General features: G+C 47.7%; 1 protein-coding gene across 2 annotated transcripts; it reads right to left on the bottom strand.

Moving 5' to 3' along the window:
- Positions 1–33,916: 33,916 nt before the first annotated feature.
- On the bottom strand, positions 33,917–54,964 carry LOC121289157. Of its 2 annotated transcripts, none has more exons than XM_041208294.1 (3): positions 54,675–54,964; positions 35,697–36,198; positions 33,917–34,913 (listed from the first exon to the last, which is right to left on the bottom strand). In XM_041208294.1, the coding sequence occupies exons 2-3, from the start codon at positions 36,187–36,189 to the stop codon at positions 34,405–34,407; spliced, it is 1,002 nt and encodes a 333-aa protein (XP_041064228.1). In that variant the 5' UTR covers positions 36,190–36,198; positions 54,675–54,964; the 3' UTR covers positions 33,917–34,404. The 2 variants fall into 2 exon arrangements, with proteins under 2 accessions (XP_041064228.1, XP_041064238.1); XM_041208304.1 differs by lacking the exon at positions 54,675–54,964 and adding an exon at positions 42,219–42,372.
- Positions 54,965–72,089: the final 17,125 nt, after the last annotated feature.

Below are 72,089 nucleotides of genomic sequence, written 5' to 3'. Positions count from 1 at the left end.
TGTAGAGGGGTATTTACTTTGTATCTAACCCCATGCTGTACCTGTCCTGGGAGTGTTTGATGGGGACAGTGTAGAGGGAGATTTACTCTGTATCTAACCCCGTGCTGTACCTGTCCTGGGAGTGTTTGATGGGGACAGTGTAGAGGGGTATTTACTCTGTATCTAACCCGTGGCTGTACCTGTCCTGGGAGTGTTTGATGGGGACAGTGTAGAGGGGTATTTACTCTGTATCTAACCCGTGGCTGTACCTGTCCTGGGAGTGTTTGATGGGGACAGTGTAGAGGGAGATTTACTATGTATCTAACTCCGTGCTGTTCCTGCCCTGGGATTTTTTGATGGGGACAATGTCGAGGGAGATTTACTCTGTATCTAACTCTGTGCTGTACCTGTCCTGGGAGTGTTTGATGGGGACAGTGTAGAGGGAGATTTACTCTGTATCTAACCCCGTGCTGTACCTGTCCTGGGAGTGTTTGATGGGGACAGTGTAGAGGGAGATTTACTCTGTATCTAACCCCGTGCTGTACCTGTCCTGGGAGTGTTTGATGGGGACGGTGTAGAGGGAGCTTTACTCTGTATCTAACCCCGTGCTGTACCTTCCCTGGGAGTGTTTGATGGGGACAGTCTAGAGGGAGCTTTACTCTGTATCTAACTCCGTGCTGTACCTGCCCTGGGATTGTTTGATGGGGACAATGTAGAGGGAGATTTACTCTGTCTCTAACCCCGTGCTGTACCTTCCCTGGGAGTGTTTGATGGGGACAATGTAGAGGGAGATTTACTCTGTATCTAACCCCGTGCTGTACCTGTCCTGGGAGTGTTTGATGGGCACGGTGTACAGGGAGATTTACTCTGTATCTAACCCCATGCATTTCCTGTCCTGGGAATGTTTGATGGGGACAGTGTAGAGGGAGCTTTACTCTGTATCTAACCCCCTGCTGTACGTCATGAGGACTCGAAACGTCAACTCTTTTCTTCTCCGCCGATGCTGCCAGACCTGCTGAGTTTTTCCAGGTAATTCTGTTTTTGTTTCCCCTGCTGTACCTGTCCTGGGAGTGTTTGATGGGGACAGTGTAGAGGGAGATTTACTCTGTATCTAACCCCGTGCTGTAGCTGTCCTGGGAGTGTTTGATGGGAACAGTGTAGAGGGAGATTTACTCTGTATCTAACCCCGTGCTGTACCTGTCCTGGGAGTATTTGTTGAGGACAGTGTTGAGGGAGCCTTACTCTGAATCTAACCCCATGTTGTTCCAGTCCTGGGAGTGTTTGATGGGGACAGTGTAGAGGGAGATTTGCTCTGTATCTAACTCCGTGCTGTTCCTGCCCTGGGATTTTTTGATGGGGACAATGTAGAGGGAGCTTTACTCTGTATCTAACCCCGTGCTGTACCTGTCCTGGGAGTGTTTGTTGGGGACAGTGTAGAGGGAGATTTACTCTGTATCTAACCCCGTGCTGTACCTGTCCTGGGAGTGTTTGATGGGAACAGTGTAGAGGGAGATTTACTCTGTATCTAACCCCGTGCTGTACCTGTCCTGGGAGTGTTTGATGGGGACAGTGTAGAGGGAGATTTACTCTGAATCTAACCCCATGTTGTTCCTGTCCTGGGAGTGTTTGATGCGGACAATGTAGAGGGAGATTTACTCTGTATCTAACCCAGTGCTGTACCTGTCCTGGGATTGTTTGATGGAGACAATGTAGAGGGAGATTTACTCTGTATCTAACTCCGTGCTGTACCTGCCCTGGGAGTGTTTGATGGAGACAATGTAGAGGGAGATTTACTCTGTATCTAACTCCGTGCTGTACCTGTCCTGCGAGTGTTTGATGGGGACGGTGTAGAGGGAGCTTTACTCTGTATCTAGCCCCGTGCTGTACCTGTCCTGGGAGTGTTTGATGGGGACAGTGTAGAGGGAGCTTTACTCTGTATCTAACCCCGTGCTGTAGCAGTCCTGGGAGTATTTGATGAGGACAGTGTTGAGGGAGCTTTACTCTGTATCTAACCCCGTGCTGTACCTGTCCTGGGAGTGTTTGATGGAGACAATGTAGAGGGAGATTTACTCTGTATCTAACTCCGTGCTGTACCTGCCCTGGGATTGTTTGATGGGGACAATGTAGAGGGAGCCTTACTCTGTATCTAACCCCATGCTGTTCCTGTCCTGGGAGTGTTTGATGGGGACAGTGTAGAGAGAGCTTTACTCTGTCTCTAACCCCGTGCTGTACCTTCCCTGGGAGTGTTTGATGGGGACAGTGTAGAGGGAGATTTACTCTGTATCTAATCCCATGTTGTACCTGCCCTGGGAGTGTTTGATGGGGACAGTGTAGAGGGAGATTTACTCTGTATCGAACCCCATGCAGTTCTTGTCCTGGGAGTGTTTGATGGGAACAGTGTAGAGGGAGCCTTACTTAGCATCTAACCCTGTGCTTTACCTGTCCTGGGAGTGTTTGATGGGGACAGTGCAGAGGGACATTTACTCTGTAAAATAACTCCATGCTGTACCTGTCCAGGGAGTGTTTCATGGGGACAGTGTAGAGGGAGCTTTACTCTCTATCTAACCCCGTGCTGTACCTGTCCTGGGCGTGTTTGATGGGGACAATGTAGAGGGAGATTTACTCTGTATCTAACTCCGTGCTGTACCTGCCCTTGGAGTGTTTGATGGGGACAATGTAGAGGGAGATTTACTCTGTATCTAACCCCGTGCTGTACCTGTCCTGGGAGTGTTTGATGGGCACGGTGTACAGGGAGATTTACTCTGTATCTAACCCCATGCATTTCCTGTCCTGGGAATGTTTGATGGGGACAGTGTAGAGGGAGCTTTACTCTGTATCTAACCCCCTGCTGTACCTGTCCTGGGAGTATTTGTTGAGGACAGTGTTGAGGGAGCTTTACTCTGTATCTAACCCCGTGTTGTTCCTGTCCTGGGAGTGTTTGATGGGGACAGTGTAGAGGGAGATTTGCTCTGTATCTAACCCCGTGCTGTACCTGTCCTGGGAGTGTTTGATGGAGACAATGTAGAGGGAGATTTACTCCGTATCTAACTCCGTGCTGTACCTGCCCTGGGAGTGTTTGATGGGGACGGTGTAGAGGGAGATTTAATCTGTATCTAACCCCGTGCTGTACCTGTCCTGGGATTATTTGATGAGGAGAGTGTTGAGGGAGCTTTACTCTGTATCTAACCCCGTGCTGTACCTGTCCTGGGAGTGTTTGATGTGGACAGTGTAGAGGGAGATTTACTATGTATCTAACCCCATGCAGTTCCTGGCCTGGGAGTGTTTGATGGGGACAGTGTAGAGGGAGATTTACTATGTATCTAACCCCATGCAGTTCCTGGCCTGGGAGTGTTTGATGGGGACAGTGTAGAGGGAGATTTACTCTGTATCTAACCCCATGGTGTTACTGCCCTGGGAGTGTTTGATGGGGACAGTGTAGAGGGAGATTTACTATGTATCTAACCCCATGCAGTTCCTGGCCTGGGAGTGTTTGATGGGGACAGTGTAGAGGGAGATTTACTCTGTATCTAACCCGTGCTGTACCTGTCCTGGGAGTGTTTTATGTCGACAGTGTAGAGGGAGATTTACTCTGTATCTAACCCCATGCTTTTCCTGTCCTGGGAGTGTTTGATGGGGACAGTGTAGAGGGAACTTTACTCTGTATCTAACCCAGTGCTGTACCTGTCCTGGGAGTGTTTGATGGAGACAATGTAGAGGGAGATTTACTGTGTATCTAACTCCGTGCTGTACCTGCCCTGGGATTGTTTGATGGGGACAATGTAGAGGGAGCCTTACTCTGTATCTAATCCCATGCTGTACCTGTCCTGGGAGTGTTTGATGGGGATGGTGTAGAGGGAGCTTTACTCTGTCTCTAACCCCGTGCTGTACCTTCCCTGGGAGTGTTTGATGGGGACAGTGTAGAGGGAGATTTACTCTGTATCTAATCCCATGTTGTACCTGCCCTGGGAGTGTTTGATGGGGACAGTGTAGAGGGAGATTTACTCAGTAGCTAACCCCGTGCTGTTCCTGTCCTGGGAGTGTTTGATGGGGGCAGTGTAGAGGGAGATTTACTCTGTATATAACCCCGTGCTGTACCTGCCCTGGTGTGTTTGATGGGGACAGTGTAGAGGGAGATTTACTCTGTATCTAACCCCGTGCTGTACCTGTACTGGGTGTGTTTGATGGGGACAGTGTAGAGGGAGATTTACTATGTATCTAGCCCCGTGCTGTACCTGTCCTGGGAGTGTTTGATGGGGACAGTGTAGTGGGTGCTTTACTCTGTACCTAACCCCGTGCTGTACCTGTCCTGGGAGTGTTTGATGGGGAGAGTGTAGAGGGAGATTTAATCTGTATCTAACCCCATGCAGTTCCTGTCCTGGGAGTGTTTGATGGGGAGAGTGTATAGGCAGCTTTACTCTGTATCTAACCCCGTGCTGTACCTGTCCTGGGAGTGTTTGATGGGGACGGTGTAGATGAAGCTTTACTCTGTATCTAACCCCGTGCTGTACCTGTCCTGGGAGTGTTTGATGGGGACAGTGTAGAGGGAGCTTTACTCTGTATCTAACCCCGTGCTGTACCTGTCCTGGGAGTGTTTGATGGGGACAGTGTAGAGGGAGATTTACTCTGTATCTAACCCCGTGCTGTACCTGTCCTGGGAGTGTTTGATGCGGACAGTGTTGAGGGAGCTTTACTCTGTATCTAACCCCGTGCTATACCTGTCCTGGGAGTGTTTGATGGAGACAATGTCGAGGGAGATTTACTCTGTATCTAACTCTGTGCTGTACCTGTCCTGGGAGTGTTTGTTGGGGACACTGTGGAGGGAGCATTATTCTATATCTAACCCCGTGCTGTACCTGTCCTGGGAGTATTTGATGAGGACAGTGTTGAGGGAGTTTTACTCTTTATCTAACCCCGTGCTGTACCTGTCCTGGGAGTATTTGATGAGGACAGTGTAGAGGGAGATTTACTCTCTATCTAACCCCGTACTGTACCTGTCCTGGGAGTGTTTGATGTGGACAGTGTTGAGGGAGTTTTACTCTGTATCTAACCCCATGCTGTACCTGCCCTGGGATTGTTTGATGGGGACAGTGTAGAGGGGTATTTACTTTGTATCTAACCCCATGCTGTACCTGTCCTGGGAGTATTTGATGGGGACAGTGTAGAGGGGTATTTACTTTGTATCTAACCCCATGCTGTACCTGCCCTGGGAGTGTTTGATGGAGACGGTGTAGAGGGAGATTTAATCTGTATCTAACCCCGTGCTGTACCTGTCCTGGGAGTGTTTGATGGGGACAGTTTAGAGGGAGATTTACTCAGTATCTAACCCCGTGCTGTTCCTGTCCTGGGAGAGTTTGATGGGGACAGTGTAGAGGGTGCTTTACTCAGTATCTAACCCCGTGCTGTACCTGTCCTGGGAGTGTTTGATGGGGACAGTGTAGAGGGAGATTTACTCAGTATCTAACCCCGTGCTGTTCCTGTCCTGGGAGTGTTTGATGGGGACAGTGTAGAGGGAGCTTTACTCTGTATCTAACCCCGTGCTGTACCTGCCCTGGGAGTATTTGATGAGGACAGTGTTGAGGGAGATTTACTCTGTATCTAACCCCATGCTGTACCTGTCCTGGGAGTGTTTGATGGAGACAGTGTAGAGGGAGATTTACTCTGTATCTAACCCCGTGCTGTACCTGTCCTGGGAGTGTTTGATGGGCACGATGTAGAGGGAGATTTACTCTGTATCTAACCCCGTGCTGTACCTGTCCTGGGAGTGTTTGATGGGGACAATGTAGAGGGAACTTTACTCTGTATCTAACCCCGTGCTGTACCTGTCCTGCGAGTGTTTGAAGGGGACAGTGTAGAGGGAGATTTACTCTGTATCTAACCCCATGCTGTACCTGTCCTGGGAGTGTTTGATGGGGACAGTGTAGAGGGAGATTTACTCTGTATCTAACCCCATGCTGTACCTGTCCTGGGAGTGTTTGTTGGGGACACTGTAGAGGGAGATTTACTCTGTATCTAACCCCGTGCTGTACCTGTCCTGGGAGTGTTTGATGTGGACAGTGTAGAGGGAGCTTTACTCTGTATCTAACCCCGTGCTGTACCTGTCCTGGGAGTGTTTGATGGGGACAGTGTAGAGGAAGCTTTACTCTGTATCTAACCCCGTGCTGTACCTGTCCTGGGAGTGTTTGATGGGGACAGTGTAGAGGGAGTTTTACTCTGTATCTAACCCCGTGCTGTACCTGTCCAGGGAGTGTTTGATGGGGACGGTGCAGAGGGAGCTTTACTCTGTATATAACCCCGTGCTGTACCTGTCCTGGGAGTGTTTGATGGAAACAATGTCGAGGGAGATTTACTCTGTACCTAACTCCGTGCTCTACCTGCCCTGGGAGTGTTTGATGGGGACAGTGTAGAGGGGTATTTACTTTGTATCTAACCCCATGCTGTACCTGTCCTGGGAGTGTTTGATGGGGACGGTGTAGAGGGAGATTTACTCTGTATCTAACCCGTGGCTGTACCTGTCCTGGGAGTGTTTGATGGGGACAGTGTAGAGGGAGATTTACTATGTATCTAACCCCGTGCTTTCCCTGTCCTGGGAGTGTTTGATGGGGACAGTGTAGAGGGAGATTTACTCTGTATCTAACTCTTTGCTGTACCTGTCCTGGGAGTGTTTGATGGGAACAGTGTAGAGGGAGATTTACTCTGTATCTAACTCCGTGCTGTACCTGTCCTGGGAGTGTTTGATGGGAACAGGGTTGCAAGACATTCACCCCAAGCTCCCTCTCCGTGTTTGAAATTTTTCTGAGACACCTATGGACATGTTTCAGACACATATCTTTGTCCTGGATACGTTAGATGAGAGTCTGGCATTGTCCCATTCTCAGGCTGGTCTACAGGCTTCCCAGGCACGCATGTGTTTTGACTGCATCAGTTCCAGCACTCTCTGTAGAATCATGGAATCCATACAGCACTGAACAAGGCCATTCATCCCTTTGTGCCTGTCCTGGCCCTTTGAAGGAACGATTCACTTGGTGCTACTCCCCTTCCTTTTCACTGTAACCCTGCAAATGTTCTCTTTTCAGATAATGATCCAATTCCCTTTTGAAAGCCTTCCTCCACCAACCTTTGAGACAGTGCCTTCCTGACCTTAACCACTTGCTGTGTGAAAAAGTTTCTCCATATGGCCTTTACCAATTACCTTAAATCTCTACTCTCTCATTCCCAATCCTTTCACCAGTGGGAACAATTTCTCTCTATATACTCTGTCCAGACTCTCATGATTTTGAATGCCCCTATCAAATCCTCTCTCAGCCTTCTCTTCTCCAAGGCAAATGGTCCCAACTTTTCCAAATTATTTTCATAACTGAAGTTCCTCATCCCCAGAACCATTTTTGTCAATCTTTTCTTCACTCTTTCCAATTCATTCACACCCTTCTTAAAGTGTGGTGCCCAGAACTGGAGACAATACTCCAGTTGAGGCTGAACACATGTTTTATACCAGTTTAACATTTGTGCTCTATACCTCCGTTAATCATTCTGAGAATACTGTCTGCTCTATTAACCACACTCTCAACCTGCCATGTCACCTTCAATGAGTTATGCACATATATACCCAGGTCCCTGCACCCTCTTTAGAGTTGCCCCCTTTATTTTATATAGTCTCCCCATGTCCTTTCTACCAAAATGAATCAGTTTACAGGCTTTGGGGAGTCAGGAGGTGAGTTACTCGTTGCACAAATTCTAGCCTCTTACCTGCTCTTGTAGCCACAGTATTTATATGGCTAGTTCAGTTCAGTTTCTGGTCAATGGTAAACCCCAGGATGTCGACAGTGGGGGATTCAGTGATGGTGATGCAACATCAAGGGGCGATGGTTAAGATTCAGTCTTGTTGGAGATGGTCATTGCCTGGCACTTGTGTGGTGCAAATGTTACTTGCCACTTGTCAGCCCAAGCCTGAATACTGTCCAGGTCTTGCTGCATTTGGACATGGACTGCTTCAGTATCTGAGGAATTGTGAATGGTGCTGAACATTGTGCAATCATCAGCGAACATCCCACTTCTGACCTTATGATGGAAGGAAGGTCATTGATGAAGCAGCTGAAGATGGTTGGGCCGAGGACCCTACCCTGAGGAACTCCTGGAGCTGAGATGATTGACCTCCAACAACCACAACCAGATTCCTTTGTGCTAGGTATGACTCCAACCAGTGGAGAGTTTCCCCCCGATTCCCATTGACTCCAGTTTTGCTAGGACTTCTTGATGCCACACTCGGTCAAATGCTGCCTTGATGTCAAGGGTAGTCACTCTCACCTCACCTTGAGTTCAGCTCCCTTACCCATGTTTGAACCAAGGCTGTAATGAGGTCAGGAGCTGAGTGGCCCTGGCAGAACCCAAACTGGGTGTCAGTGAGCAGGTTATTGCTAAGCAATAGCTTGATAGCACTGTTGATGATCCTTCCATTACTTTACTGATGATGGAGAGTAGACTGATGGGGCAGTAATTGGCCGGGTTGGATTTGTCCTGCTTTTTGTGTACAGGACATACCTGGACAGTTTTCCACATAGCCGGGTAGCTGCCAGTGTTGTAACTGTACTGGAACAGCTTGGCTAGGGACATGGCAAGTTCTGGAGCACAAGTCTTCAGTATACTATTTCTGGAATATTGTCAAGGCCCATAGCCTTTACAGTATCCAGTGCCTTCAGCTGTTTCTTGCTATTGCCTGGATTGAATTGAATTGGCTGAAGACTGGTATCTGTGATGCTGGGGGCCTCTGGAGGAGGCCGAGATGGATCATCCACTCACCACTTCTGGCTGAAGATGATTGCGAATGCTTCAGCCTTATCTTTTGTACTGATGTGTTGGGTTCCTGCATCATTGAGGATGGGGATATTTGTGGATCCTCCTCCTCCAGTGAGTTGTTTAATTGTCCACCACCATTCACGACTGGATGTGGCAGGACTGCAGAGCTTAGATCTGATCCGTTGGTTGTGGGATTGCTTAGCCCTGTCTATCACTTGCTGCTTATGCTGTTTGGCACCCAAGTAGTCCTGTGTTATAGCTTCACCAGGTTGACACCCCATTTTTAGGTTTGCCTGGTGCTGCTCCTGGCCTGTAGACCAGCCTGAGAATGGGACAATGCCAGACTCTCATCTAACGTATCCCGGACAAAGATGTGTGTCTGAAACATGTCCATAGGTGTCTCAGAAAAATGTCAAACAAGGAGAGGGAACTTGGGGTGAATGTCTCGCAACCATGTCCCCATCAAACACTCCCAGGACAGGAACAGCACAGTGTTAGATACAGAGTAAAGCTCCCTCTACACTGTCCCCATCAAACACACCCAGGACAGGAACAGCACCGGGTTAGATACAGAGTAAAGCTCCCTCTACACTGTCCCCAAGAAACACTCCCAGGACAGGTCCAGCACGGGGTTGGATACAGAGTAAAGCTCCCTCTACGCCGTCCCCATCCTCCTGCACTCCTCATTGAACCAGGGTTGATTCCCTGGCTTGATGGTAATGGTAGAGTGGGGGATAAGTCAGGCCATGAGTTTACAGATTGTGTTTGAGTACAATTCGGCTGCTGCTAATGGCCCAAGCCTTGAGTTGCTAGATCTGTTTAAAATCATATAGCACGGTGGTAGTGCCACACAACACGATGGAGGGAATCCTCAATGTGAAGGCAGGGCTTTGTCTCCATAAGGACTGTGCGGTGGTCACTCCTACTGATACTGTCATGGACAGATGCATCTGCAGCAGGCAGATTGGTGAGGATGAGGTGAAGTGTGTTTTTCCTTCTTGGTGGTTCCCTCACCACCTGTCGCAGACCCAGTCCAGCAGCTGTGTCATTTAGATCTTGGCCAGCTTGGTCAGTAGTGGTGCTACCGAGTCACCTTTAAGTCTCCCACCCAGACTACATTTTCCATCCTTGCCACCCTCGGTGCTTTCTCCAAGTGGTGTTCAACATGGAGGAGCACTGATTCATTAGCTGAGGGAGGGTGGTACGTGGTAATCAGCAGAAGGTTTCCTTGCTCATGTTTGACCTGATACCATGAGACTTCATGAGGTCCAGGGTTGATGTTGAGCACTCCCAGGGCAACTCCCTCCTGACTGTATATCTCTGTGCCCCCACCTCTGCTGGGTCTGTACTGTCGGTGGGACATGACATACCCAGGGATGGTGATGGTGGAGTCTGGGACATTATCTGTAAGATATGATTCCATGAGGATCGCTATGTCAGGCAGCTGCTTGACTAGTCTGTGAGACAGCTCTCCCAGTTTTGGCCCTAGCCCCCAGATGTTAGTAAGGAGGGCTTTGCAGTGTTGACAGGGCTGAGATTGCCATTGTCATTTCTGATGCCGGGTGGTCTGTCCGGTTTCATTCCTTTTTTGTGACTTTGTAGCTGTTTGTTATAGCTGAGTGGCCATTTCAGAGTCAACCACATTTGCTGTGGGTCTGGAGTCACATGTAGGCCAGGCAGGTTTCCTTCCCTAAAGGGCATTAGTGAACCAGATGGGTTTATACAACAATCGACAATGGTCCCATGGTCACCATTAGACTTTTAATTCCAGATGTTATTGAATTCAAATTCCACCATCTGCCATGGTGGGATTCAAGCCCAAGTCCCCCAGAAGGTCACCCTGGGTCTCTGGAAAGCTAGCCTAGCAACAATATCACTACGTCAGTGCCTCCCCTAAACAGCACAATTGCTCAGCCCGTCGGTCACTTCGTTTGTTAGTCTCTGAAATGTTGCTGATGCATTTTTGTACCTAAAGGCCTTACTTTGCATATATATATAGGCCATCTGGAGGTACAAAAGCTGACATCTCTTTCACCCTTAACAATAAGGGTACTTGACAATATCCTCACAGCAAGTCAATTTGTGATAAAGTTTGACGGTACCACTTTCTCAAAACAGTCCTCCAATCATGATGTGCGAGTGACTGCCTTTGACCTCAAGGCTGCACTTCACCGAGTGTGGCATCAAGGTGCCCTAGCAAAATTTGGAGTCAATGGGAATCAGGGGGAAAGCTCTCCACTGGTTAGAATACCCCATTATCAACATCCTGGGGGTTACCATTGACCAGAAACTGAACTGGACCAGCCACATAAATACTGTGGCTACAAGAGCAGGTCAGAGGCTAGGAATCCTGCAAAGAGTAACTCACCTCCTGATTCCCCAAAGCCTGTCCACCATCTACAAGGCACAAGTCAGGAGTGTGATGGAATACTCTCCACTTGCCTGGATGAGTGCAGCTACACTCAAGAAGCTCGACACCATCCAGGACAAAGCTGTCCCGCTTGATTGGCACCACATCCATAAACATTCACTCCCTCCATCACTGACGCACAGTGGCAGCAGTGTGTACCATCTACAAGATGCACTGCAGGAATTCACCAAGGCTCCTTAGACAACACCTTCCAAACCCACGACCACTACCATCTAGAAGGACAAGGGCAGTAGATATATGTGAACACCACTACCTGGAAGTTCCCCTCCAAATCACTTACTATCCTGACTTGGAAATATATCTCTGTTCCTTCACTGTCACTGGGTCAAAATCCTGGAACTATCTTCCTAACAGCATTGTGGGTGTATGTACACCACATGGACTGCAGCGGCTCAAGAAGGCGGCTCACCACCACCTTCTCAAGGGCAATTAGGGATGGGCAATAAATGCTGGCCCAGCCAGCGAAGCCCACATCCCATGAATGAATTTTTTTTAAATTGTGGACTCGGATATGAATCTGATTTTGTTGCTGTATTCACTTTCCAGTAATCAACACATAGTCTTTGTAATCCAGCTGCTTTCGGCCCCATTACAATGGATGAGCTCCACTTACTAGAGCTGGGCTCTATGATGTCATTTTGAAGCATAAATTCAATTTCTTTCTGCAGTTGAGCTAACTTTACTGGATTTAACCAATATGGGTGTTGCCTTATTGAACTTGAATTTCTCACATTAACATCATGTGCAGCTAAATTTCTTCCCCAGTTTATTTCCACAAATTGCTTTGCGTGAGTGCAGTCACTCTCTGACACTTTTCTGGAAGGTAATCCAATATTATGTGTAAATTCTTAAGCTTTTCCTCATTGTCCAATTTAATCAGAGGGAGATCAACTTCAGAATCCTTAATTCCTACCTATGTTTCTTCACTTACAACTACCATTACCTCCTCCTGTTTATTCTCCCTGTCAAAGTATTTTTGAGCATATTTACATGGCACACTCGCTGCCTCTTCCTTCTATCTGGGGTACTTACTACGTAGCTTACTTCACTCAGTCTCTTTTCAACTTGGTAAAGCCCGCTAAACTTTGCCTTCAATCATTTGCCTGACCCTGGCAACAATACTAACACTTTCTCCCAGCCACAAAACTATGAGCTTTTGCCCGCCTTTGCCTTTATCACCTGTTGAAATATCTTTAAATGGTTTCTAGCGAATTAAGACACTATACTCATTTTCTCTCTCAGTGCTGTCACATAATCCAGTAGATTTGTTTCAGAACTTTGACTCACCAATTTCTCCTGAATCAGTTTGAGTGGTCTCCTTACTTCATGACCATAAATTTTACTCAAAAGGACTGAACCCTGTTGAGTCATTAGGGAGGTCCCTAATAGCAGAGAACATGAATGAAATCCCTCCATCCCAATCATATGGATATGCTCTAATCACAGCCTTTAAAGTCCGATGCCTTCTTTCTAAGGCACCTTGTGATTCAGGGTGCTAGGCTGATGACCTAAATTGCTTTATTCCTAGGTTGTTCAATACTTCCTTAAACAGCTGTGACATCAAATTCAATCCCTGATCCGACTTTATTTCTTTTGGTAATCCACATCTTCTAAAGAATTTGATTATCTCCTCAACAATCACCTTTGCTGTAATTTTCCTTAAAGGTATTGCTTCTGGAAATCTGATGGATACATCCATGACTGTCAATAAGTACTGATTCCCACTTTTAGTCTTAGGGAGAGGCCCTACACAGGACCCTGTTAAAAGGATCCTCAAATGCTGGAATTGGAATTAAAGGTGCAAGCTTAATCACGACTTGAGATTTTTCCTATCACCTGACATATTTGACAGAATTTGACTACATCTTTGTGTCGTCCAGGCCAATAGAAATCTTTTTGTATCTTAGCTTGAGTTTTCCTAATTCGCAAATGTCCAGCCATTGGAATTTCATGATCCACTCTCAAAATGTCTTTCTGATACCCAGATGTCATCATTACTTGGTGTGCTACCTCCCAATTCTCAGCTGCCGGCACATGAGGCAGTCTCCATTTCCTCATTAACACATTGTTCTTGCTGTAATAACACTCTGGAATGTATTCTGTTTCTGTTTCAGAATAAACTGCCTGATACCATTCCTTTAAGGCTGAATTCTTCTGCTGTAAGTGTACTAACTGCACTATCTCTGCTAATTCTTTCAACTGAGTTTTCATCAGAGATTTCAGATACTCCACATATACATTTTCCACTCCCAGAAAAGTCATACCAATAGCTAAAGCCATATTGCAGTCTAACCACTTTAAAACTCCTCAACATAAAACTCCTGAGCTCAGCATTCTTCTCGTATTCATATCCCTTGGATTCACCAAGTCCAACTCAGTCAAGGAATTTTAATAATCCCGGACGAGCCCCCAAATTTGTTATGACCACAACCGTTAATTGGCCACAGTGTTAATTGCTGTGCAAACCAAATCCCAGAGGGAAACAACCTCTTTTTTTTGTATTCTGTTAACAAGAAAATGACCTTCTGATCTGAGCAGTAAGAGATTCAGTAACACTTTTGGGTTTTTTAAAAATTAAAGATACAAGTTCCACTAACAAGAAAGAAAATTAAACATAAGCACATAAGATTACAGTTATAAAATTTACGCTTAGTTTTACAAACGTTCCTGCTAAACTCTCTACTTGGTTAAAATCACAAGTAAACACTTTCAGGCAACATTCCCTTATAGATATTTAAAAATGAAATCCAGTATTATCACATAAGATAAACTGCTGTAGCTTCAGTAAAAGTGCACCACATGACCTTTACCCTCTTCCACTTTGTTACGGAATTTACTTCAGAATAAAATGGTTTCCGGTAGCTCAAGACTTCTCAACAGCTCCAGATATCTCCAGTCATCTGCAGCTTAACATCTCGACATCTCTCCAGCTCAATAGCTTTCCACAGTAACTCGAATATTCCTTTAATTCCTTTCATTTCATCCCATTGTTCTCACACGACACCCCACCCCCTTGAAATTCAAACACTTCCAAGTATAAGATCTTTCACTTTTCCATCTTATCTTTGTTTTTGGGTCAATAAAAATATAATATCTCCACTACTATTTACCTATGAACTCCTGCAACATTTCCTTTAGTACCTCAGATTCCCTTTGAAATTCAAACAACTCAACTTATATTCTCAACTTATGTAAAAATGCAAATGTTTGATCTAACCTATTGTACATCAAACTTAACACCTCTGTCCTTTTCATGTTTCCAAACACGCAGACAACCTGACTCCTATCAACTCGGCTCAGCTTAATTAAATCACACACACACACACACACACACACACACACACACACACACACACACACACACACACACACACACACAGAGCACCTTGACAGAATAACACAATATTCCCCAAAATATTTTTTAAAAAGCATCCATTCTCATGGTACCATCTACAAGATGCACTTCAGAAACTCACCAAGGTTCCTTCAACAGCACCTTCCAAACCCATGATCACTATTATCTTGAAGGACAAAGGCAGCAGATACATGGGAACACCACCACCTGGAGATTCCCCTCCAAGTTACTCACTATCCTGACTTGGAAGCATATCGCCATTCCTTCACTGTCACTGGGTCAAAAGCCACATGGGCTGCTGCAGTTCAAGAAGGCAGCTCACCACCACCTTCTCAAGGGCAATCAGAGATGGGCAATAAATGCTGGCCCAGCCAACGAAGCCCAAATCCCATGAAGGAACAAAAAAAAATAGTTCGCTGTTGCTTTCTCCATGGCAACACCTTGGCCAATCAGAGCCAACTTGCCAACAAATCAGTATCCTTTTCTCCTGTACTATTAATTGCTGTGATTGTTTGAAATTTGGTATTCTTGTGTTTGTCCTGGTGAGTGCAAGATGAAAAGCTTCAGCAACATGCCTCTCAGTAATAGAATTACAGAATTTTAACAGTGCAGGAAGAGGCCATTCAGTCCATTGAGACTGCATTGGCTCCCTGAAAGAGCATTCTACCTAATCCCACTCCACTGCCTTATCCCTGCAACCTGGCACATTCTCTCTTTTCAGGAAGAAATCCAATTCCCTTTTCAATGTCTTGATCGAACCTGCCTCCACCACCTCCTACCTCCTCAGGAAGCTCATTTCAGTCTCCAACCACCCTCTGGGTGAAAATTTTTCCCTCACATCACATTTACTCCTTTTGCCAATTATTTTGAATCTGTGCCCTCTACTTCTTGATGTTCTCTTGAGTAGGAACAGTTTCTCAGTGTTTACCCTGTCCATACCCCTCAGGATCTTGAATATCTCGATCAAGTCTCCTCTCAGCCTTCTTTTCTCCATGGAAAACAGTCCCAACCTCTCCAAACTATCCTCACAGCTACAGTTCTTTATCCTTGGAGTCATTATTGTGAGTCTCCTCTGTACTCTCTCCAATGCTTCACATCCCTTCTCAAGTATGGTGCCCAGAACTGGACACAGTGTTCCAGATGAGGCCTAACTTGTATCTTCTACAAGTTCAACATGACCTCCTTATTCTTGTACGCAACGCCCTCATTAATAAAATCTTAATAAAATTATTAATAAGATACTATATGATTTATTAACTGCTTTCTCAACATGCCCTGCCATCTTCAATGACCTATTTACACATACACTGAGGTCCCTCTGTTCCTGCACCTCCTTTAGAGTTTCTCCTTTTATTTTATACTGTCTCTATAATCTTCCTGCCAAAATGAATCACCTCACACTTCTCTGCATTGAACTTCATCTGCCACTTGTCTGCCCAATCCACCAACATGTCTATGCCCTTTTGAAGTTCAAGACTATCCCCATCACAGTTGACAACATTTCCAATCTTCATATCATCTGCAAATTTTGACATCATGCCCTGCACACCACAGTCTAGGTCATTAATATGTATCAGGAAGAGCAAGGGTCCCAACACTGACCCCTGGGGAACTCCACTATAAATCTTCCTCCAATCTGAAAAACAACATTTATCACCACCCTCTGTTTCCTGTCACTCAGCCAATTTCATATCCAAGTGCCTACTTTCCTTTTATTCCATGAGCAAGAATTTTGCTCACAAGTCTATTGTGTGGTAATGTATCAAATACCTTTTGAAAATCTATATACACCATATCACCAGTACTGCCCTTATCAGCCTTCTCTATTATTTCCTCAAAAAACTCCAGCAAGTTAGTGAAACATTATTTTCCCTTAATGAATCCATGCTGGTTTTCCTCAATTATCCTGCGCTTGTCTAAGTGACTATTGATTTTATCCATACTATAGTTTCCCTCCCACTGAGGTCAAACTGACTGGTCTGTAGTTGCCAGCTTTATCCTTGCACCCCTTTTTGAACAAGAGTGTGACATTCACAATTCTCCAGTCCTCTGGCACCTCTCTGTGTATGTAGAAGACTGGAAGATTGTCACTAGTGCCTCTGCAATTTCCACTCACTTCCCTCACTGCCCTTGGATGCATCTCATTTGGTTCTGGTATCTTATCTATTTTAAGTAAAGATAGCCTTTCCAACACCTCCTTCCTCTCAATTGCAAGTTCTTCTAGTGTATCAGTTACCTCGTCTCTCACCTCAGCCTGGGTAAGGATCCTCTCCCTTTGTAAATACAGATGCAAACACCTCTGCTATTCCTCCTGCCTCTACATGCAAGTTCCCTTTTTGTCCCTGATCTCCCTTAATCTTTATTTTACCATCCTTTTATTATATATATGCTTATAGAAGACCTTGGGATTCCCTTTTATGTTCGTTGCCAGCCTCTTTTCATGCTCTCTCCTTGTTTTTCTTATTAGTTTCTTCACTTCCCTCTGGTCCTTCTATATTCAGTCTGATTCTCCATTGTATTTTCTACCTGATACCTGTTGTACGCACAACTCTTCCTTTTTATCTTTACCTCTATCTCTCTTGTCATCCAGGGCGCTCTGGATTTATTTATCCGACCGTTCCCCTTCAAGGGAATATGCCTTGACATTATCTACAATACTTTTTCATTGAAGGTGGCCCATTGTTCAGCCTCCATCTTTTCTGCCAAAATTTGATTCCGACTCACTCGACTCAGATGCATTCTCATCCCATCGAAGGAGGCTTTCCCCCAATTAATTATCCCTGTTTCTGGATGGTTCCCTATCCTTTGCCATGGCCAACCTAAACCTTGGTCACTGTCCCCTAAATGGTCTCCCACTGTTACTCAATCCACTTGGGCCAACTCATTCCCCAGAACCAGGTCCGACAGTGCCTGCCCCTTCTTTGGAATGGAAACATTGAAACATAGGAAATAGGAGCAGGAGTAGGTCATTCAGCCCTTTGAGCCTGCTCCACCATTCAATATGATCATGGCTGATCCCCTATCTCAATGCCATTTTCCCACTCTCTCCCCATACCCTTTGACGCTTTTGGAGTCTAGCAATCTATTTCTTTCTTAAATATATTCAGTGACTTGGCTGCCACAGCCTCTGTGGTAAAGAATTCCACAGGTTCACCACCCTCTGAGTGGAGAAGTTTCTCCTCATCTCAGTCCTAAATGGTCTACCCCGTATCCTGAGACTGTGACCCCTTGTTCTAAACCCCCAGCCAGAGGAAATATCATCCCTGCATCCAGTCTGTCCATCCCTGTCAGAATTTTATATGTTTCAATCAGATCCCCTCTCATTCTTCTAAACTCCAGTGAATACAGGGCCTAGCTGGCCCAATCTCTCCTCATACAACAATCCTGCCACCCCAGGAATCAGTCTGGTGAACCTTCGCTGCACTCCCTCTATGGTAAGTATATCCTTTCTTAGGTAAGGAGACCAAAACTGCACACAATACTCCAGGTGCGGTCTCACCAAGGCCCTGTACAGCTGCAGTAAGACATCCTTGCTCCTGTACTCAAGTCCTCTCACAATGAAGGCCAACATACCATTTGCCTTCTTAACTACTTGCTGCACCTGCATGCTTGCTTTCAGTGATTGGTGTACAAGGACACCCAGGTCCCTTTGTACATCAACATTTCCCAATCTATCACCATTTAAATAACACTCTGCCATTCTATTCTTCACACCAAGGTGTATAACTTCACATCTATCCACGTTATACTGCATCTGCTAAAACATACAGCTGTGGAAAATTATGTTGAACACATTCCAGGAACTTTCACCTCTCTTGTCCCTTTGCACTATTCCTATCCCAGCCTATGTTCAGTTAATTGGAATCCCCCATTATAATTACTCTAATTCTTGCACCTCTCTGTAATTCACCTAGTCTCCACTCTGAATTTCCCCTCAGGTTCCCACCCCCCTGTCCATAAATACTCCCCAAAAGCACTAGCAAACCCCCTACCCCACCACCGCGCTACCCCACACCACCCCCCCACCCCCACACCCCAACTCCCTAAAACTTGCTTTCAGGATCTCATCCCTTTTTCTACATATGTCATTGGTCCCAATGTGGACCACAACCTCTGGCTGTCCACCCTCACCCAAAAGAAGGTCCTGCAGCCGCTTGGTGACATCCTTGACCCTGGCACCAGGGAGGCAACATATCACCCTGGAGTCACATCTACGGCTGCAGGAGAACCTGCCTGTCCCTAAGCTGTGGAAACCTCCTGTCACTGTAGCAGTTCCACCCTTCCTCCTCCCCTCCTGTGCAGCTGAGCCACATGTGGTACCATGAGACCTGGCTCTTGCTACAGTCCCCTGAGGAACCATCTCACTCACCAGTATCCAAAACAGAAAAAGAGCAAGATAGCCTCAGGGGATTCCTGCACTACCTGCCTATTTCTCTTAGACATTCTGGGGGTCACCCATTCCCTCTCGGCCTGTCTACGTCTTAGCTGTGGCGTGACCACCTCTCTAAACATCCTATCTATGTAACCCTCAGCCTAGTGATGCACCACAGCAACTCCAGCCACCACTCAAGTTCCACAACCCGGAGTTCAAGTTTCTGCAGCTGGTGATACTTCCTGCAGATGTAGTCATCGAGGGCACTTTTGCCTGCACGATTTCCCACATCCCACAGAATGCACATTCCACATGGCCAAGCTGCACTGACATATCTTAAACTTTATATAAGGTGTTTACTGCAATGTGGTATAATCTGATAACTCACCTGTCAGTCACCAATCATCTCCTCTATGCCAAGTCTGGAAGAGCCTGTACTTATCAACCAAACATCTTACAGGACTCCTGTGATGTCACTTATAGATTTTATCTGTAAACTCCTGGCTCTCTCTGTTGTTTTTGGGATCTCTCTCTCTCTCTCTTTGAACTTCCACTGTTTTAAGGTCTCACTAAAGTTGTTTAGCTGGTTTAATTTAATTACTTTCTTAATTAATTTAGAATAATTACTATGTGTACCTACCTTTCCTCTGTGCACCAAATTCTCAGATGAACCGAATTTGCTACTCATTCAGTCTCTGTCTCATTCTGGTGTAGTTGCCTGTCTCTTTGTGCACCCCTTACTAATTGTGCAGTTTGAAAAGCCTGTCTCTTTTATAGACCCTCTGATCAATCACCAGCTAGTTTCACTTCCTGCTACAGTAACTGGCAGCACTTGAACTGCTTTCAGGTGATTAACAGAGGACTGCCACTGCCAGGCAGCTCCTTTTTTAACAAGCTAGCCTAACTATTTCAGATCGTGATTCTTAATCTATAGTTAAACCTAAAAAAGACTTACCAAAACTTACCACGAGCCTAATTTGCTACTTAATCTGTCTCCATCTCACTCCAGCATAGTCACCTGTGACCTCGCGTGCTCCTTACTGACCATTTGATTTCCATATTCCAAAAAGGACACAGGGGTATTGGAGAAGTTACAAAGGAGATCTACAGAATGAGATAAGAACTGAGAGGTTATTCCTATCAGGAAAGATTGAACAGGCTGGAGATCTTTACTCTCAAAAAGACTGAGAGGTGGTTTTAAAAATTATGATGGGGTTTGACAGGGTAGACGTTGAGATTTATTTGTGGGGGTGATCAGGACTGGGGGCCATAAATATAAGATAGTCATTAATAGCTCTGTCTTTATGGAGGAAGACATAAATAACTTCCCAGGAATACTCAGGAACCAACTAGTGAGTAGGAAGAATTGAAGGAAATTTGTGTTACTAAAACAATGTGCTGGAGAAATTAATGGGATTGAAGCTGATAAATTCCCAGGGCCTGATAATCTACATCCCAGGGTACTAAAGGAGGTGGCCATGGAAATAGTGGATGCGTGGGTTGTCACCTTCCAAAATTCTGTAGATTCTGGAACAGTCCCGCTATTTAAAAAAGGAGGGAGGGAGAAAACAGCAAATTACAGACCGATTAGTCTAACCTCAGTGTTAGGGAAAATGCTAGAGTCCATTATAAAGAATGTGATAACAGGACACTTAGAAAATATAAACAGGATTAGACAAAGTCAACATGGATTTATGAAGAGAAATCATGTTTGACACACCTACTGGTGTTTTTTGAGGATGTAACTAGCAGAATAGATAAGGGAAAACCAGTGGATATGGTGTATTTAGATTTTCATAAAGCTTTTGATAAAGTTCCACATAAGAGGTTCGTGTGTAAAATTAAACACATGGGATTGGGGATAATATATTGACATGGGTTAAGAATTGGTTAACAGACAAAAAATAGAGAGTAGGCATAAACAAATCTTTTTCAGCGTGGCAGGTGGTGACTAGTGGGGTACCCCCGCAGGGATCAGTACTTGGGCCCCAGCTTTTCACAATATATATCAATGATTTGGATGAGGGAACCAAATGTAATATTTCCAAGTTTGCTGACGACATGAAACTTGGTGGGAATGTGAGCGAAGAGGAGGATGTTAAAAGGTTTCAAGGTGATATAGACAAGTTAAGTGAGTGGGCAAGTACATGGCAGATGCAGTTTAATATGGATGTGTGAAGTTATCCGCTTTGGTAGGAAAAACAGAATGGCAGAGTATTATTTAAATGGTGAGTGATTGGGAAATGTTGATGTACAAAGGGACCTGGGTGTCCTTGTACACCAATCACTGAAAGCAAGCATGCAGGTGCAGCAAGCAGTTAAGAAGGCAAATGGTTTGCTGGCCTTCATTGCGAGAGGACTTGAGTACAGGAGCAAGGATGTCTTACTGCAGCTGTACAGGGCCTCGGTGAGACCACACCTGGAGTATTGTGTACAGTTTTGGTCTCCTTACCTAAGTAAAGCTATACTTGCCTTGGAGGGAGTGCAGCGAAGGTTCAGCAGACTGATTCCTGGGGTGGCAGGATTGTCACATGAGGAGAGATTGGGCTGACTAGGCTGGAATTTAGAAGAATGAGAGGGGATCTCATTGAAACATATAAAATTCTGACAGGGATGGACAGACTGGATGCAGGGATGATATTTCCTCTGGCTGGGGGTCTAGAACAAGGGGTCACAGTCACAGTATATGGGGTAGACTGTTTAGGACTGAGATGAGGAGAAACTTCTTCACTCAGAAGGTGGTGAACCTGTGGAATTCTCTACCACAGAGGCTGTGGAGGCCAAGTCGCTGAATATATTTAAGAAGAAAATAGATTTCTAGACTCTAAAGTTATCAAGGGATATGGGGAGAGGGTGGGAGTATGGAGTTGAGATAGAGGATCAGCCATGATCATACTAAATGACGGAGCAGGCCCAAAGAGCATTTCCTGACTTGTACTAAGATAAAAGCAAAAAGCTGCGGATGCTGGAAATCCAAAACAAAAATAAAAATAGCTGGAAAAACTCAGCAGATCTGGCAGCATCTGCGGAGAGGAGCACAGTTAATGTTTCGAGTCCGTATGACTCTTCATCAGAACTAAGCACCCCCACCCCCACTAGGGCTATCTGTCCCTTGCTTGTCCTGCTTTCTACCTTTAATTAGCACATTCCTTAAATAATATCACCACCTTCAACACCTCTTTGTCCTTTTGTCTATGACATCTTTTGGTTATCTCCACCTATCACTGGCCCTCTATCCAGCTCTACCTGTCCCACCCCCTCCTTAAACCAGCTTATATTTCATCTCTTTTCTATTTTTACTTAGTTCTGATGAACAGTCATACGGACTCGAAGCGTTAACTGTGTTCCTCTCCGCAGATGCTGCCAGACCTGCTGAGTTTTTCCAGGTCTTTTTATTTATTTATTTATTTTTTCCCTGCCTTTTACTGGTTGAGTTTGGGTCTTGGAGGATTTTAAGATGAAGGTCATTCTCTCTTTCACAGCTGTTGGAAGAACATTCTCTTCCTCTTTCAGTGAATCCCAGTGCCTGCAGTGCGTCTGCTGATCAGTCAGGTGAGAAGTTAGTAACATTTGAAGTTGAGGAGACAGGGGAAAAGATGTGTGACAGACATGGGAGATATTCTAAATGGGGAACAGGAGCAGCTCCTGGGTGTAAACCTCACCTTCAAAGCTGAGTTTGAAAAAAACAATGAGCAGTGACATCACAGGAAAACCATAAGTTCATTCGTTGGTAAGAAACTGCTGTTAGGGATTGTGTTTAAATAGTTGTAAATTAGAAAATTGTATTATTTTTAAAGAAGTAGCTACTTGTATTTGAGTAAGAGACACTAGAAATAACAGGAAGTTAGGGCTAGTAACGTCAAGTAATATAAGTAAATCAAAGTCAAATAAAGTTAACGGAAGGGAAGTAAAGTTAAGGCATGGCAGGGAAGCCTAGTCATGTGGAATGCACGTCCTGTAATATGTAGGAAATCATGGACACTACTGGTGACCAAGACGACGACATGTGCAGAAAGTGTCACCAGCTGCAGAAGCCTGAGCTCTGGGTTTAGGACCTCCTGCAGTGGCTGGAGTCATTGTGGCACACCGGTAAGGCTGAGAGCTCCATGGATGTTCAGAGAGGTGCTCACAATGCAGACTAGGAGCATGGAGGCAGAAAGGGAATGGATGTCCAGCAGGCAGGTAGTTCAGGTCCTGAGGTCCTGCTCACCAATCAGATTTACCATTTGGATACTGGTTGATTGCTCAGAGGAGTGCAGTCAGGGCCAAGGTTTTGGCACCACAAACAGCTCAATACAGGAGGAATGGCAGAATAAGGAAGAGCTATAGTAATAGGGGATTCATTGGTTAGGGGAACAGCCAGGCGCTTCTGTGACTGTAGATGTGACTCCAGGATGGTATGTTGCCTCCCCGGTGCCAGGGTCAAGGATGTCATATAGCAGGACATTCTTCTGGGGGAGGATGAACAGCCAGAGGTCATGGTCTATGTTGGGACCAATGACTTAGGTAGGAAGTGGGGTATGGTCCTGAATCAGAATTTAGGGACCTCGGTAGAAATTTAACAAGCAGGACCTCAGAAGTAGTAATCTCCAGATTACTCCCAGTGCCACATGCCAGTGGGCACAGAACTAGGAAGATAAGACAGATGAATGTGTGGCTGGAAAGATGGTGCAGGAGGGAGGGCTTTAGATTCCTGGGACACTGGGACTGGCTCTGGGGGAGATGACACCTAGACAAGCTGGACGGGTTGCATCTAAACAGAGCTGGGACTGAATGCCTTGTGGGTCATTTTGCTAGTGCTGTTGGGGAGGGTTTAAACTAACTCAGCAGAGGTGTGGGAACCAGGAAAGAATATTAGAGAGCAAAACCAGGGTGCACAAAATACTGGGAGAGACAGATAGCACTGGTTTAGAGGATAGTCAGTGAATAGGTGAAGTCGGGCTGAGGGAGAAAGTCATGAAGCCTAAATCAGAATTTCTGTGCATTAAGATTGGGGAGTTACAGGTGCAGATTGCCATGTGAAAATATGATGTTGTGGCGATAAAAGAGACCTGACTCAAGGAAGGGCAGGACTTGGTGTTAAATATTCCCGGGTAGAAGGTGTTCAGAAAAGAGGAAAGGAAGGAAAGGAGGAGGGGTGGCGGTATTGGTTAAGTAGTGCATTGCAGTGCTGGAGAAAGAGGATGTCTCAGAGAGTTCAAGGACAGAATCGATTTGGCTAGAGCTAAGGAACAAAAAGGGAGCAATTACATTGCTCAATGTAATCTATCGACCACCAAATAGTGGGAAGGACATAGAAGAACAAATCTGCAGGGAAATTACCTGACTGTAGACTGGGACAATGGTAGTGTAAAAGGCGGAGAGGGGCAAGAGTTCCTAGATTGTGATCAGGAGAATTTTCTACAGCAGTATGTGTCCAATCCAACAAGAAAAGATGCTCTGTTGGAGCTGGTTCTTGGAAATAAGGTGGGCCAAGTAGATTAAGTGTCAGTGGAGGAACATTTAGGAGACAGTGATCATTGTATTGTAAGATTTAGGATGATGGTAGAAAAGGACAATAGGAAATCCAGAGTAAGAATAATTAACTGGACAAGAGCCAACTTCAATGGGGCAAGAACAGAACTGGGCCAGATAGACTGGAATGAAAGGTTAACGGGAAAAACTGTAGCTGAACAATGGGCTACCCTCAAAGTAGAATTGATTCGGGCACAGTCAAGGTATATTCCCTCAAAAGGTAAGGGTAGGACAAATAAAGCATCCCTGGATGAAAAAGGAGATTGTTGAAAGGGGATAGAGGACCTGTTTGGGGATTATTAGGAACTAGGAACTAAATTAAAGAACAGGTCCTCAAGAGTTATAATCTCCGGATTACTACCCGAGCCATGTGCAAATTGGCATAGTGACGCGAGAATAAGGGAAGTAAACACATGGCTAAAGGAGTGGTGTGGAAAAGAGGGGTTCCATTTTGTGGGGCACTGGCATCAGTATTGGCACAGGAGGGATCTGTACCGTTGGGACGGTCTCCACCTGAACCGATCTGGGACCAATGTTCTAACGAAAAGGGTAAATAGGGTAAAACAAAAACAGAATTACCTGGAAAAACTCAGCAGGTCTGGCAGCATCGGCGGAGAAGAAAAGAGTTGACGTTTCGAGTCCTCATGACCCTTCGACAGAACTTGAGTTCGAGTCCAGGAAAGAGCTGAAATCAACAGGACTTTAAACTAGAAAGTGGGGGGGGAAGGGAAGGGTAAAACTCCAAGAATTATGACTAATGGGAAACAAAGCAGCAGGTTAGCGTGTGGGGGGTGGATTCAACTTCATGGAAAATTATGAAAAAACTGAAAAGAAAGGAGAGCCCAGGAGAGGCTATTACAGTCCCCAGAACACAAAATAGGACAGAATGTTTGGAAAGGGCTAGGAATCTTACTTCAAGCACATCAGATAACGGGATGACAATGAGAAAGGGGATGGGAAATACATGACTGAAGGTGTTGTATCTGAATGCACGCAGTATATGAAATAAGGTAAATGAGCTTGTGGCGCAGATTGAAATTGGCAGGTATGATGTGGTGGGCATCACGGAGACATGGCTGCAAGGGGATCAGGACTGGGAGCTAAATATCCAAGGATATACATCCTATCGAAAAGATAGGCAGGTTGGCAGAGGGGGTGGGGTTGCTTTGTTAGTAAGAAATGAAATTAAATCGATAGCAAGAAATGACGTAGGGTCAGATGATGTAGAATCTGTGTGGGTAGAGTTGAGGAACCGCAAAGGTAAAAAAACCATAATGGGAGTTATGTACAGGCCTCCGAACAGTAGTCAGGATGTGGGGCACAAGATACACCAGGAGATAGAAAAGGCGTGTAAGAAAGGCAAGGTTACAGTGATCATGGGGGATTTCAATATGCAGGTAGACTGGGAAAATCAGGTTGGTAGTGGATCCCAAGAAAAGGAATTTGTGGAATGTCTACGAGATGGCTTTTTGGAGTAGCTTGTGGTGGACCCACTAGGGAACAGGCAATTCTAGATTTAGTGATGTGTAATGAGGCAGATTTGATAAGGGAGCTTAAGGTGAAGGAACCCTTAGGAGGAAGTGACCATAATATGATAGAATTTACCTTGCAATTTGAGAGGAAAAAGCTGGAATCAGATGTAATGGTATTACAGTTGAATAAAGGCAACTACAGAGGCATGAGGGAGGAGCTGGCCAGAATTGACAGGGAGATGAGCCTAGCAGGAAAGACAGTGGAACAGCAATGGCAGGAGTTTCTGGGAGTAATTTGGGAGACACAGCAAAAATTCATCCCTAGGAAGAAGCACACTAAAGGGAGGCCGAGGCAACCATGGCTGACAAGGGAAGTCAGCGTTAGCGGTGATCTTTCAGGAATCACTGGAGTCAGGGAGGGTCCCAGATGGCTGGAAAATCACTAATGTAACCCCCCTGTTTAAGAAGGGAGTGAGGCAAAAGACGGGAAATTACAGGCCGATTAGCCTGACCTCGGTCGTTGGTAAGATTTTAGAGTCTGTTATTAAGGATAAGATTTCAGAATACTTGGAAGTGAATGGTAAAATAGGGCAAAGTCAGCATGGTTTCATCAAGGGGAGGTCATGCCTGACAAATCTGTTAGAATTCTTTGAGGAGGTAACGAGTAGGTTAGACAAAGGAGAGCCAATGGGTGTTATCTACTTGGACTTCCAGAAGGCCTTTGACAAGGTGCCGCACAGGAGGCTGCTCAGTAAGGTAAGAGCCCATGGTGTTAGAGGCAAGGTACTAGCATGGATAGAAGATTGGCTGTCTGGCAGGAGGCAGAGAGTGGGGATAAGGGGGTCCTTCTCAGGATGGTGGCTGGTGACTAGTGGAGTTCCGCAGGGGTCAGTGTTGGGACCACAACTTTTCACTTTATACATTAATGATCTAGATGAAGGAACTGAGGGTATTCTGGCTAAGTTTGCAGATGATACAAAGATAGGTGGAGGGACAGGTACTTTTGAGGAGGTGGGGAGGCTGCAGAAGGATTTGGATAGGTTAGGAGAACGGGCAAAGAAGTGGCAGATGGAATACAACGTGGGGAAGTGTGAGGTCATGCACTTTGGTAGGAAGAATAGAGGTATAGACTATTTTCTAAATGGGGAGAGAATTCAGAAATCTGGAGTGTAAAGGGACTTGGGAGTCCTAGTCCTGGATTCTCTTAAGGTTAACTTGCAGGTTGAGTCGGTAGTTAGGAAGACAAATGCAATGTTGGTATTTATTTCAAGAGGACTAGAATATAAAAGCAGGGATGTGCTGCTGAGGCTTTATAGGGCTCTGGTCAGATCACATTTAGAATATTGGGAGCAATTTTGGGCCCCGTATCTCAGGAAGGATGTTCTGGCCCTGGAGAGGGTCCAGAGGAGGCTCACGAGAATGATCACAGGAATGAAAGGCTTAACATATGAGGAACGTTTGAAGTCTTTGGGTCTATACTTGATGGAGTTTAGAAGGATGAGGGGGGATCTGATTGAAACTTACAGAATACTGAAAGGCCTGGATAGAGTGAACGTGGGGAAGATGTTTCCATTAGTAGGAGAGACTAGGACCCGAGGGCACAGCCTCAGAGTAAAGAGAAGACCTTTTAGAACAGAGATGAGGAGAAACCTCTTTAGCCAGAGAGTGGTGAATCAATGGAATTCATTGTCACAGAAGGCTGTGGAGGCCAGGTCATTGAGTGTATTTAAGACCGAGATAGATTGGTAAGGGGATCAAAGGTTACGGGGAGAAGACAGGAGAATGGGGTTGAAAAACTTATCAGCCATGATTGAATGGCGGAGCAGACTCGATGGGCCGAATGGCCTAATTTCTGCTCCTATGTCTTATGGTCTTATTGAAATGAAGAAAAAGTGTGCTTATGACAGGTGTCAGGCAGAAAATACAATTGAGGACTCAGGAATACAGAAGGTTCAGAGGGGAGGTGGAAAAGCATATTAGAGAAGTGAAGAGGGATTATGAGAAAAGACTGGCAGCCAACATAAAGGGGAATCCCAAAGTCTCCTAGAGATACACAAATCGTAAGAGGGTGGTAAAAGGAGGAGTATGTGGCCAATCAGGGGCCACAAAGGGGATTTACGTATGGAGGTAGGAACACGGCTGAGGTGCTAAATGAATACTTTGTACCTGTCTTTACCAAGAAAGCAGATGCTACCGAGGCCATGGTGACACATGCAGTGGCGGATTTAAATGACACCATGTATGTGAAAATCGGGGCTGTTGCCATGGGATCCCCTCTAGGCCCAGCTCTCACTAACATTTTTGTTGGGTTATATGAGGAACGTGTTTTCGATGGAATGATACTAAGCTCCTACCACTCACATATTTCCAATTTGTGGATGAAACGTTTGCTTTATTTAAATCCAGAGCTGAATGTAATCATTTCTTTACATCTTCTAATGGGCTCCATCCTGCGCTCAAATTCACCTTTGAAATGGAGCAGCTGAATGAACCCCTCTTCCTTGACATATTAGTTGAGAAATCTGGCAGGAGGGGTTTCCCTACCCGGGTCTACCACAAGCCGACCTTCACTGATCAATATACGTGTCGGGATTCTCACACTTCCACACGCGTTAGATTGGTCTCATCAGCAGCCTTGTAAATAGGGCCTGAGTCATTTGTTCACCATACAACCTTGATGCTGAAATAGGGACATCAAAGGCATCCTGCAGGATAATGTCTGCCCCCTGATCAGATCATTTCACTCTGTGTATCACACAAACTCATGAACGGGCCTAAGGCCGTCACTTTCAGCCCTGAAAAGTGCCCGGCCTACCTCAGATTACCCTGCAAGGGTAAAGTACCTCAACAGTTGAGCATCAGGTGAAGCTAGCTGTTTCACTCTGCTACTTTGCAGTAGCAACATGAGTGTATTCACCACTAACAGGATGCTGCTGTCAAGCCAAAAAGACATCACACAAATGAGTGATGTGGTATATGGATTTCAGCGTCAGTGTGATGCTGGGTATGTGGGCCGTATGTCTCAAAGACAGGCAGATAGTATCAAACATCATGTCCCAGCCGCTGTTCACAACGGGCAGGGTACAGACCCTACCCAACCAGCCCGTGCTGGCAAAACACAAAACACGGAGTCCAACATTACAGGTGATTCCACAATTGGACAATATTTGATAAATAATCCTCAGGCCGGGATTTTCCATACCCGCCGGTGTCGGGCGTGTTGAGTGGTTAGAGTGGACAATATGGCAAAAAGGCCAACAATTGGTTTCACGATATTGCGAAATCAGTTTGCGATCGTCTGCTCAGCCTGTCAATGATGGGCCACGTTCCCTGACATCAGATATCAGGAAACTCACTGTAATATATCAGCATATCATTATAATGCCAGCCCGCCGGAATCATCCCCCGGCTGGATCGTCCGCCCACATCAGCGGGAAAACACACCGACGTGTTCCACAACAGCATAAATAAGGCGTGTACCTGGTGAGCTGCTCTCCACTCGGGACTTCAAGGTTTGTTTGCCTACCTTGCCTCGGACAGTAATCACAGTCATCAGCACCAGGCTTCACAGACAGCACCACATCACTGTTAGAGGGGCTCACAGGCAGGTCTCTACCTACCAGACCAGCCGTACGTGGGGGGCTTTCCAATAGCTGCAGGGCTAGGGCTTGAGGAAGAGGGAGAAGTGGCCCCAGGTAAGGGAAGAGGCTGCAGGGCGAGGGCTGTACTGGGGGAGGAGGGTATCCCAGGGTGTGTGTGGGGGGCACATGTTGATCTGTACAAGTGGCCTCAAGATAGTGAGGGCTGAGGAGGCAGCCTCCAGAGGAGATGAGGCCAGATGGAGATGTGAGGGTGTGTGTGAGAGAGTGAGTGGTGATGTCCCTTGAGCTGGCAGTGAGTGAGATGCCAGTGAATGTGTGATGGGTTTGTGAGTGTGTGAGTTTAGAGGGATGAGATGGTTGCCTTACCCTGGCTGCACAGATGAGATCATTCATCCTCTTTCTGCACTGGGTGGCCGACCTCTTCTGTGCAGCATTGGCACTGACACCACTGCTACCACCTACCATGCTGGATTGGTGACACCGCTGCCCATCCTGCAGCCAGAGCTGGGGGTTTGAGGACATCACAGTGACCTCCACAACATGGAAGACAGTGCTGGAAGGCTGTAGTCTCCTTGTCTTTCGGGGCCATGTCTTCTTTGCTGCAGCCCTGGGCTGGAAGCACTGAGCTCGGCTGGACATTAAATGTGGTGCCCGGCGAGGTGACAGTGTGACAGGCGAATCGGAGCCTGCCCACCATCAATAACAGAGTGTATCCTGGGAATGCATCATTAACGCAGCAGGTTTGGGACAATACGACCTGAAAAGCCACCATTGCAGCCCATCCAAATCTGGGACAATTCAGCCTTCAGTGCGCTAAGAGTTACAATGACAACCAATTTAAAATTGTCAGTCAGGCTCACAATGTGACACATTTGCGTGTACCACAAGCTGCACATATTAATAGACAGGGCCCTGTTCTTTGCAGACGTATACACATTGTGCCTGTTTCTGCTAAATAAAATAATTGACAGCCATTCACTGACTCATTCCTCAGGGCAATACCTTGACCAATCAGGGTCAAGCTGTCTGGTTTAAATTTCAAATAATACTTGGTAGTTAACTGTCAGTCACCATTACTGCTGCATTCTCCATGGCAACACCTCTACAATCAGAGTCCACTTGCCAAACAATCACCACTCTCTTCACGTATGGTATAAATTGTTGTTTTCTCCTTATTTTGGTATTCTTGCAAAGGGTCCTGCTGAGTGCAAGATGAAAAGCTTTGACATGTCTCTTCTTTCAGCAATACTCCATATCCATGGGATAAAGACTGGGGGGGTGGTGGTGTAGTAGAAGGGTCTGGTACATAAAGGGTTAATATGGAACTGAGTACCCACTGTGCGTACGCAATGATGTAAGATGACAGCTGACCTAGAGCCAGGATCAATCTGGAGATGGACACAGTTGGGTTACGACCTCGAATAGGGTCAGCTCCATACCTGTACCTTCTACTGTCAATATGTACACAGTTCTGAGTTGTTAATAAAGACTTGCTGTTAACATACTCCAGACTGGAAGCCTTTTTCATGGTGTCAGAATCAGGATTCTTCAACTGCCACTTCACACTTACTGATAACAACATTAATTTGCCATTTACATTCCAATTTTTTCAAATTTATTAATTCCTGTATTTTGTTGCAGTTTTCCTCTGCACTAATTAAACTCTGCAGTTTGGTGTCATCTGCAAATGCTATGGCTGTATCTAATTTCCTAGTCCAAACTATTAAGAAAATGGTGAACTGTGATCCCAGCACCAATCCCTAGGGAACATCAGTCCCCAGCATCTACCAGTCTAACCCCTACTCTCTTTTCTGATTTGTTGCCAACTTCTGTTACTTTTCTCCTGACACCACATGTTCTGACTTTAGTTAGGGGTGCATTATGCAGTACTTTATTGAAGACTATTTGAAAATTCAAATATATTAGATCCACTACAGTCCCCTTGTATATTCTTTATCTTATTTGTGAAAAACTTCAAAAAGATCTTTAAAGAATGTCCTTCCGTTTTGAAATACAGAGTGACTATTTAATGTTAGTTGCTAGTGAGATAATTGATGTGTTGATTTTAATTTTTCTAAATTCCCTGGATTCTGGGAAGGTTCCCTTAGATTGCAAAATAGCAAATGTAACTCCTTCATTCAAAAAGGAAAGGAGACAGGAAACAGGAAACCATAAGCCAGTTAGCTTAACATCTGTCGTCGGGAAAATGTTAGAATCTATTATTAAAGATGCTATAGCAGGGCACTTAGAAAAATTTCAAGGCAGAGTCAACATGGTTTTGTGAAAGGGAAATCATATTTAACCAATTTTTAAAAAAATTCATTCGGGGATGTGGGCTTTGCTGGCTGTGTCAGCATTCATTGCCCATCCCTAGTTGCCCTTGAGGTGGTGGTGGTAGTAAGCTGCCTTCTTGAAACGCTGCAGCCCATGTGGTGTAGGTACACCCACAGTGCTGTTCGGAAGGAGGTGCCAGGATTTTGACTCAGTGACAGTGAAGGAACAGCAATATATTTCCAAGTCAGGATGGTGAGTGACTTGGAGGGGATCTTCCAGGTGGTGGTGTTCCCATCTATCTGCTGCTTTTGTCCTTCTAGATGGTAGTGATCGTGGGTTTGGAAGGTGCTGTCTAAGGAGACTTGGTGAATTCCTGCAGTGCATCTTGTGGATGGTACACACTGCTGTTACTGTGTGTCAGTGGTGGAGGGAGTGAATGTTTGTGGATATGGTGTCAATCAAGCAGGCTGCTTTGTCCTGGATGGTGTCAAGCTTCTTGAGTGTTGTGGGAGCTGCACTCAGCTAGGCAAGTGGGGAGTATTCCTATCACACTCCTGATTTGTGTCTTGTAGATGGTGGACAGGCTTTGGGGAGTCAGGAGGTGAGTTTCTTGCTGCAGGATTCCTAGCCTCTGACCCACTCTTTTACCACAGTATTTATATGGCTAGTCCAGTTCAATTCTGGTCAATGGTAACCCCCAGGATGTTGATAGTGGGGGATTCAGTGATGGCAATGCCATTGAATGTCAAGGGACAGTGGTTGGATTGTCTCTTGTTGGAAATGGTCATTGCCTGACACTTGTGTGGTGTGAATGTTACTTGTTAGCCCAAGCCTGGATATTATCCAGGTCTTGCTGCATTTGGACATGGACTGCTTCAGTATCTGAGGAGTCACAAATGGTGCTGAACATTGTGCAATCGTCGGTGAACATCCCCACCTCTGACCTAATGATGGAAGGAAGGTCATTGATGAAGCAGCTGAAGATAGTTGGGCCGAGGACACTACCCTGAGGAACTCCTGCAGTGATGTCCTGGAGCTGAGATGACTGACTTCCAGCAACCACAAGCAACTTCCTTTATGCCACTATCAGTACCTTCTTTAGTCTTTAACTCTATCATTAGCACACCCTTTGTCCTGTGTCCGTTACATCTTTGTCAATGTCTCCTTAGCTCCCACCTATCCCTAACCTTCTATCTTGCTTTACCTGCTCCACCCCCTCTTAAACAGTATAAAACCCATCATATTCCTACTTCTCTTTAGCTCTGAGGAAAAGTCATTTGGACTTGAAATAGTAGCTCTCTTTCTCTCTCCACATATGCTCCCAGATCTGCTGGTGTAGTTCTAGCCTTTTGTTTTATCTCCAGCATCTACAGTAGTTTGCTTTTATCTTAGGGGAGTGGGACCAATTGGATTGCAGTTTTAACAGAGCTAGCATAAATATTATGGGCCAAATGGCTTCAGTCTGGTTCTCCCGGATCCTAAATCATGTCCAGAACAGGTTAAATTTTATACCTAGGGAAGAGGAAAATTGGGTCAGGCTCAATATCCTTAAATCTTTATTAAACAGGATTCCCAAAACTCAAATAACTGACAATAGGTGAGAAATGAATGGGCAGCCACTGCGTTGGTGATACAGCAGAGCTACTGGAGGATCTCACTTCCTGTGCTTTGGGTAAGCCTTAGTTCATCTTCTGTATCTCTAGGATTAGTTACAGGACACATTCCCAATCACTGAAAGTACAGAAGCAGCTAAATGACCCAGGGAAATACCGAGGGGAAATATAATCACTGTTGGAGAGTTACCCCACCTTGTCAATATTTAAATCAAGGATCTATCTGCTGTCAGGTGGATGTCACAATTCTAAGATCAGGGAGTCCTTCACTAATCTTTCAGCCAAAATTAATTTCCCATTGGTGACTTCTTGCTATTCATTAGGCTGCACATCAAAACCAATTAGTATAGATGAAGTGCTTTGTATTCTTATCAGTGAATTATGGTTAACTCCCAAGCTCGCTTATTAGACCAACAGCCTCTCTGTAGCACCCTTCCCAAGCTGAACAAGTAGAAATGGCCTAGCATTTTAACCTAGTGACTGAATGTAGATTGGAGGAATAGTCAAATCTTTATTTATTTGAATGTATTGAATTTATTTTGAAACCAAAAACAAACAGTGACAAGGGGGTTTCAGACAGAAAGCACATGAAGATGCCCAGAGCACAGGCTAGGTAATGGGGTCAACATAAAGCTGACCCAAGAGAGACAGGGAGCTACTGCAGATGCTGACTACTTCCCCAACAGCTGCACACACCTGCAGAATGTTAGTGAGCGGAGATTGACAGAAAGAAATACAAGACCTGGTGAGGTTAAGAGCTTTACCTTTCTGTTGGCATATCCCAGTGACAAAGGATCATTAAATTGACAAATGTGACTGTAAAACAGAGGCATCCGCAAGATTGCTTAGTTAATGCCCTCACTACCAACTTGGCAGTGACTGTATAAATACCCCCCATCTCCTCCCAACCCTCTAACTAGTTTGAAGTCAAGTTAAAGGTAACACTGCAGACTGTTGTCTCCCATTAATTGCAGCCCTACCCTCACCTTTGGAATAGGCTCTTTACTTCATGTAGTCACTGCTGTCTTCAGACAGCAGGAGATCCTTTATTTTGGGGAGCAGTGCTTTCAGATCCCCAACTACCTTGTTAACCTGGATGTGGCTGAAGAGCTGCTCAGTGTCTGGCACTTGCTGAGCTTGAAGACCAGCTTCTTCCAGGAATGGGAGGAGTAGCCTCAGGTTGTACATGTGTTGGCTCTGGGACTTCAGAACCCCCACTTTCCCCCGAAACGTGGTTAAGTATTGGAAGCAGTTCCTCATCCTGCCCTGTAGCTTGGCTAGCTCAGCACGACTCTCCTTCAGGGCAAGCTCAGCCACCTTATTTTCCTCCAATCTCTCACTAATCACATTGATCTCATTGTAGAGCGTATGGACTTCACTGTTGATCTTGTTCAGCCGATCTTCATCCTTGATGATGCTGGACTTGAGTGATGAGTGGTCTTCCGAGACTACGTCCACCTCACATTTCATGTACTGTCGCTCCTTCTCAAAGGCCACAGCCATAGCGATACCTGGGGGGTGGGGAGGTAAATTTCAATGAGTTCCTCAGTCTGACCTAACCCTCCCCCTCTCCCCATCCCACAGGGACAATACAGGTTCTGGACATGAGTTTTGAGTTGTTACCTGAGATTAGGGACTTGACACAGCTTTGGATGTTCACCCCCCTCCCACCCCACTTAGGAGTCAGTGACAGTATAACTGCAGTTTCAACTGATTAACAGTTCCAATGATTTACTGAGCTTTCTGGACATTTGCCCTCGGTGAAGACGAGGAACTTCTACCCCACATGTCCAAATAGCCAGGGGACCCACCGACTCCCATCACCAGCCCGGGCATGAGAAGCTAGTGATACCTGGAGCAAGCTTCAATTCTTTTATTCCAAAGAGTTTCTGATTAATAACCAAATGGCAAGGTCATTAATTCCACAGCAAGAGCTCTGTCTCCAGCTGGGGGCAGGGTAAGAGCTGGGACAAACATCCTTCTTTACCAATAAGAAGCCTGAAAGATTGCAGAGTTCACCAGTTCAATGGGTAAGGGAAGTGTGGACAAGAGGCAGCGTGGACAAGAGGCAGCGTGCCAGCCAATCAGCATGGCACTAATAACCCAAGCCACAGCCAACCCTCTCTCCAGCCTGGCTGTGATTCACAGTCGCTCCTGCTGGTTCTGGGCACAGGGCACCAGGGCTACAGGGAGACGGAAGAGTGGGATAGACTGTGACATGACCTGTCCAGGGGCCCCAAGAAAAGTTAGCCTGTCCTTCCCCAGTAAGGGAGCACAAGCTGGAGAACACTCACCCACACAAGGGAGCAGGAAACTCAGACCGATGCCAACGTCTCTTCTCGTTTCTTTCTCTCCAACTTTGGCTGTTGCTGCTCTCAGAGAGTCTTCAACTTGTCTCAGGTCAATCTTAGCTGTCTGCAGTTTGCCCTGGAGCATCTCCCTCTCCGTCTCCAGTGAGCGGAGTTTATTCTGCTTCTCCTGCAGGCTGCTAGCCAGCTCCTTCCTGCTCCTGCTTACCTCGCCATACTCAGCTGTCATTTTCACACAGTTACCATCGATCAAGTCCCCCAGCTCTCCGGCCCGCCGGGCCGACTCCTGAGCCTCATTGTTCGCGGCCTTGGTCTCCTCCTGGAAAAGGCTCATTTGTTTCTCGGTCAAATCGCCGACACCAACTTGGAGAACGATCTTGAGCATGGCCAGCAGTGAAGAGACACTCTTCACAAAGTGGGGCACAGCTGCCTCTTGGAAAGAACCTTCATATTTCTCAGCTTCCAGCTCTTGGCTCATGGTGAGGGTCTGTTGGGGAGAGGGGGTAAAATCAAACAGATAGCAGCAGAGTGACCGGCACAAACACATCAGGGAGAGGGAGAGGGAGGGAGAGGAGGAATGGAAGACTAGCCCCACACAGCAGAGAGAGGGAGGAGGAATTGGGAGACTAGCCCCACACAGCAGAGAGAGGGAGGAGGAATTGAGAGACTAGCCCCACACAGCAGAGAGAGAGAGAGGAGGAATTGATGGACTAGCCCCACACAGCAGAGAGAAAGAGGAATTGGGAGACTAGCCCCACACAGCAGAGAGAGGGAGGAGGAATTGATGGACTAGCCCCACACAGCAGAGAGAGGGAGAGGAGGAATTGGGAGTCTAGCCCCACACAGCAGAGAGAGGGAGGAGGAATTGAGAGACTAGCCCCACACAGCAGAGAGAGGGAGGAGGAATTGAGACTAGCCCCACACAGCAGAGAGAGAGGGAGAAGGAATTGAGAGACTAGCCCCACACAGCAGAGAGAGAGAGAGGGAGGAGGAATTGGGAGTCTAGCCCCACACAGCAGAGAGAGGGAGAGAGAGAGAGGGAGGAGGAATTGGGAGACTAGCCCCACACAGCAGAGAGAGGGAGGAGGAATTGATGGACTAGCCCCACACAGCAGAGAGAGGGAGGGAGGAGGAATTGATGGACTAGCCCCACACAGCAGAGAGAGGGAGGAGGAATTGATGGACTAGCCCCACACAGCAGAGAGAGAGAGAGGGAGGAGGAATTGGGAGTCTAGCCCCACACAGCAGAGAGAGGGAGGAGGAATTGATGGACTAGCCCCACACAGCAGAGAGAGGGAGAGGAATTGGGAGTCTAGCCTCACACAGCAGAGAGAGGGAGGAGGAATTGAGAGACTAGCCCCACACAGCAGAGAGAGAGAGAGAGAGAGAGAGAGGGAGGAGGAATTGATGGACTAGCCCCACACAGCAGAGAGAGAGAGGAATTGGGAGTCTAGCCTCACACAGCAGAGAGAGGGAGGAGGAATTGAGAGACTAGCCCCACACAGCAGAGAGAGAGAGGGAGGAGGAATTGGGAGACTAGCCCCACACAGCAGAGAGAGAGAGGGAGGAGGAATTGATGGACTAGCCCCACACAGCAGAGAGAGAGAGAGAGAGAGAGGGAGGAGGAATTGGGAGACTAGCCCCACACAGCAGAGAGAGGGAGGAGGAATTGATGGACTAGCCCCACACAGCAGAGAGAGAGAGGAATTGGGAGTCTAGCCTCACACAGCAGAGAGAGGGAGGAGGAATTGAGAGACTAGCCCCACACAGCAGAGAGAGAGAGGGAGGAGGAATTGGGAGACTAGCCCCACACAGCAGAGAGAGAGAGGGAGGAGGAATTGATGGACTAGCCCCACACAGCAGAGAGAGAGAGGAATTGGGAGACTAGCCCCACACAGCAGAGAGAGGGAGGAGGAATTGATGGACTAGCCCCACACAGCAGAGAGAGGGAGAGGAGGAATTGGGAGACTAGCCCCACACAGCAGAGAGAGGGAGAGGAGGAATTGGGAGACTAGCCCCACACAGCAGAGAGAGGGAGAGGAGGAATTGGGAGACTAGCCCCACACAGCAGAGAGAGGGAGAGGAGGAATTGGGAGTCTAGCCCCACACAGCAGAGAGAGGGAGAGGAGGAATTGGGAGACTAGCCCCACACAGCAGAGAGAGGGAGAGGAGGAATTGGGAGTCTAGCCCCACACAGCAGAGAGAGGGAGAGGAGGAATTGAGAGACTAGCCCCACACAGCAGAGAGAGAGAGAGGGAGGAGGAATTGGGAGACTAGCCCCACACAGCAGAGAGAGGGAGGAGGAATTGATGGACTAGCCCCACACAGCAGAGAGAGGGAGAGGAGGAATTGGGAGTCTAGCCCCACACAGCAGAGAGAGGGAGAGGAGGAATTGAGAGACTAGCCCCACACAGCAGAGAGAGAGAGAGGGAGGAGGAATTGGGAGACTAGCCCCACACAGCAGAGAGAGGGAGGAGGAATTGGGGGACTAGCCCCACACAGCAGAGAGAGGGAGAGGAGGAATTGGGAGACTAGCCCCACACAGCAGAGAGAGGGAGAGGAGGAATTGGGAGACTAGCCCCACACAGCAGAGAGAGGGAGAGGAGGAATTGGGAGACTAGCCCCACACAGCAGAGAGAGGGAGGAGGAATTGGGAGACTAGCCCCACACAGCAGAGAGAGGGAGGAGGAATTGGGGGACTAGCCCCACACAGCAGAGAGAGGGAGAGGAGGAATTGAGAGACTAGCCCCACACAGCAGAGAGAGAGAGAGAGGGAGGAGGAATTGGGAGACTAGCCCCACACAGCAGAGAGAGGGAGGAGGAATTGGGGGACTAGCCCCACACAGCAGAGAGAGGGAGAGGAGGAATTGAGAGACTAGCCCCACACAGCAGAGAGAGAGAGAGGGAGGAGGAATTGGGAGACTAGCCCCACACAGCAGAGAGAGAGAGGGAGAAGGAATTGAGAGACTAGCCCCTGAACCCACACTTCACACTCTGACTCCACATCTCATTTGGACTGAACAAAGCAGGTGTGAGGAATGAGGAGCCCAGGAATCGGGATTTCACTCGGATTGGCTGCAGGTTGATCCGGTTTAAGGGAGAGCAGGTAATCCCAGGGCCAATCCCGGAGTCAATCCTGGAGTTCCGACATTCCTGTATTTCTAGTTGCAGATTGGAAACGCTCACACCCAGAGTCTCACTCACTGTCCCAGGGAGAAAGGAGACAAACCCCCCGGGGGAAGAGACAAAGACGGGACCCCCCCCCCCCCCCCGGGAAAGAGGTCAGAAACACTGACCCCCACCCCCTGCCCCTCTGTCGGGTTAGTTTTCTGCTGGGAGGTCACTGCAATAAACCAGCGGGAGGGTCAAACTGCGGGACTGGAGTGGTCGGAGGGATTAACAATCAGGATCGGTTTGAAATGAGAGCATTAAACAGACTGATCCTGTTTCAGGTGGGATCAGTTAAACCTCGATCTGCGGCTCTGAACAGATTCTCATTTTACTTGTTCCACAACTTTCACCCCGGGTGGCTCGTCATTGACACCAAGTTTCCTGCTTCAGTTCGTCAGACAGCAAAAACTCCACAGTCCCGAACCCACCCCACCCGCACTCCGCTCCCATACCCCCCCAGCCCCATACCCCCATACCCCCACCCCCCATACCCCCACCCCCCAGCCCCATACCCCCATACCCCCCCATACCCCCACCCCACATACCCCCCATACCCCCACCCCCCATACCCCCACCCCCATACCCCCATACCCCCACCCCCCATACCCCCACCCCCCAGCCCCATACCCCCACCCCCCATACCCCCCATACCCCCACCCCCCATACCCCCACCCCCCAGCCCCATACCCCCATACCCCCACCCCCCATACCCCCCATACCCCCACCCCCATACCCCCACCCCCCATACCCCCCATACCCCCACCCCCATACCCCCCATACCCCCACCCCCCATACCCCCCATACCCCCACCCCCATACCCCCCATACCCCCACCCCCCATACCCCCACCCCCCAGCCCCATACCCCCACCCCCCATACCCCCCATACCCCCACCCCCCATAACCCCCAACCCCATACCCCCCATACCCCCCATACCCCCACCCCCCATACCCCCCATACCCCCACCCCCCATACGCCCACCCCCCATACCCCCACCCCCCATACCCCCACCCCCCAGCACCATACCCCCACCCCCCATACCCCCCATACCCCCATACCCCCACCCCCCATACCCCCACCCCCCCAGCCCCATACCCCCATACCCCCACCCCCCATACCCCCCATACCCCCACCCCCCATACCCCCCATACCCCCACCCCCCATACCCCCCATACCCCCACCCCCCAGCCCCATACCCCCATACCCCCACACCCCCACCCCCCATACCCCCACCCCCCATACCCCCCATACCCCCACCCCCCATACCCCCACCCCCCATACCCCCACCCCCCATACCCCCAGCCCCATACCCCACCCCCCATACCCCCCATACCCCCACCCCCCATACCCATACCCCCATACCCCCACACCCCCACCCCCCATACCCCCCATACCCCCACCCCCCATACCCCCCATACCCCCACCCCCCATACCCCCACCCCCCATACCCCCACCCCCCATACCCCCCATACCCCCCATACCCCCACCCCCCATACCCCCACCCCCCCATACCCCCAGCCCATACCCCCACCCCCCAGCCCCATACCCCCACCCCCCAGCCCCATACCCCCACCCCCCATACCCCCATACCCCCACCCCCCAGCCCCATACCCCCACCCCCCAGCCCCATACCCCCACCCCCCATACCCCCATACCCCCACCCCCCAGCCCCATACCCCCACCCCCCAGCCCCATACCCCCACCCCCCATACCCCCATACCCCCACCCCCCAGCCCCATACCCCCACCCCCCAGCCCCATACCCCCACCCCCCATACCCCCACCCCCCACCCCCCCAGCCCCATTCCCCACCCCCCAGCCCCATTCCCCACCCCCCAGCCCCATTCCCCACCCCCCAGCCCCATACCCCATACCCCCCCCAGCCCCATTCCCCACCCCCCCCAGCCCAGCCCAGTCCAGTCCAGTCCATAACCCCTCCGACCAATCCACGACACTCTCCCCCCCAAAGCCCACACTCTTCCTCACTCCCCCCCACCCCCAGCCTCCCAGGAGCACCAGACCAGCAGAACCCCCGCCCTCCTGGACCTGGTATTAGCATCTTACCCAATGGCCCCCATCTCCTAAACCATCCTCGCCTCGTACCCCCTGAACGAGATGTAAAAAGTCCCTCACTGTTGACATTCAATGCACCGAGTGGGCGCTGGACTGGGCTGATCCCAAGGCTTAAATGGGGCTCACTTTAAAAGGGAAAATGGATCAATCTACAAAGACCGGCTCAGAGGAGATTCACCAAGCGCCAGGAAAACACCTTCCCAACGAGTCGACAGGGAGGGAGGGAGGGAGGGAGGGAGGTGTCCAGGTCTCATTCTCTCCACCCCTACTAATCTCACCTCGAGGCAAGTCCTGGCTCAGTATTTTCCAGTCACATCGAGGTTTAGATCACAGGAGAGTCAGAGGGAGCACCATCTTCAGAGAGATTCACTCGGTCATTGGGGGGGTGGGGGAGGGTAGGGTCGATGCTCAATTCCTGGGAGTGGAAAGGGATCCAGGAAAAGATCGTGATGGGGATGTTAATGATACCCTCTCCAGTCCCCAGTGCTGGGCATCGAGAATTGATCATCCTGGCACAGGCCAACAGGGACAGAAACCCCTTCATTACTAACAGTGAGCCTCAGACATCTGCCTGCAATCTTCCTGTAGGACCCCCTTCCCCCACCCCCCTCAAATACAGGGCGCAGCTGATAGACCCTGGACACACCCTAAACCTTCATTCTCACATCATCCCCATACACTCAGGAAATTGGGTGGGGTGGGGTGGGGTGGGGTGGGGGAAGACTCTCCGAACTGATGGCCAGCTACAGGGTGCATTGGGTCTCAGACGTTATTAAAAAGGCAAGACCAGCACAACCTGATTCTGACAGGCAGTCACGGTGGGGGGGGGGTGGGATAGGCCAAACTGGAGCTGCAGATCGGATCCAATGCTGTAGGGTTCCCAGACCCAGAGCAGGTATTCAGACGGGGAGTGGGGATATAAACACTCGCGACCTTGGGAGACGCAGACCAGAATTGGAAATTTACTGAATCAAGTGCAGACTCCCTCTACCAGGGGGAAATGGTCTCTAATCCCAGGGGATCATGAGAAAAGGGAAACAGGCCAACTGAGCCGGGCTCAGGATTCAGATTCAAAACGAGATTTATCCATCTTTACGCAAAATCCAAGGAACGAGGGAGAGAGCACAGCAAATACACGAAATATTCTCCCTCTAAATAACTCTGCACCTGACTCGAAATAAACCAAATGCAAGTTCAATGAATAGTAACAAAATGCACAAACATTTGAACAGTCACACTCCATTCCTGAGTTAAAATATACTCACCCCCAATGTGTCCCGATTGCTGCCTCAAGTTATAAAATCCCTTAATCAGTAAACTAGAATTAGTTACTACCTTGGAGAACTGGGCTTCTCACTAGACTCAGGCTTGAGAACGTATCTTATATGCCGCACAGGTGATCAGAGCTGGAACTACTTTCTGATCAACCGCAGCGAGAGCTTAGATTGTGCTCCCAGCCCAGGGACTGGCGCATTTCAAAAGCAAGTGACAACCCATCACAGAGAGACAGAGGGAGAGAGAGAGAGAGAGAGAAAAGTGTCCCTGTCCCAGCCCCACCCAGACAGAGACAGATCCAGACACAGCCCATCCTCACCCAGAGAGACTCAACCAGGCAGAGCCTATCCACATCCAGACAGAGACAGATCCAGAAACAGCCCACCCCGCCTAGACAGACACAGACCCAGACCCAGACTCAACTTGTTCTGGCCCAGATAGACACAGACCCAAGCACAGCCCATCCCCACCCAGACAGATACAGATCCAGACACAGCCCATCCCCCGCCCCCCCTACCCAGATAGACACAGACCCAGACAGGCACAAACACATACACAGCCCATCCCCACCCAGACAGGCACAGACCCAGACACAGCCCATCCCATCCCCATCCAGACAGACACAGACCCAGACACAGCCCATCCCCACCCAGACAGACAGAGACCCAGACACAACCCATCCCACCCAGACAGACACAGGCCCAGACACAGACCCAGACACAGCCCATCCCATCCCCACCCAGACAGACAGAGACCCAGACACAGCCCATCCCACCCAGACAGACACAGATCCAGGTGGAGCCCATCCCCACCCAGACAGACAGAGACCCAGACACAGCCCATCCCCACCCAGACAGACACAGACCCAGACACAGCCCTTCCCCACCTAGACACCTTTTCCTGTCTCACATGGAATGATGCTAAGTCACCTGAGTGCAAACGATCCGATCGGCCTGAATAACTGGGATTGGAGAGTCAGAGTTAGACCCTGAAGCTGCAAGTTGACAGGTAGGTTTACAAGAATCTGTGTTGTTGGAATAATTTAGTTTATAGTAGAATTCAAAAAGTTTAACATGGTGTTAGATTGTTGGTGCTAAGATAATATTGGGTATTTATCTAGGGGTTATGTACTGAGGTGGTTGATGATTATACACTGATGTTACACACAAGGTCACTGTAAACTGATGGGGGGAGGGGGAGGGGATAATGGTACCGACTCAAACAGCTTTCCCTGATCCCAATCACAGACAGGAGAATCTCCCAGGGAGAGGGCACATGGGGAATTGGGAAAGGGAATGAGACTGAGGGCAGCTCACCCAGAGGGAGGGCACTGGGGAATGGGGTTGAGGTGAGGGCTCTCTCTCAAGGAGAGAGAGTAGGGGGCCAGTTGCCTCTTTCTGTGCTCCAGGATTTTCCACCTGACGCTGAATCAGGTGAATGATTGCGATTTAATGAGCCCCTGTGGGAGCTCAGATCTGTTCCGACATTCACTCAAATAGCTGTTTGTTTCTGTCAGGGATCTTTTTCCACTGTGACCTGATTTTGAATACTTTCCATTTGTCTCCGAATTTAACTCCAGGGAATTTCAGACGGAGAGTTTGAAACAGTTTCTAATTTTATACAAAAAGGAGTTTCCCAAACTGTTAAGTAACATTCCATAGAAGTGTTGAATCTTACAGCACAGGAGGTTGAATAGAATTCTTCATAACGATAAAGGGTTTGGATCAAGTAAGTAAGGAGAAACAGTTTCCTGTGGCAGGAGGGTCGGTAACCAGAGGGACACAGATTGAAGAGAATCAGGAAAAGAGCCAGAGGGGGAGATAAGGAGAATTTTTTTCCCACAGCAAGTTGTTGTGATCTGGAAGGCGCTGCCTGAAAGGGCAGTGGAAACAAATCCAAGAGTAACTTTCAAAATACATTACATAAATAATTAAAAGTGGAAAATTACAGAGCTGTGGCGAAAGAGCGATGGAGCGCAATTAAATGGATAAAACTCTCAAAGAGCTGGATTATGCTAAATGGGATGAATGGCCTCCTTCTGTGCTGTAACATTTTATGTTTCTGTTTCCTGGCCAATATTTATCCTTCAGCCAACATCACAAAATCAGATTATTTTGGCATTAACGTATTGCTGTTTGTGGGATCTTGCTGTGTGCAAATTGGATGTGGTGTTTCTTGCATTACAGCAGTGACTATGGGCAGAATCGTCCCAGATTTGCACTAAATCGGTCGTGGGTGGGAAAAGGGATGTTTTACTCACCGGCTGCACTGGTGGCCTGTCATGCTGATCATCCCAATCCCGCCTCATTAATCATACATTCCCAGGAAACACGCTGTTTCACAGGCAGGCAACCTCTGATTCACTCGCCACCACTTCCTCACGCCGGGCGCCATGTTTAAAGTGCAGCTGCGTGGACATCTCTCAGTGCGGCTGCACAGAAGACATGGCTCCGAAAGGCAAGAAGACTGCATTCTCCTTTCAAGCAGCGAATGCCTGCTTCCTTTGGTGTTAAGGATTGCAGCTTAATGTTTCAGCACTGGACGGAGGGACAGCCATTTTCAGCTGAGGGTGGTACAAGGCTCAGTTGGCCTTGAACTGGTAAGTATGGCATGACAGGAGGAGCAGGGTTGGATGGACCAACCACTGGCCTGTAGGTTACAGGACAGAGTGTCAGATGCTGCAAAACACAAGGGGGCAGACAGGGGGGAAAACAAACAATCCGCCCATCAAGATCTAAGTTAGGTGAAGATCGTCTGAGACAAGCCGTCTGGCATTAGACCACCAGCATGGGAATTAACTGACCCCTCATTATGAATAGGGAGCTGAAAATTTGCATATCAGAATGAGACAGCTGCCTTATTTAAAAAGCCCAGCACCTGAGTTCCATCTAAGCAGAATCTGACCTGAAGCTCATTGTGAACTGAGAGTCTGTGTAAATGTAGCCTGGGTTGGATGATGATGTTACCGCCAGTCAGCCTCATCCAGCTGCTGCTGCTCAGCCACCAACGACTGGAGCGGGCTCCATGCTGTGCTGCCCACTCCTGCCCACTACCAGTAACACAGACTGGGTCGTGGCCTCAGACACTCTCCCCTAGCCCCTGAAATAGTCTGCAACATAGCAACGCTGTTTATGTGAGTGAGCGACTGGCCATCTGCCAGTGCCCATTGAACTATGTCCCAGAAAGAGTTGGTGCCAACAGTGTAAACAAACGCATTTCTAAAGGAATATGTAGTTGGAATAATAGCTTCCAGAGCCTCCTGTAAAGATGAGTTGTTTTCAGTTAACCATATACTTACCCTGGTACACAAATCCAAGTGTGCTACATCACAGGGAGATGATGGTGTAGTGGGTAATGTCACTGGGCTAGTGAGCCAGAGACCCAGACTAATGCTCTGGAGGATACAGGTTTGAATCCTACCATGGCAGCAGGTGGAATTTAAATTTAAGTAATAAAATCTGGAATATAAATCTAGTCTCAGTCTTGGGGCCATGAAACTATCATCAATTGTTGTAAAAACCCATCTGGTTCACTCATGTCTGGACCTAGTCTGTCTCCTTTCATAAACTAAAATGGTGACCACACCCTGGCAGCATGTCCAAGTGGGGGTGAGTCATGATTTTGGTTGGAATGAGGTATCGAAGTTGAATGAGAGGAAGTGATTAAGCAAATGATGGATGGAGGGATGGATTGGGATTGGGGCTTTTCAAATTGCAGTAGTGAGTGAGTTGGGAGATGGATTTTCAGTGTGGATATAGAGGAAAGTAGAGTTGGAAAGGGGGAGGTGGGGTTTGGGTGGGGGGAGTGTGGGGTTGCAGTTTGGTAATGAAAAAGACGAAGAGAAGGATTTCTCAGTGACAGTGACCATGGCAGATGCTGGGATTAATGGGGTGGCTGTGAGTTATGGGGAGGAAGAGTTAACATGGAGGGAGAGGTTTAGAAAGGACAGTGAGTCGAGGAGAGAAAGCGTGACAGAGGTGGAGGTTGAAATCAGTGAGGATGAAGAGTCACTTGGTGCAGTAGCTGAGGGAAATGGAAAGGGATCTATCTGGGGAGAAATTTGGGAGTGAGGGGTTGATTTTTGAGGAGAAAGGTGGAAGACAGTGAGGTACTTAATGGAGGAGGAGTTTTCCAAGGAGAATGGGGGACAGACCAAGGATGTTTGGTGACCACTGACACTGTGGAGCAGATGGTGGCAAGTTTAGGCACTTAGGGAGGTTTCAATCATCCTGAGGCAAGTTTCAGTCTCAGTTAGAATGTGAGTGTAATCATCATAGTGAGATCATGGATAACAAAAACCTTGTTTCCGACTGTCTGGGTATTCTGGAGGGACGGGCAGAGAGGGACAAGTGGAGAGGGACAAGTGGAGATGGAAAAGTGGAGAGGGACAAGTGGAGAGGGACGGGTGGAGATGGACAATTGGAGAGGGACAAGTGGAGAGGGACAAGTGGAGAGGGACGGGTGGAGAGGGACGGGTGGAGAGGGACAAGTGGAGATGGAAAAGTGGAGAGGGACAAGTGGAGAGGGACAAGAGGAGATGGACAAGTGGAGATGGACAAGTGGAGATGGACAAGTGGAGATGGACAAGTGGAGATGGACAAGTGGAGAGGGACAAGTGGAGAGGGACAAGTGGAGAGGGACAAGTGGAGATGGACAAGTGGAGAGGGACAAGTGGAGATGGAAAAGTGGAGATGGACAAGTGGAGAGGGACAAGTGGAGATGGACAAGTGGAGAGGGACAAGTGGAGAGGGACAAGTGGAGAGGGACAAGTGGAGATGGACAAGTGGAGAGGGACAAGTGGAGAGGGACAAGTGGAGATGGACAAGTGGAGATGGACAAGTGGAGATGGACAAGTGGAGATGGACAAGTGGAGAGGGACAAGTGGAGAGGGACAAGTGGAGAGGGACAAGTGGAGAGGGACAAGTGGAGAGGGACGGGTGGAGAGGGACGGGTGGAGAGGGACGGGTGGAGATGGACAAGTGGAGAGGGACAAGTGGAGAGGGACAAGTGGAGAGGGACAAGTGGAGATGGACAATTGGAGAGGGACAAGTGGAGAGGGACAAGTGGAGAGGGACAAGTGGAGATGGACAAGTGGAGATGGACAAGTGGAGAGGGACAAGTGGAGAGGGACAAGTGGAGAGGGACAAGTGGAGAGGGACGGGTGGAGATGGACAAGTGGAGATGGACAAGTGGAGAGGGACAAGTGGAGAGGGACAAGTGGAGAGGGACAAGTGGAGAGGGACGGGTGGAGAGGGACAAGTGGAGATGGACAAGTGGAGAGGGACAAGTGGAGAGGGACAAGTGGAGATGGACAAGTGGAGAGGGACAAGTGGAGAGGGACAAGTGGAGAGGGACAAGTGGAGAGGGACAAGTGGGGAGGGACAAGTGGAGAGGGACAAGTGGAGAGGGACAAGTGGAGAGGGACAAGTGGAGAGGGACAAGTGGGGAGGGACAAGTGGAGAGGGACAAGTGGAGAGGGACAAGTGGAGAGGGACAAGTGGAGAGGGACGGGTGGAGAGGGACGGGTGGAGAGGGACAGGTGGAGAGGGACAAGTGGAGAGGGACAAGTGGAGAGGGACGGGTGGAGATGGACAAGTGGAGAGGGACGGGTGGGGAGGGACAAGTGGAGAGGGACAAGTGGAGAGGGACAAGTGGAGAGGGACAAGTGGAGAGGGACAAGTGGAGAGGGACGGGTGGAGAGGGACGGGTGGAGAGGGACAGGTGGGGAGGGACAAGTGGAGAGGGACAAGTGGAGAGGGACAAGTGGAGAGGGACAAGTGGAGATGGACAAGTGGAGAGGGACAAGTGGAGAGGGACAAGTGGAGAGGGACAAGTGGAGAGGGACAAGTGGAGATGGACAAGTGGAGAGGGACAAGTGGAGATGGACAAGTGGAGAGGGACGGGTGGAGAGGGACGGGTGGAGAGGGACAAGTGGAGAGGGACAAGTGGAGAGGGACAAGTGGAGATGGACAAGTGGAGAGGGACAAGTGGAGATGGACAAGTGGAGAGGGACGGGTGGAGAGGGACGGGTGGAGAGGGACAAGTGGAGAGGGACAAGTGGAGAGGGACAAGTGGAGAGGGACAAGTGGAGATGGACAAGTGGAGATGGACAAGTGGAGAGGGACAAGTGGAGATGGACAAGTGGAGATGGACAAGTGGAGAGGGACAAGTGGAGATGGACAAGTGGAGAGGGACGGGGAGGGAGGGACGGGTGGAGAGGGACGGGTGGAGAGGGAGGGACGGGTGTGGAGGGAGGGACGGGGAGGGAGGGAGGGACGGGTGGAGAGGGAGGGACGGGGAGGGAGGGAGGGACGGGGAGGGAGGGATGGGGAGGGAGGGAGGGACGGGTGGAGAGGGAGGGACGGGGAGGGAGGGAGGGACGGGTGGGGAGGGAGGGACGGGGAGGGAGGGAGGGACGGGCGGAGAGGGAGGGACGGGCGGAGAGGGAGGGACGGGTGGAGAGGGAGGGACAGAGAGGGAGGGAGGGACGGGGAGGGAGGGAGGGGGAGGGAGGGAGGGACGGGGAGGGAGGGGGAGGGAGGGAGGGACGGGGAGGGAGGGACGGGGAGGGAGGGAGGGACGGGGAGGGAGGGACGGGGAGGGAGGGACGGGGAGGGAGGGAGGGACGGGTGGGGAGGGAGGGAGGGGGAGGGAGGGACGGGTGGGGAGGGAGGGAAGGGGAGGGAGGGAGGGAGGGGGAGGGAGGGAGGGACGGGTGGGGAGGGAGGGAAGGGGAGGGAGGGAGGGAGGGGGAGGGAGGGAGGGACGGGGAGGGAGGGACGGGGAGGGAGGGAGGGAGGGGGAGGGAGGGAGGGACGGGGAGGGAGGGAAGGGGAGGGAGGGAGGGAGGGGGAGGGAGGGAGGGACGGGGAGGGAGGGACGGGGAGGGAGGGAGGGAGGGGGAGGGAGGGAGGGACGGGGAGGGAGGGACGGGGAGGGAGGGACGGGGAGGGAGGGAGGGACGGGTGGGGAGGGAGGGAAGGGGAGAGAGGGAGGGACGTGGAGGGAGGGAGGGAGGGACGGGGAGGGAGGGGGAGGGAGGGAGGGACGGGGAGGGAGGGAGGGAGGGACGGGGAGGGAGGGGGAGGGAGGGAGGGACGGGGAGGGAGGGAGGGACGGGTGGGGAGGGAGGGACGGGGAGGGAGGGAGGGGGAGGGAGGGAGGGACGGGGAGGGAGGGAGGGACGGGTGGAGAGGGAGGGACGGGGAGGGAGGGAGGGACGGGTGGGGAGGGAGGGACGGGGAGGGAGGGAGGGGGAGGGAGGGAGGGACGGGGAGGGAGGGAGGGAGGGACGGGGAGGGAGGGGGAGGGAGGGAGGGACGGGGAGGGAGGGAGGGACGGGTGGACCTTCCTGACCAAGAACTGAACACAGGTCCTCAGTGACCACGTTACAGCACGAGCAAGTCACAGGACTGGACTCAGGATCTGGTGACGTGGATTCAAATCCCGTGTAGCTGGGGAATTTAAATTTAGATAATTAATTAAATAAATCTGGAATCTGAAAATAAACAGCTCCTGTCAGTAAAAGGCCTGAGGGGCTGCAGCACAAATTCACCTAGGCCAAAGCGTTAAATTATGAGGGCAGTTTACATAAACTAAGCTTGTAGTTCATTGAGTTTGGAAGTTTGAGAGATGATCTGGTGGAGATGTTTTGGATAATTAAATTATTTGATAGAAAGAAACTATTTTCCCTTGTAGGGAAACTGAGAACACAGGGCATAATCTTACAATGAGAGCTGGGACATTTAGGAATCTGGAAACTTCTTCACTTTACAAGAGTTTGGAACTCTCCCTCCTGAAAGACTATGGATGCTGGGGAGGGGTCAGTTAACATTTTCAACATTCAGATCGATAGGTTTCTTTTGAGTTAAAGTGGTAAATGGAGTTGAGGTCCTGACTCAGCCATGATAGCAGAGCTGAGCAGCAGAACAGGCTCAAGAGGCAAAAATACTTCCTCCATTCTCCAAATCGAGGGTACTGAGTCCCATCCCCAGTCCCCGTCTCTATCACCGTCTGTCATTTCCAGCTGGGTCCGACTATCAAACTTTGGGGTGAGGGGTAGACTGTGTAGACCCTCTCTGCTGTTTGGGGTGAGGGGTAGACTGTGTAGACCCTCTCTGCTGTTTGGGGTGAGGGGTAGACTGTGTAGATCCTCTCTGCTGTTTGGGGTGAGGGGTAGACTGTGTAGACCCTCTCTGCTGTTTGGGGTGAGGGGTAGACTGTGTAGACCCTCTCTGCTGTTTGGGGTGAGGGGTAGAGTGCGTAGACCCTCTCTGCTGTTTGGGGTGAGGGGTAGACTGTGTAGACCCTCTCTGCTGTTTGGGGTGAGGGGTAGACTGTGTAGACCCTCTCTGCTGTTTGGGGTGAGGGGTAGACTGTGTAGACCCTCTCTGCTGTTTGGGGTGAGGGGTAGACTGTGTAGATCCTCTCTGCTGTTTGGGGTGAGGGGTAGACTGTGTAGACCCTCTCTGCTGTTTGGGGTGAGGGGTAGACTGTGTAGACCCTCTCTGCTGTTTGGGGTGAGGGGTAGACTGTGTAGACCCTCTCTGCTGTTTGGGGTGAGGGGTAGAGTGCGTAGACCCTCTCTGCTGTTTGGGGTGAGGGGTAGACTGTGTAGACCCTCTCTGCTGTTTGGGGTGAGGGGTAGACTGTGTAGACCCTCTCTGCTGTTTGAGGTGAGGGGTAGACTGTGTAGATCCTCTCTGCTGTTTGGGGTGAGGGGTAGACTGTGTAGATCCTCTCTGCTGTTTGGGGTGAGGGGTAGACTGTGTAGACCCTCTCTGCTGTTTGGGGTGAGGGGTAGACTGTGTAGACCCTCTCTGCTGTTTGGGGTGAGGGGTAGACTGTGTAGATCCTCTCTGCTGTTTGGGGTGAGGGGTACAGTGCGTAGACCTTCTCTGCTGTTTGGGGTGAGGGGTAGACTGTGTAGACCCTCTCTGCTGTTTGGGGTGAGGGGTAGACTGTGTAGACCCTCTCTGCTCTTTGGGGTGAGGGGTAGACTGTGTAGACCCTCTCTGCTGTTTGGGGTGAGGGGTAGACTGTGTAGACCCTCTCTGCTGTTTGGGGTGAGGAGTAGACTGTGTAGACCCTCTCTGCTGTTTGGGGTGAGGGGTAGAGTGTGTAGACCTTCTCTGCTGTTTGGGGTGAGGGGTAGACTGTGTAGACCCTCTCTGCTGTTTGGGGTGAGGGGTAGAGTGCGTAGACCCTCTCTGCTGTTTGTGGTGAGGGGTAGACTGTGTAGACCCTCTCTGCTGTTTGGGGTGAGGGGTAGACTGTGTAGACCCTCTCTGCTGTTTGGGGTGAGGGGTAGAGTGCGTAGACCCTCTCTGCTGTTTGGGGTGAGGGGTAGACTGTGTAGACCCTCTCTGCTGTTTGGGGTGAGGGGTATACTGTGTAGACCCTCTCTGCTGTTTGGGGTGAGGGGTAGAGTGCGTAGACCCTCTCTGCTGTTTGGGGTGAGGGGTAGACTGTGTAGACCCTCTCTGCTGTTTGGGGTGAGGGGTAGAGTGCGTAGACCCTCTCTGCTGTTTGGGGTGAGGGGTAGACTGTGTAGACCCTCTCTGCTGTTTGAGGTGAGGGGTAGACTGTGTAGATCCTCTCTGCTGTTTGGGGTGAGGGGTAGACTGTGTAGATCCTCTCTGCTGTTTGGGGTGAGGGGTAGACTGTGTAGACCCTCTCTGCTGTTTGGGGTGAGGGGTAGACTCTGTAGACCCTCTCTGCTGTTTGGGGTGAGGGGTAGACTGTGTAGATCCTCTCTGCTGTTTGGGGTGAGGGGTAGACTGTGTAGATCCTCTCTGCTGTTTGGGGTGAGGGGTAGACTGTGTAGACCCTCTCTGCTGTTTGGGGTGAGGGGTAGACTGTGTAGACCCTCTCTGCTGTTTGGGGTGAGGGGTAGACTGTGTAGATCCTCTCTGCTGTTTGGGGTGAGGGGTAGACTGTGTAGACCCTCTCTGCTGTTTGGGGTGAGGGGTAGACTGTGTAGACCCTCTCTGCTGTTTGGGGTGAGGGGTAGACTGTGTAGACCCTCTCTGCTGTTTGGGGTGAGGAGTAGACTGTGTAGACCCTCTCTGCTGTTTGGGGTGAGGGGTAGAGTGTGTAGACCTTCTCTGCTGTTTGGGGTGAGGGGTAGACTGTGTAGACCCTCTCTGCTGTTTGGGGTGAGGGGTAGAGTGCGTAGACCCTCTCTGCTGTTTGTGGTGAGGGGTAGACTGTGTAGACCCTCTCTGCTGTTTGGGGTGAGGGGTAGACTGTGTAGACCCTCTCTGCTGTTTGGGGTGAGGGGTAGAGTGCGTAGACCCTCTCTGCTGTTTGGGGTGAGGGGTAGACTGTGTAGACCCTCTCTGCTGTTTGGGGTGAGGGGTATACTGTGTAGACCCTCTCTGCTGTTTGGGGTGAGGGGTAGAGTGCGTAGACCCTCTCTGCTGTTTGGGGTGAGGGGTAGACTGTGTAGACCCTCTCTGCTGTTTGGGGTGAGGGGTAGAGTGCGTAGACCCTCTCTGCTGTTTGGGGTGAGGGGTAGACTGTGTAGACCCTCTCTGCTGTTTGGGGTGAGGGGTAGAGTGCGTAGACCCTCTCTGCTGTTTGGGGTGAGGGGTAGACTGTGTAGACCCTCTCTGCTGTTTGTAGGGACTGTACTGAGCAGCGGTAAATATTATTAAAGAGAGTGAGTGAGTTGGGCTCAGAACTGTTTTAAATAGAGGCCGGGTGATCTGCACCAGGAACTTTTATATGAAATAATATAATGTAATATCCGCAGGGATGTCATTAGGACTAGAGAAATGCAACAGAGGCTCATTCATCCTTGTAAACATGTTATTGGGTAAATCAGCATTATGAAGAAAACCAGCTGCTTTCCTCACATCTTTAACCCTTTCAGGGCAGAAGCAGCTTCGCTGGACTCTGTTCATTCACAGTCATCTTCGCTCCATTCAACGGATCAGACTGTGCACAAACGAAGCTCATCAAATTCTGTTTGGAAGTCTCACTGTGCAGCAGGAGAGGTGCCTGAGGGTTGTCTCCTGTCACAGTCAGACCAGGAGCAGCACAATCTCACTGTGGGATCTAGGTCACAACAACAGCTCGGACTTAAATAGCACCTTGGGTCATCCTCCCATGGTGCTTCACAGGAACACTTTCAAACAAAATTAGACACCCCACCAAAGGAGGCGTTAAAAATAAAAACAGAAACCGCTGGTAATACTCTGTGGGTCAGGCAGCATCTGTGCAGAGTGAAACAGAGTTAACACTTCAGGAACTTCCGATAAAAGGTCATTGAAAATGGAGGGATTTGAATATGTGTTTGGGAATTTTAAAAGGGAAGTGTTGCTGGACCAGGAGGCCAGTGAGTACAGGGATGACATTGGGGTGAGTTACAATACAGGGAGCAGAGTTTTGGATGAGCTGAAGTTCACAGAGGGTGGAAGGTGGGAATCTGGCCGGAGGAATGTTGAAATAGTTGAGTCTGTGGCTAACGAAGGCACGATAGGGGTTTCAGAGTTTCTGCACAAAAAGGGACGATGAGCGGTTTGACTTTGACTAGAGAAGGAAGTGAGTCTAACAGTAGCTTAGCAGAATAGAAGAAGGAGAAAAATGGAAGATTCTAGAAAGAATTGATACTCAAGAGCATTGAGAGATGATAATAAATGCTGGCCTTTCCCAGGAATGAGTAAAACAAAAAGCTCCCAGTCATGGGTGCAATTCTTCCCAAGGACAGATATGGTGGTGGGGGGGGAAGTGAGAAAGAGACAGGAAAAAGCAAATCGGGAGGTCACTTAGAAGGGGGAAAAATTTCTACAGTGTCCCTCATGGCTGCATATACTCCAGTGAAATTAGTTCATGGTTTGTGTAGATTTTGTGCTTAGTTCCCTCACTTACCTGCCAATATTTACTGATACACCAACAGAGCTTTACAGGAAAGTAATTTTGGACAGAGATCTCTCCCCTGGTACCCTTAAAAGATATTTTCCATATATCTGGAACCTGTAGTCTCCAAATCTCTGGCACGGAACACTGCAGGAGGCTGAGTCAGCAGAACGCCTATCTATAACAAGCTTCTCCCTCCCAAACATCTGGACAGACTTCCACATATGAAAGAGCACCATGCTAACCCAGCCCCCACCTCCCTGTCTCTCTGTGCCCACCTTGTTGCCTCCTGCAAACAGACAAATACGAGGCAGCAATCTGTCCATGAAGTAGGTTTCTGTAAAAAAAGATTCTGGCCTTGACAATACTCTGAAAAGACCTTTGGTTGATGTTGGAGTCTGTTCACTGCCGACACTTCCTCACAGTGGGCCCTATTCTCTGTGTTAAGCTTTCTATAATCCTCTGGTTGGGCAGAAGAACCCCTTTCAAAATAAGTAGATTCTTGTTCTTCACTTGGCAATAAGAGCAGCTTCTTTCTCAGACACAGCCTCACACCATCAGTAGTTAAAGGGAGCTCCACTTACCCAGCTGATCTCGACACTGCTATTGAATCAGACGCAGTCAGGACAAAAGAGACCCAAGATGGCTCTCCACAGGTTCTGCTGCTTGTTTCCCTTCTCGGCTGAGATATGCTCGTCTTTCCTCTCTCTTTGGCAGTCCTGGGAGAAGAGATTGATGCAATCTTACCCTGAAGAAGGTAACCCAGATAATCAAGAATTGTACAGGGGAAGTGCCCACCACAGCTCGTAATCTCAGCCGAAGCTTCAGCCTGCGGAGTCTCTGAGTGAGGCATTGGCCGCACCCCCTCTGGTATGCGTTTAATTAAATCGTGGAAAAAAGAACTCAGGAAATGACAGCAGGAAACTGCGAGAGGAGCGGTTTGATTTTTCCCCTAGCTTCTGCTCTCTATCTGCGATGTGAAACTCCAAGGACTTTGGCTGAAACTCAAACCGGATATTTGAAGTTTCAGATCCAAGATTCTGTTGAATGCGTGTTTTGCATTGCTGAACATTGAGAGTTCTGCTGTACAGAAACAACCAGCTGCACTCAAACCACCTCCTTCAGCATCTATTGCATAGAGAAAGCGTAGCCTATCACACAAGTGGTGACAGTGCAATCGTCCTTCATTCACAATCAGTCACGACGGATTGAGCAGCCGAATATTGAAATAGTCTTCCTTCAAAGGTCACGGATGGTCATCAAACGAGGAGGATGGTTCTGGTGATTAGAGATGGGCTCCCATCTCTCTCACCCTAAAACATTCAAGCTTCACGAAGGATGCAAACGGCTGCTGAGTACCAAGAATGAATATCCACTGAGCAGTGAGCCGAGTCTTGATAAATTATCCTCGATTCCTTCAGAGAAGGACGAGTAGAGTTCCAAATGTTCTCATTGGAGGGAGGATCATTGTCCCCCATACCAGCCAGCAACGTCTACATGAATTAATAAGAAAAACCACTGAGGATCAGACTGGAGCACAGAAATACGCATGGAGCTCCTCTCTTCACTTGGGACCACAGCACACACTCAAAGCTGGGTCGTTCGGAGATGATGCCATCTCAGCCTCTTCTGTAGGTTCGCTAGGATTGTATAGAATGTACAGCACAGAAACAGGCCTTTCTTCCCAACCAGCCCAAGCTGGTATTTGTGCTCCGCTCCATCTGAATCTTCTCCCATCCTTCCTCATCTAGATCTATCATCGTAATCCTCTATTCCCTTCTCCCCATGTGTTTCTCTAGCTTCCCCTTAAATATATCTAGATGATTCGCTTCAACCATTCCCTGTGGGAGCAAGTTTCATATTCTCACCACTGTCTGGGTTATGACATTTCTTTTAAATTCCCGAATGGATATTTTTATGGACTATCTTATATGGATGGCCTCTAGTTATTCTCTTCCCCACAGGAAGATACATTCTCTCTGTATCCACACAGCCAAAACCTTTCATCATTTTAAAAACCTTGACCTGAGGTCAGCTCTCAGCCTTCTCTTTTCAAGAGAACAGAGACCCAGCCTGTTCATCCTTACCTGATATGTATAACCTCAGCATTTTGGCATCATCCATGTAACTCTCTTTTGCACTCCCTCCAGTGTCTCTATATTCTTTTTATAATATTGGAGAATCATAGAACACTCTTCTTGTATCCTGTTACCAATTCAGCCCAGTGGGCCTGAGACAGCTTCTGCAAGAGTTACTCAGCTCATCCCACTCTCCAGCCTTTTCTGTTAGAAATGTATCTGTGTTCTCTTCTGCTTTTATCTAATTCTCTTTTGAAATCCCTGATTGATCCTGTCTCCCCCACACTCTCAGACAGTGCGTTCCAGATCCTAACCACTCAATTGACCCTGTCTCCCCCACACTCTCAGACAGTGCATTCCAGACCCTAACCACTCGATTGACCCTGTCTCACCCACACTCTCAGACAGTGCATTCCAAATCCTAACCACTTGATTGACCTGTCTCCCTCACACTCTCAGACAGTGCGTTCCAGACCCTAACCACTCGATTGACCCTGTCTCCCCCACACTCTCAGACAGTGCATTCCAGACCCTAACCACTCAATTGACCCTGTCTCCCCCACACTCTCAGACAGTGCATTCCAGAACCTAACGCCTCGATTGACCCTGTCTCCCCACACTCTCAGACAGTGCACTCCAGATCCTAATGCCTCAATTGACCCTGTCTCCCCACACTCTCAGACAGTGCATTCCAGATCCTAACCACTGGATTGACCCTGTCTCCACCACACTCTCAGACAGTGCGTTCCAGATCCTAACTACTCGATTGACCCTGTCTCCCCCACCCTCTGAGACAGTGCGTTCCAGACCCTAACCACTCGATTGACCCTGTCTCCACCACACTCTCAGACAGTGCATTCCAGATCCTAACCACTCGATTGACGTTGTCTCCCCCACACTCTCAGACAGTACATTCCAGACCCTAACCACTCGATTGACCCTGTCTCCACCACACTCTCAGACAGTACATTCCAGACCCTAACCACTCAATTGACCCTGTCTCCACCACACTCTCAGACAGTGCATTCCAGATCCTAACCAATCGATTGAACCTGTCTCCACCATACTGACAGTGCATTCCAGATCCTAACCATTCGATTGATCATGCCTTTGCCACACTCTCTGTGCATTCCAGATCCTAACCACTCGCTGATTTAAAAAGCTTCTCCTCATGTCGCCATTGCTTCCTTTGCCAATTACTTTGAATCTATGCCCTCCGGTTCTCAATCCTTCCACTAATGGGAACAGCTTCTCCCTATCTACTCTGTCCAGACCCCTCATGATTTTCAGCACCTGTCTCAGACCTGCTCTCAGTCCTAACGGTCCTAACTTCTCCAATGTGGTGATCAGAAATGTACACAGTTCACCTGTGATGTAAACAAGGTTTGATACAAGTTTAACTAACTTCTCTATTTTTTTAATTCTATCCCTCCAGGAGTAAATCCTCAGGCCTGCTTTGTTTTCTTATGGGTTTGTTAAACAATGCTTCCCCACTCTATTTAGATTCTTACTTTCTAAGTAACATATGATGTTCTTGAAATAAAAGCAGAAAATGTTGGAAATATTCAGCAGGTCTGGAGAGAGAAATTGAGTTAACATTTCGAGTCTAATATGACTTCTTGTGATGATCTTGTTTTTTCCATATGAAAATGTAATACCCCATACTCACCCATTTTGAAATTATCCTGCCAATTATATTCCCATCATATCTTCCTGTAATTTGTTACACTCCTCCTCAGTGTTCACTATCCCTTCCAACTTGGTACCATCCGTAAATTTAGAAATGATATTTTTGATTCCAAAGTCTGAATTATGATTATGAAACGTGAACAACATTAATCTGAGTACTGATGCTTATAAGACCCCACTGGCTATCATCTGCCATTCTGAAAAGCTTTACCACTCCTCCCCTTTCTGTCATGCCCTTGTCTACTTATCCCTTCTGCTATTGGTCTCAACTCTGAATGTTTGACACAGTTAATTAGCCTATTATGCAGTGCCTTGCAAAAGGCCTTTTTGGGTATCTAGATTGAAATGTAGAGAGACAAGAGTCCATATTCAAATGGCCTGAGAGACGAGAGTCCATTTTAAAACAGTGTGAGTGATGAGAGTCTATTGTAAAACTGCAAGAGAGATGAGAGTGTGTTGTAAAACAGAGTTGGACATGAGAATAATAATAAAAGTTTGAGGTCATAAGGAAACAGGTAAGTGATTGGTGAGTATTTTGATCCCATCTCTTTCAAAAATGTGTAATTTATTAATACTTGTAAAGTTTTTTTGGTAGTATTAAGCTCATGAGCAATAGCAAAGCTTGTTGGGAGTAATATGGTTTATTAATTATAAATGAATTAAAGAAAAAATAATTAATGATAAAGGTGGCAGGGCTGTTGAGTGCAATGACTATGGAATGTGAAAGCTCGTGGACACCAGTGTGATCCATGTCAAACACGTCTGCATTAAGTGTCTGTGGCTTGAGGAACTTCGGCTCATAGTCACTGAGCTGGAGGCCGAGCTGCAGACACTGTGATGCATCAGGGAGAGGGAAAGTTACCTGGGCATTTTATTCCAAGAGATGATCACATTACATAGGCAAGGCAAACTTTAGAGTTGGTCAATGGTCAGGGACAGGAGGGTGTGACTGTAAATCAGGCAAGTATGGGGAACCAGCGAGTAGTGATGGAGGAGCCTCACCCCCTGACTTTGTCCAACAGTGATGAGGTGCTTGCTACCTATCCAGATGAGAAGAAGGACTGAAAGGTGGATGAGCGGACTGGTCATGGCACCATGGTGAAGGATGCCATTCAAGTGGGGCGAAATGAAGAACAGTTTGATAGTGATAGTTAGTCAGTGGGTTAGATACTGTTCTCTGCAGCCAGGACCAGGAGCTCTGAAGGCTGTGCTGCCTGCCCTGTGCCAGGGTTAAGGACATCTCCTAAACAAAAATAAAAATAAAAATACCTGGAAAAACTCAGCAGGTCTGGCAGCATCTACGGAGAGGAACACAGTTAACGTTTCGAGTCCGAATGACTCTTCAACAGAACTAAGGAAAAATAGAAGAGAGGTGAAATATAAGCTGGTTTAAGGGGAGGTGGTGGGACAAGTAGAGCTGGATAGAGGGCCAGTGATAGGTGGAGATAACCAAAAGATGTCACAGACAAAAGGACAAAGAGGTGTTGAAGGAGGTGATATTATCTAAGGAATGTGCTAATTAAGGGTAGAAAGCAGGACAAGCAAGGTACAGATAGCCCTAGTGGGGGTGGGGTGGGGGGAAGGGATCAAAATAGGCTAAAAGGTAGAGATAAAACAATGGATGGAAATATATTTAAAAATAATGGAAATAGGTGGGAAAAGAAAAATCTATATAAATTATTGGAAAAAAAGGGGGATTGGAAAGGGGTGGGGATGGAGGAGAGAGTTCATGATCTAAAGTTGTTCGACTCAATATTCAGTCCGGAAGGACATCTCCTCATGGCTACAGAGGAACATGGAGTGGGAGGGAGAGGATCCAGTTGCCATGGTCCACGTGAGAACCAGCAACATCGGTAGAACAAGAAATGATGCTCTGCTAAGAGAATTTGATGAATTGGGGACCAAATTAAAATGCAGAAGATCAAAGGTAATTATCTCTGGATTGGCATAGGGTCGGATGAGAGAATTAAATGTGTGGCTCTTAGGGTTTTGTGGAGTGAAGGGGTTTTGATCCATGGGGCACTGGCATCAGTACTCAGGGAAGAGGGAGCTATTCCATTGATATGGGGCCCACTTAAACCAGGCTGGGGCTAGTGTCCTGGCCAATCATATCACTAGGGCTGTGGACAGGGTTCTTTACTAATGGGGGTGGGGGGGTGCGGTGCGGTACGGTAGGGGGGTGGGGGGAGGTTTGGGTAAAGGGAGATGTGGAAATCCAAAGAGAAAGCGGAGGTATCAGAACAGTATAGAAATGTGGGTAAAGACAAGTGGAGTGGGACAGGAAGAGACATTAGAGTTTAACTAAAATTGTACATCAGTGAATAAGGTCATTGAAGGGAATAGAAGTAGACAAGTGAAATTAAAGGTTATTTATCTGAATGCACTGAAATATCTGCAATAAGAAAGGTGAACTGGTGGCACAAATTGAAGTAAATGATTTGGATCTAATTACCATTATAGAACCTTGGTTCAGAGTGGGTGGAAATTAGGAATAGCAAGAGGCAGAAAACATCTGTGGGTAGTTATAATGTAATAATTGTGGGAGACTTTAATCTTCATATAGACTGGGGCACTCAAATTGGCAAGAATGGGCTAGAAGAAGAGTTTGTAGAATGTTTTTGAGACAGATTCTTGGAGCAATAAGTTGTGGAACCCATTCAGGATCAAGCTACCTTATATCTACTAATGTGTAATGAAGCATGGTTAATTAGTAATGTCATAGTAAAAGATCCGCTGGGAAATAGTGATCATAATACCATTGAATTCCATGTCAAGTTTGAAAATGACATACTCCAATCACAAGGAAGAATCTTAAACTTAAACAAACCCAATTACATAGATATGAGGGCAGAGCTGGCTTATTGGGTAAATAGACTAAAAGGTGTGGAGGAAATTAAACAGTGGGAAACATTTAAAGAAACAACTCAAAATCTTTAACAAAAGTACATTCCATTGAAAAACAAAAACTCCACAAGAAAGTCCCATCCATGGCTCACTCAGGAAGTTAAGGATGGTCTGAGATTAAAAGAAGAGGCTTAAAATGTTACAAAAAGCAGTAGCAAGTCTGAGGATTGTGAATGTTTTAGAAACCAGTAAAGGGCCACCAAAAAATTGATAAAAAGGGGAAAAATATAATGAGAGTAAACTAGCCAGAAATATAAAACCAGATTGTAAGAGCTTTTATAAATATATAAAAAGGAAGAGAGTAGCTAAAGTAAACGTTGGTCCCTTTGGAAACAGAGACAGGAGAAATTGTCATGGGAAATGAGGAAATGGCGGAGGCATTGAACAAATATTTTGTGTCTGTCTTTACAGTGGAAGACACAAGTTTCACACCAAAAAAAGACAGTAACCTAGGGGCTAAAAAGAGTGAGGGAATTAATATCAGCAAAGAAAAAATATTGGAGAAACTTAAGGGACTAAAATCTGACAAATCCCTGGGACCTCATGACTACACCCTAGGGTTCTAAAAGAGAGAGCTGCAGAAATGGTGGATGTGCTGGCTATGATTTTCCAAAATCCCTTAGATTTGGAGATAATCCCATTAGATTGGAAATTGGCAAATGTTTCATCACTTTTCAAGAAAGGACGGAGGGAGAAAAGAGTGAACTACGGGCCAGTTAGCCTAACATAAGTTGTTGGGAAAATGCTGGAATCTATTATTGAGGAAGTCTTAACAATGCACATTGTAAAGCATAGTATGATTGGAACAAGTCAACATGGTTTTACTAAAGGGAAATCCTGTTTGACAAATTTAGTAGAGGTTTTTGAGGATGTGACTAGTAGGGAAGATCAAGGGGAACCTGTGGATGTGGTACACCTGGATTTCCAAAAGACTTTCAATAAAGTGCGGCACAAAAGCTTAACAGACAAGATAAGGGCTCATGGAGTTGGAGATAATATATTAATTAACATGGATAGAGGATTGGTTAACAGAAAGCAGAGAGTGGGCATAAATGGGAATTTTTTCAGATTGGCAGACAGTGAATAGTGGAGTGTCACAAGGATCAGTGCTGGGGCCTCAGTTATTTACAATCACGATTACTGAGTTAGATGAAAGGACAGAGAGTAATGTATCTAAGTTTGCTGATGGTACCGAGCTGGGTGGGAAGGTAAACTGTGCGGAGGACACAGGGAGGCTGCAAAGGGACATAGACAGGGTAAGTGAGAGAGCAACAAAATGGCAGATGGAGTATAATGTGGGGAAGTGTGAGGTTATTCACTATTTTTTCTTTGGTTGTAAGAATAGAAAAACAGAATATATTTTAAAGTGAGAAACTTGCAAGTGTTGATATTAAAAGAGACTTGGATGTGCTCATACAAGGAACACAGAAAGTTAGCATGCAGGTACAGCAAGCAATTAGGAAGGCAAATAGCATGTTGACATTTATTACAAGGGTATCAGGGCACAAGAATAAGGAAGACATGCTACAATTGTACAGGGTTCTGGTGAGACCACATCTGGAATACTGTGTGTAGTTTTTGTCTCTGTATTTAAGAAAGGATAAACTTGCATTGGAGGCTGCACAGTGAAGGTTCACTAGATTGGGATGAGGGGGTTGTCCTTTGATAAGAGGCTGAGTAAATTGGGATTATATTTTATGGAATTTAGAAGGATGAGAGGCAATTCCATTGAAACATACAAGATTCTGAAGGGGTTTGACAGGGTGGATGCTGAGAGATTGTTTCCCCTGGTCGGTGAATCTAACACACGGGGGGCTCAGTCTCAGGATAAGGAGCCGATCATTTCGGACTGAGATGAGGAGAAATTACTTCACCAAAAGGATTGTGATTGTTTGGAATTCTGTATCCCAGGGAATTGTGGAGGCTCTATCATTGAATACATTTCGGGCTGGGATAGATCTTTATTCTCTCAGGGGATTAGGGGATATGGGGAGTGGGTGGGAAAGTGCAGTTAAAGCCCAGGATCAGCCACGATCATATTGAATGGCAGAGCAGGCTCGATGGGCCTGTGGTCTCCTCCTGCTCCTATTTTTTTATGTTATTATGTCCTACATTATCCTTGTTTACACTTTCTGTTACATCTTCAAAGTGTTTCCACAGGATAAAGATGAACTCCACTTCATATTGTGTCTTTCACAACCCCAAGATACCCCAAAGTATTTCACAGTCAATGAGATGGCCACGATGCTGTGAGGTAGGAAATGCAGCAGGCAATTTGTACACAGGAAGATCCCATAATGGGTAAGGTAATAATTGATGGATAAAGTTATACAGTTTTGGAACAGACTCAGCTGAACTGAGCAGTTGTATTTAAGATATCAAAGTAAGAACAATTATGTCCAAAATAATCTGTCTAACAATATGGCCTAAATCCACCTCATGAAAGTAACCAATTCAAGTTCAATAAACATTCACTGACGTCCTGGGGCACTGGACAGTTTCACAACATCTCCAGGTTTTCCTTTAACTTTGGGCCCATGAAGGTGAGGATTCTAGTGCTGTGGAGCAGCACATGATGTCCCCCCAAATACTCTTAGTATAGCACAGGGTTAGATACAGAGTATTTCCCCCTCTACACTGTCCCAATCAAACACTCCCAGGACAGGTACAGCACGGGGTTAGATACAGAGTAAATCTCCCTCTACACTGTCCCCATCAAACACTCCCAGGACAGGTACAGCACGGGGTTAGATACAGAGTAAAGCTCCCTCTGCACCTTCCCCATCAAACTCTCCCAGGACAGGTACAGCACGGGGTTAGATACAGAATAAAGCTCCCTCTACACTGTCCCCATCAAACACTCCCAGGACAGGTACAGCACAGGTTTAGATACAGAGTAAATCTCCCTCTACACTGTCCCCATCAAGCACTCCCAGGACAGGTACAGCACGGGGTTAGATAGAGAGTAAAGCTACCTCTACACTGTCCCCATCAAACAGTCCCAGGACAGGTACAGCACGGGGTTAGATACAGAGCAAAGCTCCCTCTGCACTGTCCCCATCAAACACTCCCAGGACAGGTACAGCACGGGGTTAGATACAGAGTAAATCTCCCTCTACACCGTCCCCATCAAACACTCCCAGGGCAGGTACAGCACGGAGTTAGATACAGAGTAAAGCTCCCTCTACACTGTCCCCATCAAACACTCCCAGGACAGGTACAGCACGGGGTTAGCTACAGAGTAAAGCTCCCTCTACGCCGTCCCCATCAAACACTCCCAGGACAGGTACAGCATGGGGTTAGATACAGAGTAAATCTCCCTCTACACTGTCCCCATCAAACAATCCCAGGGCAGGTACAGCACGGGGTTAGATACAGAGCAAAGCTCCCTCTGCACTGTCCCCATCAAACACTCCCAGGACAGGTACAGCACGGGGTTAGATACAGAGTATTTTCCCCTCTACACTGTCCCCATCAAACACTCCCAGGACAGGTACAGCACGGGGTTAGATACAGAATAAAGCTCCCTCTACACTGTCCCCATCAAACAGGTGGTTGTTTCTAATTCCTCACCTTCATCCAAATCTAAATAGTATGTCCAAGGTTCCATTGGTTTCCTTCCCTGTGATATCAAGGCTCTTTGGTTCCTTCTATAATTCCCTGAGCCATCTCAATTCTATAAGATCTTGGTTGTGGAGCTCTTTCTGTTACCATGCCTTCTTCCAGTTGATCTCGTATCCACACCCTCTCCCTGTGCTACAGCATTTTCAAGTCTCGTGCGCTGTGCCTGAAATTGAAATTATTGAGCTTGACCATTTCTTTGTTTTTCCTCATGCTTCCTAACTTTCTCACAATTATCTGAGGTTATGTTAGGTTGTAGTGTTTGTTGTAGAGCTGGAAGTTGTATTCACAGCCGTTTTCCCATCAATAGTTCTGGTGGCAGGAACCCATTTGTTAGTGGTGAGGTTCTATAGTTAAGAAGGGCTATATTAATATCATCTTTTTCATCAATTTCTTGATTGTTCAAACTCCTCCTTCTGCTTCTCCTTTCAGCTAATGTTATCTAAGTGAACTAGTCACATGCGTGAAACCATATTCCTACACAAAGTTGTGAAATAACTCGATAGCAAACTGAGGTCGGTTGTCTGACACAACAATGTCCGTGATGCCATGTGTCGTGAGGATTCTTCTTGGTGATGTCATGACTGCCTCTGCCTTGGTACTATGTAGTCTACTCACTTCAAACCACCTGGAGTAGTAATCAGAGACAATGATGAAAACTTTGCCTTTAAACTCAAATAAATCCATTCCCAGGCGCTGCAATGGCCTCGAAGGAAAAGTGGAGGGTGCTCATGGTTCGCTCTGTTGGCTGTTCACTCCACACGTAAAGCAATTGGTGTTTAATTCTTCAATGGAGTGACTGATACCTGACCCACCTGACTGACTGCTGGGCTCTTGCTTGGTATTTCGCTATTCCCAAGTAACCTTGATACATTTTCTGGAGAATGTTGATTCGAAGTTTTGTGGGATGACTAGTCTGTTGGTAAAAAAGAAGAAATCATTGATATTGTGGGATATTTTCTCTGTTCAAAGTATTGGCACTGATACTCTTCAGAAAATCATCTGCTGTCGTCTGGTGCTTCCCTTGAACATACTCAGTAACTGAATCCTTTCTCACGAGTCTCCATCTAAAATGTTGAATTCCCAACAGCATTTTTGCAATTTCCTTTAGGTTAAGAAGAGTAACCAAAGGATTGTGGTTGGTTTCATTTCTAAACCTTAATCCCATGGCATATTCAGAGAACTGCCCACAGGCCCATGTGGTTGCTGATGCTTCTTTCTCAATGGTTGAACATGCCTTTTCTTTGTCTGTGAGAGATCTTGCGGTGTAATAAATTAGTCTTCTTTGTCCATCTTTTTGATTTTGAAACTTCACGGCACCCAAGCCTGTAGATGATGCATTCGCTGCTCCAATTGTTCTCAGCTCTGAATCGTAATGTGTTAGAAGTTTGGGTGAAATTAGGAGATTTTTGATCTTATCAATGGCATTTTGCTGGTCCACATACCAGCATCAATGTTGACCTTGCTGTTGTGACAGCTTGCTGATTTCTGCCAAGATTGAAAGGAACGTGCCTACTTGGCTGACCATCCCAAGGAATCTTTGTAATTCTATGATTTTTTTAGGCTGTGGAAACTCTCTAATGACCTTAGTTTTCTTCAGGTCAGCAGTAATTCCCAAAGCTTGCACAATCTGGCCCAAGAATTTTACCATGGGCTTTGTAAATTCACATTTGTTGTTTAATGTCAAACTGCCTTCTTGTAGAACTTTGAGGGCTGCTCTCACTCAATGGTCATGTTCTTCACTTGATCAACTGTGTACAGGAATATCGTCCATGTGGCATATTACCCCTTCCAGGGTGTGAGACACCAGCCTTTGGAACATTTCACTTCAGAAGCAATTGCGAATGGTAACCTGTTAAAATAATAATGATCAGATGGGCTGATAAAAGTAGTCAACAATCTGGATTCTTTGTCCAGTGGCAGCTGTCAAAAGCTACTGTTAGCATCCAGTTCTGTGAAGAGGGTGGCTTTTGCAAATTTGACGAGACTTTCATCCACTGATGCCATTGGGTGGATCTCGTGCTTTACTGGTTTCTTTAACTGAGTTACTACTGTTTAATGCTGATTCTAATTGAACCATTAGGTTTTGGTACTGTGACCATTCCAGAATACCACTTCATCGGCATGGTTACTGTAGAGATGATCTCTTGTTGTGATGTTTGTTCAGTCTCCCTCTTGGCTTTGTTGAAGAGTAGGTGAGGAACCTTCCTTGCTATGAAGAGAAATCTAGTCTAGGCATCAGCCCTAAGGGTTACTTGATATTCTGTCTTCAGCTTTCCTAAGCCTGAAAATAGGGATGGAAATTCATTTCTGAATATGTTACTGGACTGCTCATCAGTGATTTCATCAACTTTGTAAATCAGCGTCAACTACAAACATGCTTTTCTACTCAATAATGGTGACTCCAGGTTCTATATAACATACAGGAGCTCAATAATTTCCATATCCTTGTATCTTAGTCTCAGCAGGTGTTGGCCTATTACTTCCAATGTAGTCCCCCTGGACCTTGCAACTGGATGGAGGATGGCTACAATGTGATATTTTTAAGCCACTTTACTTCATCAGATAACACTGAAACATCTGCCCCAGTATCTAGCTTGATTCTATAGGGTAATCATCAACTTCTAATTTAATGCTTCAATAATTATTTTCTGTTTCACTAACTTCTCCTGAGAAGGTTATTTCTTTATACTGTGGCTCCTCCACTTCTTGGATTTTACTTGGTTTCATTACCTCTTTCTTCTTAACAGTTATAGGAACTTTAAATCTGCAGACAGAGCCAGCATGGATTTAGAAAAGGGAAATCATGCTTGACAAATCTACTGGAATTTTTCGAGGATGTAACTAGTAGAGTTGATGAGGAGGAGCTAGTGGATGTGGTTTATTTGGACTTTCAGAAGGCTTTCGACAAAATCCCACATAAGAGATTAGCGTGTAAAATTAAAGCGCATGTATTGAGTGTATTGAGACGGATAGAAAATTGGTTGGCAGACAGGAAACAAAGAGTAGGAATAAATGGGTCTTCTTCCGAATGGCAGGCAGTGACTAGTGGGGTACTGCAGGGATCGGTGCTGGAACCCCAGCTATTCACAATATATCTTAATGATTTAGATGAGGGAACTAAATGTAATATCTCCAGATTTGCAGATGACACAAAGCTGGGTGGGAGGGTGAGCTGTGAGGAGGATGCAGAGATGGTTCAGTGTGATTTGGACAAGCTGAGTGAGTGGGCAAATGCATGGCAGATGCAGTATAATGTGGATAAATCCATTATCCATTTTGGTAGCAAAAACAGGAAGGCAGATTATTATCTGAATGGCTATACATTGAGAGAGGGGAATGTGCAACGAGACCTGGGTGTCCTTGTACACCAGTCGCTGAAGGTAAGCACACAGGTGCAGCAGGCGGTAAAGAAGACAAATGGTATGTTGGCCTTCATAGCGAGAGGATTCGAGTACAGGAACAGGGATGTCTTGCTGCAATTATACAGGGCCTTGGTGAGACCACACCTGGAATACTGTGTGCAGTTTTGGTCTCCTTATCTGAGGAAGGATGTACTTGCTATAGAGGGAGTGCAGCGAAGGTTTACCTAATTTTCCTGACACCGTGGGTTTTTGCTTTCCTGTACTTTATCTCCTTTATCTGACATATTGAACGACAACTTATTTTTCTGCAACAGACATCACTTTCCCCATGAATAACCACTCTCTTCTGCTTCTTAAGCTCAGTCCGTAGCACTATTTGTATTGCCTTTGTGAGAATTAAATCTTCCCTCATTTGCAAAAGATCTGATAGGATCTCATCTAAGACTCCAACCACCGTACGTTCACATATTAATTCATCTCTGAGGATCCCATAGTTGCAATTCTCTGGCAAGTCTCTACAGGTTATGTATAAATGAACCCATGGATTCACCAGGTTTTTTGTCTCTTATTAATTTTCAATTGCTCTATGATCAAATATTTTTGAACACTAACCTACAAATCGAATGCCTGGAGGACTTCCTCATATGAGCTTGAGGCCTCATCGGCGTCCTACCTTGCAATAATATCATCTGTTATGACCCCTACTACATAGAGTAAAGTATTGACCTGATCCTTCTGTTCCTTCTTATGCAAATCTGAAGCTGCTCTGAATCTGGAGAGTCTCTTCCTCTAATTATCCCAATGTTGAGTCTGTTGCATGCCTTCTGCGCTTTGGAAATGTTCTGGGAGTGGCAATGTAGACTCCATGCTTACCCTAAGCTAAGGATCTGAGGCTGTTTCAGTTATCTGGCTTCTATATTGCGATCTGTACTCACTGCTGTATGGACTTTACTTCTGCTACACCATTCAAGCCTTGTTTCCAGGTAATTCCTCACTTTTTTCCCCTCTCCTTTTCCAAGGATTTGTAGGTCTTTCAGGTCTTCAGTCTTCTCTTAGAGTTTTTCTGGGCCTTTACGATCGGTCCGCTGCCACCATGTTTCTTATGCTGCATGTAAACAATGGACTGAAACTACCAGCTGCCACCATGTTTTGTCTTGAGTCCGGAGTATAGATGGGGTTCCTTTAGGGTTTGCCTGTTACCCTAAGAATGCTACCATACAAACATTCTTGTTTTTATTTTTGAATCTATATGTTCTCTACATGAGGTTGGACTGCTTCCCACCAGATCTGTCTTAGTCATGTGACCTTGCATCATAGTTACATCATTAGTTATGTCGCTATCAGATGCTCCTGATGCTTCCCTACGCTCTACAGCAGCCTTCCATCTCATCTCATAATGGTTTGCACCATGGTGCTCAGCTCTATGTTAAACATCTCCTGGTGTGGTTCCAGGAATCTGACCCTGGCATGCGCTGAGATTCACTGCCCTCCGTGATTCACTGCCCTCCGTGATTCACTGGTCTTTGCAATTCACTGCCCTCCGTGATTCACTGGTCTTCGCGATTCACTGCCCTCCGCGATTCACTGGTCTTTGCGATTCACTGCCCTCCGCGATTCACTGGTCTTCGCGATTCACTGCCCTCCGTGATTCACTGGTCTTCGCGATTCACTGCCCTCCGCGATTCACTGGTCTTCGCGATTCACTGGTCTTCGCGATTCACTGCCCTCCGTGATTCACTGCCCTCCGTGATTCACTGGTCTTCGCGATTCACTGCCCTCCGCGATTCACTGGTCTTCGCAATTCACTGCCCTCCGCGATTCACTGCCCTCTGCGATTCACTGCCCTCCGTGATTCACTGGTCTTCGCGATTCACTGCCCTCCGCGATTCACTGGTCTTCGCAATTCACTGCCCTCCGCGATTCACTGCCCTCTGCGATTCACTGCCCTCCGTGATTCACTGGTCTCTGTTTCCTCAACCAGCTGAGTTTATCATTTCTGTTTGTCTCTTCCAATGCTCCTCCAAACAACCTGTGGATTACCAGTCAGGCATGTGGATTATTATTCCAAGATTGTGGATTACTAGTCCAGGCATGTGGATTACTGGTCCAGTAATGCAACCACCATGCCATCATACCAGTTAGAAGACAGATCCCAGGAACTATGATGATTTTGTATAATCTGAACTGCATCATGAACTCTGTACAGTCATTGGAGAAAGGGGGTGATTTGTTTTAATACTTTAATTGAGATTTTAATCCAGCTTCCTTTTCTAAATAGTTATCGTTGAATAATTTATATGCCTGGGTCGATGTGGATCAGTGAGATATAATCCCACAGTTCCTGTCTCTATCCACTGTAAAATCCCTGGGAACAGCCAGTTTGGCCGGATTCCTTTCTCTGTCCATCACAGAGAGAGTGAGACATGGATGCTGGGCTGAATGGTTCAGTCTTTGTGAGGAGCATGTCGGGCATGTCTGGGCACACCCCAACTCTAGCCCAGGAGTAGCTGTGATTGGCTCTTCCCCCAGCATGGCTTCTTGTGACTCTCAATGATATGTGATGAGGTGTCCTGGTTTGTCTGCCTCCACCTCTTCCCCATGGAGCTGTACATTGGTTAGGGAATTAATACTGCCAAATCTTAGATAAATACGTTTCATATCCGAGACCATTGCCAGCATCTGCTGAGCTCCAGGTGTGTCCATTATCAAATACACCAAATATTTACTTTTCCCAACAAATTATTACAGATTGATGAAGGAGAGGGTCATATATTCAAATGAGCACATTGTTCAGCACTCTGTTGACTCAGTCTGACTCTCTCCTTTGCCAGCCTCCACCATTGCGTATGTGCACGTATGCACACACAGACACAGAAACACACACAGACACACACACACACACACACACACAGACACACACACACACAGACACAGGCACACACACACACACACACGCAGGCACACACACACACACACACACACAGGCACACACACAGACAGGCACACGCACACAGACACAGACACAGACACACACAGACACAGACACATACATACGCACAGACACAGACACATACATACACACAGACACATACATACAGACAGACACATACATACACACAGAAACATACACACACACACAGACACAGACACAGAAGATGGTTGTGGTTGTTGGAGGTCAGTCATCTCAGCTCCAGGACATCACTGCAGGAGTTCCTCAGGGTGGTGTCCTCGGCCCAACCATCTTCAGCTCCTTCATCAATGACCTTCCTTCCATCATAAGGTCAAAAATGGGGATGTTCACTGATGATTGCACAGGCTTGGGGCTGACAAGCGGCAAGTAACATTCACACCACACGAGTGTCAGGCAATGATCATCTCCAACAAGGGAGAATCTAACCATTGCCCCTTGACATTCAATGGCATTACCATCACTGAATTCCCCACTATCAACATCCTGGGGGTTACCATTGACCAGAAACTGAACTGGACTAGCCATATAAATACTGTGGCTACAAGAGCAGGTCAGAGGCTAGAAATCTTGCAGCGAGTAACTCACCTCCTGACTCCCTAAAGCCTGTCCACCATCTACAAGGCACAAGTCAGGAGTGTGATGGAATACTCCCCACTTGCCTGGATGAGTGCAGCTCCTACACTCAAGAAGCTCAACAGCATCCAGGACAAAGCAGCCCACTTGATTGGCACTACATCCACAAACATTCACTCCCTCCACCACCGACACACAGTAGCAGCAGTGTGTACCATCTACAAGATGCACTGCAGGAATTCACCAAGGCTCCTTAGACAGCACCTTCCAAACCCACGACCACTACCATCTAGAAGGACAAGGGCAGCAGATAGATGGGAACACCACCACCTGGAAGTTCCCCCTCCGAGCCCCTCACCATCCTGACTTGGAAATATATCACCATTCCTTCACTGTCGCTGGGTCAAAATCCTGGAACTCCCTCCCTAACAGCACTGTAGGTGTACCTACACCACATGGACTGCAGCGGTTCAAGAAGGCAGCTCACCACCACCTTCTCAAGGGCAATTAGGGATGGACAATAAATGCTGGCCCAGCCAGCGAAGCCCACATCCCATGACTGAATTTTTAAAAAGACAAACGCACACACACACAGACAGACAGAAACACACACAGGAAAAGCACACACCTCTGAAAATCTGATTCTGTGGGAAGTGCTGAATGTCCCCAACAGGAAACGCCCCAAAGGAAAGGAGGGTGGGAGATCAGAACTGGCCAATTGTCTGGGAGTTTTATTTGATTCATCCTCAAGGTGTTGGTGTTGCTGAAAAGTTTCACATTTATTGTCCATTCCTACAT

This window comes from Carcharodon carcharias, chromosome 2 (assembly GCF_017639515.1).
Source record: "Carcharodon carcharias isolate sCarCar2 chromosome 2, sCarCar2.pri, whole genome shotgun sequence".
Classification (NCBI taxonomy): domain Eukaryota; kingdom Metazoa; phylum Chordata; class Chondrichthyes; order Lamniformes; family Lamnidae; genus Carcharodon; species Carcharodon carcharias.
This window is presented reverse-complemented; position numbering and strand designations above follow the sequence as displayed.

What these genes read in the sequence shown, in the direction of transcription:
- LOC121289157 (XM_041208294.1), bottom strand. Translation starts at nt 36,189, where the DNA reads ATGAGCCAAGAGCTGGAAGCTGAGAAATATGAAGGTTCTTTCCAAGAG. An exon ending in TTTCCTGCTCCCTTGTGTGG is followed by an intron (nt 34,914 to 35,696) that starts GTGAGTGTTCTC and finishes CCCACCCCCCAG; the next exon opens with GTATCGCTATGGCTGTGGCC.